Here is a 72089-nt window from a genome sequence, read left to right on the forward strand (position 1 = left end):
ATTTTGTCTAGTCTTGTTGCTTTTGCAACTGAGTCTAGGTGGGGGTTGTGGGGTTTGGTGTTTGTTACTTCTTAGCTTTTGTAAGTTGTAACTTTCCCTTTTTGGTAATAAAATTCTTCATATTTACCACAAAAAAAAAAAAAAAAAAAAAAGTTAAACACATTCAAACAAAGCTTTTTGAATCAAATGAAAGTTAAACACATTCAAACAAAGCTTTTTGAATCAAATGAAAGTTAAACACATTCAAACAAAGCTTTTTGAATCAAAGGAAAGTCAAACACATTCAAACAAATCTTTTAAGATCGTAATTTAGTCAAACACATTCAAACAAAGCTTTTTAAATCAAATGAAAGTCAAACACATTGAAACATAGCTTTTTGAATCAAATGAAAGTCAAACACATTCAAACAAAGCTTTTTGAATCAAATGAGAGTAAAACACATTCAAATATATCTTTTTGAATTGAAATAAAGTCAAACACATTCAAACAAAGCTTTTTGAATCAAATGAAAGTTAAACACATTCAAACAAAGCCTTTTGAATTATATGAAAGTCAAACACGTTCAAACAAAGCTTTATGAATCAAATAAAAGTCAAACACATTCACACAAATCTTTTTGGATCGAAATACATCCAAACACATTCAAACAAAACTTTTTGAATCAAAAGAAAGTCACACACATTCAAACAAAAGTGTTTAAATCAAATGAAAGTCAAACACATTCAAACAAAGCTTTTTGAATCAAATGAAAGTCAAATACATTCAAACAAAGATTTTTAATCTAATGAAAGTCAAACACATTGAAACAATTCTTTTTGAATCGAAATCAAGTAAAACAAATTTAAACAAAGTTTTTTGAATAAAAAAATAGTCAAACACATTCAAACAAGCTTTTTAAATCAAATGAAAATCAAACACAATCAAATAAATCTTTTTGAATCAAATGAAAGTCAAACATATTCAAACAAATCTTTTTAGATCGAAATTCAGTCAAACAAATTCAAACAAAGCTTTATGAATCAAAAGAAAGTCAAACACATTAAAAAAAAAGCTTTTTGAATCAAAAGAAAGTTAAACACATTCAAACAATTCTATTTGAATCGAAAAAAGTAAAAACACATTCAAACAAAGCTTTTAAAATCAAAAGAAAGTCAAACCCATTCAAACAAAGTTTTTTGAATCAAATGAAAGTCAAACACATTCAAACAAATCTTTTTGAATCAGATGAAAGTCAAACGCATTCAAATATAGCTTTTTGAATCAAATGAAAGTCAAACACATTTAAACAAAGATTTTCTAATCAAATGAAAGTCAAACACATTCGAATAAATCTTTTTGAATCAAAATAAAGTCAAACACATTCAAACAAAGCTTTTTGAATCAAATAAAAGTATAACACATTCTGACAAAGCTTTTTGAATCAAATGATAGTCAAACACATTCAAACAAATCTTTTTAGATCGAAATTCAGTCAAACACATTCAAACTAAGATTTATGAATCAAAAGAAAGTCACACACAATCTAACAATTCTTTTTGAATCGAAAAAAAGTAAAACACATTCAAGCAAAGGTTTTTGAATCAAAAGAAAGTCAAACACATTAAAACAAAGCTTTTTAAATTAAATGAAAGTCAAACACATTCAAACAAAGCTTTTTAAATGAAATAAATGTCAAACACATTCAAACAAAGCTTTTTGAATCAAATGAAAGTCAAACACATTCAAACAAAGCTTTTTGAATCAAAATAAAGTCAAATACATTCAAACGTAGCTTTTTGAATCAAATGAAAGTCAAACACATTCAAACAAAGATTTTTAGATCGAAATACAGTCAAACACATTCAAACAAAGCTTTATGAATCAAAAGAAAGTCAAACACATTATAACAATTCTTATTAAATCGAAAAAAAGTAAACCACATTCAAACAAAGTTTTTTGAATCAAAAGAAAGTCAAACACATTCAAACAAAGTTTTTGATTCAAATAAATGCGAAACACATTCAAACAAATCTTTTTAAATCAAATGAAAGTCAAACACATTCAAACATAGCTTTTTGAATCAAATGAAAGTCAAATACATTCAAAAAAAGCTTTTTGAATCAAATGAAAGGGAAATACATTCAAACAAAGCTTTTTGAATCTAATGAAAGTAAAACACATTCAAACAATTCTTTTTGAATCGAAATAAAGTAAAACAAATTCAAACAAAGCTTGTTAATCAAAAGAAAGTCAAACACATTCAAACAAGCTTTTTGAATCAAATGAAACTCAAACACATTCAAACTAATCTTTCAAAATCAAATAAAAGTCAAACACATTCAAACATAGATTTTTGAATCAAATGAAAATCAAACACATTCAAACAAAGATTTTTGAATCAAATAAAAGTCAAACACGTTCAAACAAAGCTTTTTGAATCAAATGAAAGTCAAACACATTCAAACAAATCTTTTTAAATCAATTGAAAGTCAAACACATTCAAACATAGCTTTTTGAATCAAATGAAAGTTAAACACATTCAAACAAAGCTTTTTGAATCAAATGAAATTTAAACACATTCCAACAAATCTTAATGGATCGAAATATAGTCAAACACATTCAAACAAAGCTTTATGAATCAAAAGAAATTCAAAAACATTCAAACAATTCTTTTTGAATCGAAAAAAGTAAAAACACAATCAAACAAACCGTTTTGAATTAAAAGAAAGTTAAACACATTCAAACAAAACTTTTTGAATTAAATGAAATTCAAACACATTCAAACAAATCTTTTTAAATCATATGAAAGTGACACATATTCAAACATAGCTTTTTGAATCAAATGAAAGTCAAACACACTCAAACAAAGCTTTTTGAATCAAATGAAAGTCAAACACATTCAAACAAATCTTTTTAGATCGAAATACAGTCAAACACATTCAAACAAAGCTTTATGAATCAAAAGATAGTCAAACACATTATAACAATTCTTTTTGTATCGAAAAAAAGTAAAACTCAATCAAACAAAGTTTTTTTAATGAAAAGAAAGTCAAACACATTTAAACAAAGCTTTTTGAATCAAATGAAAGTCAAACACATTCAAACAAATATATTTAAATCATATGAAAGTCAAACACATTCAAACAAAGCTTTGTGAATCAAATAAAAGTCAAACACATTCAAATAAATCTTTTTGAATCGAAATAAAGTCAAACACATTCAAACAAAGCTTTTTAAATATAATGAAAGTCAAACACATGCAAACAAATCTTTTTAGATCGAAATACAGTCAAACACATTCAAACAAAGATTTATGAATCAAAAGAATGTTAAACACATTCTAACAAATCTTTTTGAACTGAAAAAAAGTAAAACACATTCAAACAAAGTTTTTTGAATCAAAAGAAAATCAAACTCATTTAAAAAAAGCTTTATGAATTAAATGAAAGTCAAACACATTCAAACAAATATTTTTAAATCATATGAAAGTCAAACACATTTAAACATAGCTTTTTGAATCAAATGAAAGTCAAACACATTCAAACGAAGCTTTTTGAATCAAATGAAAGTCAAATACAATCAAAAAAATCTTTTTGAATCGAAATAAAGTCAAATACATTCAAACAAAGCTTTTTGAATTAAATGAAAGTCAAACACATTCAAATAAATCTTTTTCAATCAAATGAAAGTCAAACACATTCAAACAAATCTTTTTAAATCAAATGAAAGTCAAACACATTCAAATAAATCTTTTTCAATCGAAATAAAGTTAAACACATTCAAACAACGCTTTTTGAATCAAATGAAAGTCAACCACATTCAAACAATGCTTTATGAATCAAATGAAAGTGAAACACATTCAAACAAAGCTTTTTGAATTAAATGAATTTCAAACACATTCAAACATATCTTTTTAGATCGAAATTAAGAAAAACACATTCAAACAAAGCTTTTTAAATCAAATGAAAGTCAAACACATTCAAACAAAGCTTTTTGAATCAAAAGAAAGTTAAACACCTTCATACAAGGATTTTTGAATCAAATAAAAGTCAAACACATTCAAACAAATCTTTTTAAATCATATGAAAGTCAAACACATTCAAACATAGCTTTTTGAATCAAATGAAAGTTAAACACATTCAAACAAAGCTTTTTGAATCAAATAAGAGTTAAACACATTCAAATATATCTTTTTGAATCGAAATAAAGTCAAACACATTCGAACAAAGCTTTTTGAATCAAAAGAAAGTCAAACACATTCAAGCAAAGCTTTTTGAATTAAATGAAAGTCAAACACGTTTAAACAAATCTTTTTGGATCGAAATACAGTCAAACACATTCAAACAAATCTTTTTGAATCAAAAGAAAGTCAAACACATTCAAACAAAAGTGTTTGAATCAAATGAAAGTCAAACACATTCAAACAAAGCTTTTTGAATCAAATGAAAGTCAAATACATTCAAACAAAGCTTTTTGAATCTAATGAAAGTCAAATAATTGAAACAATGCTTTATGAATCAAATGAAAGTTAAACACATTCAAACAAAACTTTTTGAATCAAATGAAATTCAAACACATTCAAACATATCTTTTTAGATCGAAATTCAGTCAAACAAATTCAAACAAAGCTTTTTAAATCAAATGAAAGTTGTTTAGGGTAATTTTACCCTGCCACGTGGTCCAATCAGAGGATGACACGTGTCAGCCTCAGGATGGCCCAAAGTGGACCAATCCCTGCTTGACACGTGTCACTCTAGAAATAAAGGGAAAATGGCGGCCTTTAGGCCCAAATCCCGAGGACGCCGCAAAACGGCGCAGCCCACCAATGATTAGGGTTCCATAACCTAATCAGGGGCACAATTTCCAAAGACCCTATAAATAGGGAGATGTCCCTCATTTTGAGGGCACGTTTTACCATTTATTACACATTCACTATTTGATAGAGACATCCTGAGCTTGGAATCCGTGTAGATCCCTACCTAAATTTCCGCACCTTTTTCTCCCTTCAAGTTTCTAACTTGTGCGTCGGAGGCGGAGCACCACCCAACTGGTGTCTCCGTTTGTTTTGCAGGTACAGCTCACCCCGGATCAGTCTTCGTGTCGTAACTCTCCCGAGGGACAAAAACACCCAAAACATTTGGCGCCGTCTGTGGGGAGAGTACCTCGAAGATGGTTCAAGAGTCTGTACCCCCTAACCGTCTGGGTGAAGACCCAGAAGTTTTTACAGACTATGAGGAAGATGAAGACCCTCAGGTCGAAGCCTTTACAGCCGAAGATGGCTCTCTTAGAACCAAACGCATCCGGCCCAGAGATACTCTGGAGCGGGGTGCCTCCAAGGCGGGTCCAAGTCGACCCTCTGGGCAGCCGGAAGGGGAAACCCAAACGGCCGCTGGATCAGCCCCTGTCACTCGAGACGAACTCATGAGATTCATGACGAGTTTCAAGGGTGAAATTAAAGAGCTGATCACCAAAAGTCGGGCTGGCCCAAGTAAAGGTCAGTCGGCGAAGAAGACTCCTCCAGAGAAGGGGAAGTCAGTCAGAGACCGGCAGCCCACTCCCCATCCAAAGGAGAAGGCATCCGGGACCATTGATTGGTAAAAAATTCTCCTCCCTGGGAGGAACACCAATAACACTCGCCGGACTCAGCAGCCGGTGAGAAGTAAAAAATCAACCCTTGATGCCCGGGAAATCATAAACCGGAGGAGAAACCAATCGTTGTCTGAGTCGGCTTCAACGTCGAACTTTCCAGACAGCTTCAACAACATTTCTGCAGGGAGTGCACCCTCCTTGCATGAGAGCCAGACAGGCGGTAATACCGTCCATTATGGCCCTCACATGATTGGAGCTGTACCGTATGTGCCTACTCAGTCTTACGGACAGTATCCCCCTCATTTCATGCAGCCTGCCTTCTTTGGAGGTCAGGCGGCATACCCAAATGTCCAGCCACTGGACTGGCAGCTTCGTCTGCTGCGCCTGGGTGAACAGCCTTCTGCGTTCACTCAGGAGATAACCGAGGCGGCTCAGCCGGCGAAGGTTAAGAACGTATTGGTTGGTACCTATGATGGTACCACCAATCCGGAAGACCACCTCATGGCATACACCAACCTCATGTATCTGCAGGGGTTGGATGATGCCACTTGGTGTCGGTGCTTCCCGGCTACATTGAAGGGCATTGCCCAGCAATGGTTTGGCAATTTGCCAGCCGGGTCCATCGATAGCTTTAGGAAGCTCGCCTTCTTGTTTGCTTCCAACTTCTCAATGAACATCCCTGCTAAGAAAACAAGCCTTGATTTGAGCAGTGTTAAGCAGGGAGAGAGAGAAGGGTTGCGCTCATATGTCAGGCGGTTCAATCTGATAAGAATTCAGATTCAAGGACTGTCTGACGAGGTAGCTTTTACAGACTTTTTCAAAGGTCTGAGAGACGGGTCAACCTTTAAGTTTGACCTAGTCAGAAAAGGGCTTTCACCTTACAGGCGGCCCTGAGGGAGGCGGAAAGCTATATCCAAGCTACCGACCTCTGCTCGCTTGGTAACCAGTCGGACTCCAAGAAGTCCGACAAACAGAAAGACAACCGGTTTGCTCAGCCGGTCAAAAACAAAGAAGAGAGCAAGAAAAGAAAAGAAGTCTGGGCGGTTACTGACTCTGACCAGCCGTCCCAGAAGAAAAAGAAAGAGTTTAAACCGTACGTTCCCAAGTACGAGTTTAACAAAGACTGCAACTCCATCCTCACGGAGGTAAAGGACCGGCTGTCCATTGAGAAGCCGAATCCTATGAAGAGTTCTGTCCAGTCACGGAACAAAAATAAATTCTGTCAGTTCCATGAGGAGGTCGGCCATGACACTAACGACTGCTTCAGTCTTCAGCGGGCGTTGGACCGTCTGGCTGACAAAGGGCTGTTGAAGTCCTACATTTCTAAGTTCCCAGCCGGGGCAAAAAAGAAAAACAAGGGTTAGTTCTCCAAGACAACCCCCCAGCCTGCTAGTAGTTCGGATACTGACAAGGAGCCGGTCTACACTATAGCAGGCGGGTTCTCTTGTGGTGGCCCTACCATCCGGGGCACCAAGAGCCATCTTCGAAAGATGGACAAGGATGATGACGAGCAGGCGTCTGCAAGCACCTCCTTCCCAGACGTCTTGATTACTGAGAAGGATAGGGGCAGCGTCCGCCGCCCGCATGATGACCCGGTGGTCATTTAATGTAAGGTTGCCAACCAGCTGGTTGGACGGATCCTTATAGACACCGGCAGCTCATCAGACATCATCAGCCTCCGGTGCCTGCAAAATCTGAAATACAATGTCAGCAGCATGCATCCGGTCACCCACCCCTTGGTTTTGGGGGTGGGATGGTCTACCCAGCCGGTAGAATTGACTTACCCATCCGGCTGGGAGAGAAAGGCCAGGGACGACATATTGTCGTCAGATTCTTGGTCGTTGAGGAGTTGACCACCTACAACATTATCCTTGGCCGGCCGACCCTCAACGTAGCCAAGGCAGTAATCATCCCATCTCTCATGCTCATCAAGTATGAGAGGGATGACGGCACTGTGGGTTCCCTGAATGGGGATCAGAAGACGGCCCGGGAGTGTTATCTCTCAACCGTCAGAGACACTGTGGCCCCAGACGGCCAGGAACCAATAGACCTTGAAAATGTCAAGGATGCTGAGCCTGCGCCTTCCCCACCAGCAGCCGGGAAGAAAAGAAAGGCACCTCTGCTGGTGGAGGTGAAGAAAGAGAAAAAATAGCAATCACTGGCCGGGGAACGGTCAGACGAGCTCCGTCCCCAACCGGCTGGCGAAAGCATTGATCTCGTTCTGGATGACAGTCGTCCAGAACGTACTGTTAAGGTTGGGACGGTTGCTCATGCTACCTTGGGTGCAAGCTTGCACCTTCTGCTGAAGGAATTCAAAGACATTTTTGCCTTTGAAGTGGAAGAGATGCCAGGCGTCAGCCCGGATCTCGCTGTCCACAAACTCGTCGTGGACCCCAAAAAGAAGCCCATCCGGGAAAAGAAAAGAAACCACGGCGAGGAAAGAAGTCAGGCGGCAGCTGCCGAAGTCAAAAAGCTGCTAGACGCCAGGTTCATCCGGCCTTGTAATTTTTCTGACTAGGTGGCCAATGTGGTCCTTGTTAAGAAACCGAATGGGACCTGGCGCATGTTTGTTGATTACACAAACCTCAACAAGGCGTGTCCAAAGGACAGTTACCCGCTTCCAAAGATCGACAGTCTGGTCGACTCTACAGCCGGTCACGGCTTGATGAGCTTTATGGATGCCTACTTCGGCTTCCATCAGATACCCCTGTGGAAGAAAGATCAAGAGAAGACGGCCTTCGTCACTGATCAGGGGCTATTCTGTTATACTGTGATGTCGTTTGGCTTGAAAAATGCGCCTGCCACTTTCCAACGGATGATTAATATAGTCTTCATTAATCAGATTGGGAGGAATGTGGAGGCGTACATTGATGACATGATAGTCAAATCCAAGCTACTGACGGATCACCTTGCTGATCTCCGAGAAACATTCACCACCCTCAGGCGGCACAAGGTTATGTTAAATCCTAAGAAATGCGTCTTTGGTGTTGAGTTTGGGAAGTTTCTCGGATTCCTGATTGATCAAAGGGGGATAGAGGCTAACCCTGAAAAGATACAGGCGGTGATAGACATGAAGTCACCCCGTTCTGTCAAGGAAGTGCAGAGGCTCACCGGCTGTCTGGCTGCCTTGGGGAGATTCCTCAGCCGGTCAGGTGACAAGTGCCTCTACTTCTTCCAAGCAATTAGGAAGAAAACCAGATTTGAATGGGGGGATGAGGCTGAGACGGCATTCCAGAGGTTGAAAGAGCATTTACATTCTCTACCTAGGTTGGTCAGTCCTTTACCTAAGGAGACGTTGTACATCTACTTAGCCGTCTAAGATCATGCCCTCAGTGTCGTTCTCCTTGCTGAGCGAGACGGCGTGCAGCTCCCGGTTTACTTCATTAGCCATGTTCTTAAAAATGCTGAACTCCGGTATCCCATGGTTGAAAAATTTGGCCTTGCTCTGTATATGGCTTTCAAAAAATTAAAGCCCTACTTTTTGGCACACCCGGTGGTGATTTACACCGACCAGCCACTCAAGCGGCCAATGTCTACCTTGGACTCATCCGGGAGAATGTTGAAATGGGCTATTGAAATGCAAAGTCTTGAAATCACTTATGAACCAAGAAAGGCAGTGAAAGGTCAGGCGTTTGCCGACTTCATTGTAGAAATGACCCGTCCGGTGGCTCCGGATAATCTTGATCAGGTTTGGAAAGTGTGTGTAGACGGAAGCTCTACTAAGAACGGCTGTGGTGCAGGCGTAATTTACGAGTCTCCTGAAGGGGACAGATTTGAGTATGCACTACGCTTCAAATTTCAAGCCTCTAACAATGAGGCGGAATATGAAGCCCTGTTGGCCGGCATTCGCATGTGTAAGGCGGCAGGGGCCATGAAAATTGACTCCTACTCTGATTCTCAATTGGTTGTTAGCCAGTATGAGGGAAGCTACGAGGCTAGTCAAAGAAGAGACCAAGGCACTTGAGGAATTCCGGCTGAATCAAGTACCTAGGTCTGAAAACAACCAGGCGGATGCATTGTCAAAACTGGCATCTTCCGCCTGCCATGATACGCCTCGGTCAGTCTTCTGGGAAGTTCTTGAAAAGAAAAGCATCTATGAGGATCCCATTGGAATTCTGGACCGAAGCTCTACCTGGATGGATGGCATCCGGGCCTATCTCTCAGACGGCACACTTCCTGATTCACCACAGGAAGCAGCCGTCCTGAAAAAGCGAGCTGCAAGCTTCGAGTTGAAAAATGGAGAACTCTTCAAGGCGGGGTTTCTGAAGCCTTTGTTGAAGTGTGTCACCCCAGAAAAGGGGAAAGAAGTTCTCGAAGACTTGCACTCGGGATTTTGCGCCTGTCACATAGGCGGCAGGTCCCTAGCCGTCAGAGCCAGACGACATTATTTTTGGCCCACTCTTGAGGCAGACGCCAAGGAATTGGTGAAGAAATGTGACAAGTGCCAAAAATTTGGCAAACTCATTCACCGTCCGGCTACTGATCTGACGGCCATCCACAGCCCAATCCCATTTGCAAAATGGGGCATGGACATTCTAGGTCCTTACACGCCTGCTCCAGGCGGAAAGCGTTACATCTTGGTAGCTGTGGATTATTTCACCAAGTGGGTGGAAGCTGAGGCGGTTAAAAACATCTAGACCTCAGACGTAATTTCCTTCATTTGGAAGAACATTATCACCCGGTATGGGGTACCCATGTCTATGGTGTTTGATAATGGTCCTTAGTTTGAGACGCCTCAGCTAAAAACTTGGTTGGGAGATCAGGGGATCTCAAGCTATTTTGCATCTGTTGGCCGGCCCCAAGCAAACGGCCAAGTTGAAGCCTTCAACAAACTAATCTCAGACGGCATTAAGAAGAAAATAGAAAGAGCCGGTGGCTTGTGGGCAGAAGAGTTAATCCATGTCCTATGGGCCATCCAGACAACAGCAAAGGGGGCAACCGGTGAAACCCCATTTCTCATGGTTTACGGTGCTGAAGCCGTCTTGCCCATCGAACATTACGAGCCGACTCTCAGAGTCATGCTGTATGATGAAGAGGCAAACTGGGAAGCAATGCGCCTGGCATTGGATTCACTCCCAGAACGCAGGGGCAATGCCGCCTTGCGTCATGAGATTTACCGTCTGAGAATGACTAGAGCCTACAACAAAAAAGTACACAAGCGTCCTTTGAAAGTTGACGACTTAGTGTTACGGAAAATGGAGGCAACCGGTAGGGCCAATGAGCTGGGAAAGCTAACTCCAAATTGGGAAGGCCCCTACCGGATCTATGAAGAAGTAAGGGATGACACCTACCGCCTGGAAACCCCAGACGGCAGGCGTCTGCCTAGAACTTGGAATGTAGACAATCTAAAAAAGTACTACTTCTAAGATTGTAAACTTTTTGTAAACAGTGAGTCAATTAATGAAGATCCAGACTTTGTTTGCAAAACTGAGTTATTGTTTGATTATCCATCCGGGTAATACCCAGGCGGATTCTTCTTTACCTAACTAAGTTTGACACTTAGTAAAGGTTACATTTGTTGGACCGCCTGGGTAATACTCGGATCCCTTGTTAATTTAAGTTTGATACTTTGCTTATTCAACTGCCTGATTATCTGCCTGGGTAATACCCAGACTGACCCAAAAAAAAAAAAAAAAAAAAAAAAAAAAAAAAAACTAAGTTCGATACTTAGTGTAAATTCAATACTGACTAAAAAACTAAGCACAAAAATGTTTAGTGGCTATACAACCGGTCTCAAACAAGACCAGAGGCTAAAATGGCCGGATGGTTGCTCACTTTATAAAATCGCCTGTGCCAACATGGACAAAGGCGTCCGGCGACACCCCTCCGGGTGCAATCGTCGCAGAGAACAGACTATTTGTCGGTTCTACGTACCTATGTAGACGACAAAAATTGAACGACCAAATTGGTCAACTCATAGCTGTCTGACCAAAGTAACCTATGAAGAATGAATAAGTTTCCAGATACCGGATACCCATAGGCATCAGTCGGTCACCGGCTGAAGTTCCCACTTAGGTTATCCATTCCAAAATTGCACTTCCCACCCCAATTGGGGCAAAAGAGTTGTTCAATGGCTATGAAACCTCTACCAAGACGGACAAACGGCGTCTGTGTAGTGACTGAAACACCTGTTGGTGTACGGCTGTGCACTTGGTTTGGGGCAATCACTACTGTGATTGATTGACTTACAAACGTATCATGCTCTTTGCAGCATCAGACGTTTTCAAGTCAATCAACCAACTCCACTTGAAACCAATCACACAGCCGTCCAGGGGCAAGGACAGCCAGACTATTGACTAGTTAGGCAAAAAATCGCCGCATGCTTTTGATAAGTTAGACAAAATGAAAAATTAAAAATTTGCACAATATAAAAATTCAAATTCAAATGCAAAATGATCAAAACCGACTCAGTCGGTGCATTTCATAAAAGTCCACCCAATCAAACGGTTGTAGTGGATCAAATGTTAACCGGACCCCGTCCGGGAGAAAGAAATTGTTAATTAACCCGGCTCCTTAGCCGGTAAATACAAGGATACTTGGCACGCAGGCCGGAAAAAGTAAGTTTTGGCATACAACCGCTGAATAAAAGAAAAAATAAAAAGCAAAGATTGGCATACTGCCGCTGAGTGGTCACTTCTGGCCTGCATACGGAGCCTCCTGGTCCTCCTTCTCCTCATCATCTGAGAGTATCTCCTGTGCTTCACCAGGACCAGGAAGCTCAGGCGCGGACGGCTCGTTGTTGGAGTTGACCCAGGCTTCGAAAGAGGCAGGCTCTAGCTCGCCTTGTTCTCTCAAGTACACCACGTACTCGGCATAGCTGTGCGCAAGTGCCCAGATGCTATAATTCGCGTCTGGGTACAAGGCAGCCCAGGCAATCTTCATACGGGCGTCATTGTCAGCGTCACTCTCAGCAACAAGGCGGTCTTGCTCCGCCTCCAAGGTTGCTGCAAAGTTCTTCTGAGCCTGAGCAGCCTCCTTCTCCAGCTTTTGAACCTTGGCCTTCAGTTTGGTGTTCTCTTCGGAAACACCCTTAAGTGTGCCAAGGTCCGTCTGGGCTTTCTTGAGCGCCTCATCAGCCTTCTTGGCGCCCTCGTCCGCCTTCTTCTGGGCCTTCTCCGCCTCCGTCTTAGCCGTCTCAGCATCTGTTGCCCGCTGATTGGCCGCCTTCAGATCTAACTCCAGCCGCTGGACAATTATTGCTTTAGTTTCAAGTTCATTTACGATAGTCGAGTGTAAAGCAATATTATCAGCGTCTATGGCGGACTTCTTGGCCTTTTTTACCTATTCCCGTTTGCGGGAATAAGGACGTTTGAGCCCGTCCACCCGCAGCATGGCCTGCAAAAAAGTCAGGCGACATAAGTATTGCAGGCGGGATAGAACACTTGGAAAAAATAAAATTGAATTAACAAATTTCTTACCTCAGCCAGAAGGGATAGAATGCGTTCAAGATTGAACGTCTCTATCCCAGGGATATTGTCCTTATCCCTCTTTCGGACGGCTTCCAGCATGGCCTTGGCATGCTTCTGGATGTCTGGCCAGCGGGGAGATTGATCTGCACCACAATCAATACGTGATGAGTGCGAAACTAAGGCAGCACCTATTTGTTGTCGACCGTCTGAGGATGACGTCTGTTGAGAGTGGGATTTCACCCGTAAAGGCCACCCCAGCTCAAGCGGGGATTCAAAAGGGTTCTTACCTTCAGAGCCGGCCAAGCGGGAACCGCTTGCAGGCGTGGTGAACCCCGCGGCTGCTGATAAGGGGTTGACAAGATCAAGGCATAGGCTGCCGCCTACCTTCTCGAGTCGCCCCGATATCCGCATCGGCTTAGGCCCGGCTGAGGCACCAGGAGTTGATGCAGAGGTGGATTTTTTTATTTTGTTGAGAACGGCAGGGTTCTCCTCTCTAGCCCGTTTGAGTTGTTTCTCAAACGACTTTCCAACCTCTCCGCCCTGAAAAAATAACCAAAGTTAAGATTAGCATCCGGGAAAATAATTTTAAAGGGTCAACTTATGAAAGGGTCAGGCGTTTGTTACCTTGGCCTTGAGCTCAGCCGCAGCTTTCTCCGCAAGATCTTTGCGGATGGTTGCAGAAGACCGTTTAGGAGTTTTCTCCAACTGCAGCATGTTTAGAGCTTCTTCTGCAAAAAGAAAGAAATTGGTCAATATCCTAAATCAATTTTGATAGAAAAATACTACAGACGGTATAAACTCAGGCGCATACGTTTTGTAAACATGTGCCCTAGCCCGCAGGCGGCTAGGAAACACTCATCCCTGAACCAGGCGCTCTTAGGGATCCAATTCTTGGGGACTTTTATTGTTTCCCCAGTTGACAGAGTCGCGTCTGTGAGGCCGAAAAAGTCTGCCTCAATTATCTTGTCAAAATCCTCCTCTGGGATCCGGGAAAGAGCGCACTTCCTGCCCAACAATTCGGACTTCTTATTGTACAGACGGAATTCATAATTTTCCTGTCTGGTTGAGGCTGACATCAGGTAGAACCTGTGCTTCCAGCCATCGAACTTTGAGACCTTGTCCAAGGTCATCATATATTGCGGCTGCGTGGTTAGAGTGTACCACGCCCTCTAGCCGCCCGGGCTCCTGCTGAGATAGTGCATGCTTGCAAAAGCCTCCCAGCCGGGGTTAAGCCCCTGGAACTCGAAGGCGGCAACATACCCCAGAATGTTGGTCCAAGAGTTGGGGGTAAGTTGCCAAACCCCAAGGCCGTAGCTTCTTAAAATTGCCTTCACCGCCTGGTGAAGGGGGAAGCGAAAGCCAGCTTTGAACGCCGCCTCATAACAGCCGAAATAGCTGTTGGCGTTCTATTGATCGTCCCCCCAGGCGATGGTGCCAAGCTCAGGCGGCACCCGGATCCTATACCCGTCTCCTAGCGGGTGCATCTTCGTGAAATTTTTTAAGTTTTCCTCCATTTGGATCCGATCCTTGGAGGAGACGTGGATGCTGAAGGGATCATCCTTCTCGCTCCACTTTTTCCATTCTTCCTCCTCGCTATCCGGAAGCGGGGGTAAGTCATCACTGCTCTCAGAGGTAGAGGCGGAGCTGTCGCTCTCCGTCTCCTCCTCACTTTGACCCAAGGGGGCAGAGGCGGCCTCGCCGCCGCCTTGGTCACACTCTTCCAAGAAAGAGTCAGCGGGGGTTGAAGGGGCGCGCGGAGGGGATCTCTCCAGAGCCGTCTGGCCTCCCTGACCAGACGTTTCTCCCTCAGGCGTTTGGCCGCCTGAGCCTTCGCTTTTGTAATTTGGATCCGTTGCCGTCTGCATTGTCCGAGCCATGGTGTCCTGCACAGACACATAACTGGTCGGAATCCAAGGCAAAGGGTGGTCCCAACACCCCGAGACGGCACTCCCAGTCCTAGACTCAGACGTCCCTGGTGACCGGCTGGACTCTAACCTAGGTTGTGCCGTGTGTGTTGGTGATGCATCCATTTATTGCAAGAAATATGTACAAGCGGTGAAAAAAGAAAAGAGCTGAGAGAGACAGAGATGGTACCTTTGGATTTGATATCTGAAGGAAGGCGGGTCCGGCTGGGTCGTCGAAGAACAAACTTTCTCTCTCAAAGTTTTTCTCTCTAGGAAATTTTTGTAAACGTACAAAATTATGAGGGTAAAACGGCAATATATAGAGGGTAAATATGGGGGCATTTCCGTAATTTACTCGGAAGGTGAACGGTTACTTCTTTATGGTAAAATTACCGCCAACCGGAGCGTGACACGTGTCACATATGCCACGTGGCGTGCCACGTCACATCTATGAGGGGCAAATGTTTAGGGTAATTTTACCCCGCCACGTGGTCCAATCAGAGGATGACACATGTCAGCCCCAGGATGGCCCAAAGTGGACCAATCCCTGCTTGACACGTGTCACTCCAAAAATAAAGGGAAAATGGCGGCCTTCAGGCCCAAATCCCGAGGACGCCGCAAAACGGCGCAGCCCACCAATGATTAGGGTTCCGTAACCTAATCAGGGGCACAATTTCCAAAGACCCTATAAATAGGGAGATGTCCCTCATTTTGAGGGCACGTTTTACCATTTATTACACATTCACTCTTTGATAGAGACATCCTGAGCTTGGAATTCGAGCAGATCCCTACCTAAATTTCCGCACCTTTTTCTCCCTTCAAGTTTCTAACTTGTGCGTCGGAGGCGGAGCACCACCCAACTAGTGTCTCCGTCTGTTTTGCAGGTACAGCTCACCCCGGATCAGTCTTCGTGTCGTAACTCTCCCGAGGGACAAAAACACCCAAAACAAAAGTCAAACACATTCAAACAAAGCTTTTTAAATCAAAAGAAAGTCAAACACATTCAAACAAAGCTTTTTGAATCAAATAAAAGTCAAACACATTCAAACAAATATTTTTCAATCATATGAAAGTCAAACACATTCAAACAAAGCTTTTTGAATCAAATGAAAGTCAAATACATTCAAACAAAGCTTTTTTAATCTAATGAAAGTCAAACACAATCAAACAGTTCTCTTTCAATCGAAATAAAGTAAAACAAATTCAAACAAAGCTTTTTGGATCAAATGAAAGTCAAACACATTCAAACAAGCTTTTTAAATCAATTGAAAGTCAAACACATTCAAACAAATCTTTCAAAATCAAATAAAAGTCAAACACAATCAAACATTGCTTTTTGAATCAAATGAAAGTCAAACACATTCAAATAAAGCTTTTTGAATCAAATGAAAGTCAATCACGTTCAAACAAAGCTTTTAGAATCAAATGAAAGTCAAATACATTCAAACAATTCTTTTTAAATTGAAAAAAAGTAAAACACATTTAAACAAAGCTTTTTGAATCAAAAGAAATTTAAACACATTAAAACAAAGCTTTTTAAATCAAATGAAAGTCAAACACATTCAAACTAATCTTTTTAAATCAAATAAAAATCAAACACATTCAACCATAGCTTTTTGAATCAAATGAAAGTTAAACACATTCAAACAAAGATTTTTTAATCAAATAAGAGTCAAACACATTCAAATATATCTTTTTGAATCGAAATAAAGTCAAACACATTCAAACAAAGCTTTTTGAATCAAATGAAAGTCAAACACATTCAAACAAATCTTTTTGAAGTAAATGAAAGTCAAACACGTTCAAACAAATCTTTTTGGATCGAAATACAGTCAAACACATTCAAACAAAACTTTTTGAATCAAAAGAAAGTTAAACACATTCAAACAAAACTTTTTGAATAAAAAGAAAGTTAAACACATTCAAACAAAAGTGTTTGAATCAAATGAAAGTCAAACACATCCAAACAAAGTTTTTTGAATCAAATGAAAGTCAAATACATTCAAACAGTTCTTTTTGAATCGAAATAAAGTAAAACAAATTCAAATAAAGCTTTTTGAATCAAATGAAAGTCAAACACGTTCAAACAAAGCTTTTAGAATCAAATGAAAGTCAAATACATTCAAACAATTCTTTTTAAATCGAAAAAAAGTAAAACACATTCAATCAAAGCTTTTTGAATCAAAAGTAATTTAAACACATTAAAACAAAGCTTTTTGAATCAAATTAAAGTGAAACACATTCAAACTAATCTTTTTAAATCAAATGAAAGTCAAACACATTCAACCATAGCTTTTTGAATCAAATGATAGTTAAACACATTCAAACAAAGATTTTTTAATCAAAGAAGAGTTAAACACTTTCAAATCTATCTCTTTGAATCGAAATAAAGTCAAACACATTTAAACAAGCTTTTTGATTTAAATGAAAGTCAAACACATTTAAACAAATCTTTCAAAATGAAATGAAAGTCAAACACATTCAAACAAAGCTTTTTGAATCAAATGAAAGTCAAACACTTTCAAAAAAATCTTTTTGAAGTAAACGAAAGTCAAACACGTTCAAACTAATCTTTTTAGATCGAAATATAGTCAAACACATTCAAACAAGCTTTTTGAATCAAATGAAAGTCAAACACATTCAAACAAATCTTTCAAAAACAAATGAAAGTCACACACATTCAAACATAGTTTTTTGAATCAAATGAAAGTCAAACACATTCAAACAATGGTTTTTGAATGAAATGAAAGTCAAACACAAAACAAATCTTTTTAAATCAAATTAAAGTCAAACTCATTCAAACATAGCTTTTTGAATCAAATGAAAGTCAAACACATTCAAACAAAGTTTTTTGAATCAAATGAAAGTCAAATACATTCAAACAAAGCTTTTTTAATCTAATGAAAGTCAAATACATTTAAACAATTCTTTTTAAATCGAAAAAAAATAAAACACATTCAAAGAAAGCTTTTAGAATCAAAAGAAAGTTAATCACATTAAAACAAAGCTTTTTGAATCAAATGGAAGTCAAACAAATTCAAACTAATCTTTTTAAATCAAATAAAAGTCAAACACATTTAACAATAGCTTTTTGAATCAAATGAAAGTTAAACACATTCAAACAATGCTTTTTGAATAAAATGAAATTTTAACACATTCAAACAAATCTTTTTAGATCGAAATACAGTCAAACACATTCAAACAAAGCTTTATGAATCAAAAGAAAGTCAAACACATTGAGACAATTCTTTTTGAATCTAAAAAAAGTAAAATCACATTAAAAAAAAAGCGTTTTGAATCAAAAGAAAGTCAAACACATTCAAAAAAACTTTTTTGAATCAAATGAAAGTTAAACACATTCAAACAAATCTTTTTAAATCATATGTCAGTCAAACACATTCAAACATAGCTTTTTGTATCAAATGAAAGTCAAACACACTCAAACAATGCTTTTTGAATCAAATGAAAGGCATGCATATTGAAACAAATTTTTTTAGATCGAAATACTGTCAAACTCATTTAAACAAACCTTTAAGAATCAAAAGAAAGTCAAACACATTCTAATAATTCTTTTTTAATCGAAAAAAAAGTTAAAGACATTCAAACAAAGTTTTTTTAATCAAACGAAAGTCCAACATATTTAAACAAAGATTTTTGAATCAAATGAAAGTCAAACACATTCAAACAAATATTTTTAAATCATATGAAAATCAAACACATTCAAACATAGCTTTTTTAATCAAATTAAAGTCAAACACATTCAAACAAAGCTTTGTGAATCAAATGAAAGTCAAACACATTCAAATAAATCTTTTTGAATCGAAATAAAGTGAAACACATTCAAACAAAACAATTCGAATCTAATGAAAGTCAATCACATTCAAACAAATCTTTTTAAATCATATGAAAGTAAAACACATTCAACATCGCTTTTTGAATCAAATGAAAGTAAAACACACAAAAAACAAAGCTTTTTGAATTAAATGAAAGTCAAACACATTCAAATAAGTCTTTTTAGATCGAAATACAGTCAAACACATTGAAACAAAGCTTTATGAATCAAAAGAAAGTCAAACACATTCTTACAATTCTTTTTGAATCGAAAAAAATTAAAACACATTCAAATAAAGTTTTTTTAATCAAAAGAAAGTCAAACACATTCAAACAAAGCTTTTTGAATCAAATGAAAGTCAAACACATTCAAACAAATCTTTTTAGATCGAAATACAGTCAAACACATTCAAACAAACCTTTAAGAATCAAAAGAAAGTCAAACACATTCTAAAAATTCTTTTTTAATCGAAAAAAGTAAAACACATTCAAACAAAGTTTTTTTAATTAAAACAAAGTCAAACACATTCAAACAAAGCTTTTTGAATCAAATGAAAGTCAAACACATTCAAACAAATCTTTATAAATCAAATGAAAGTCAAACATATTCAAACATAGATTTTTTAATCAAATGAAAGACAAACACACTAAAACAAAGCTTTTTAAATCAAATGAAAGTCAAACACATTCAAACAAATCTTTTTAGATCGAAATACAGTCAAACACATTCAAACAAAGCTTTATGAATCAAAAGAAAGTCAAACACATTCATACAATTCTTTTTGAATCGAAAAAAGTAAAACACATTCAAACAAAGTTTTTTTAATCAAAATAAAGTTAAACACGTTCAAACAAAGCTTTTTGAATCAAATGAATGTCAAACACATTCAAACAAATATTTTTAAATCATATAAAAGTCAAACACATTCAAACATAGCTTTTTGAATCAAATGAAAGTCAAACACATTCAAACAAAGCTTTTCGTATTAAATGAAAGTCAAACACATTCAAACAAATCTTTTTCAATCAAATAAGAGTCAAACACATTCAAACAAAGCTTTTTGAATCAAATAAAAGTAAAAAAACGTTCAAAAAAAGTTTTTAAATCAAATGAAAATTAAATACATTCAAACAATTCGTTTTCAATCCAAAAAAAGTAAAACACATTCAAACAAAGCTTTTTGAATCAAAAGAAATCAAACAAATTCAAACAAGCTTTTCGTATGAAATGAAAGTCAAACACATTCAAACAAATCATCCAAAAAAAAATGAAAGTCAAACACATTCAAACAATTCTTTTTAAATCGAAGAAAAGTAAAACACATTCAAACAAAGCTTTTTGAATCCAAAGAAATTTAAACACATTAAAACAAAGCTTTTTGAATCAAATGAAAGTCAAACACATTCAAACTAATCTTTTTAAATCAAATGAAAGTCAAACACATTCAACCATAGGTTTTTGAATCAAATGAAAGTTAAACACATTCAAACAAAGATTTTTGAATCAAAGAAGAGTCAAACACATTCAAATATATCTCTTTGAATCGAAATAAAGTTAAACACATTCTAACAATTCTTTTTTAATCGAAAAAAAGTAAAATCAAATTCAAAAAAAGCGTTTTGAATCAAAAGAAAGTGAAACACATTCAAACAAAGTTTTTGAATTAAATGAAAGTTAAACACATTCAAACAAATCTTTTTAAATCATATGTCAGTCAAACACATTCAAACATAGCTTTTTCAATCAAATGAAAGTCAAACACACTCAAACAAAGCTTTTTGAATCAAATGAAAGTCATACATATTGAAACAAATCTTTTTAGATCGAAATACAGTCAAACACATTCAAACGAACCTTTAAGAATCAAAAGAAAGTCAAACACATTCTAACAATTCTTTTTTAATCGAAAAAAAAGTTAAAGACATTCAAACAAAATTTTTTTAATCAAACAAAAGTCTAACATATTTAAACAAAGATTTTTGAACCAAATGAAAGTCAAACACATTCAAACAAATATTTTTAAATCATATGAAAGTTAAACACATTCAAGCATAGCTTTTTGAATTAAATTAAAGTCAAACACATTCAAACAAAGCTTTGTGAATCAAATGAAAGTCAAACACATTCAAATAAATCTTTTTGAATCGAAATAAAAACAAACACATTCAAACAAAACAATTCGAATCTAATGAAAGTCAATCACATTCAATCAAATCTTTTTTAATCATAAGAAAGTCAAACACATTCAAACATCGTTTTTTGAATAAAATGAAAGTCAAACACACTCAAACAAAGCTTTTTGAATCAAATGAAAATCAACCACATTTAAATAAATCTTTTTAGATCGAAATGCAGTCAAACACATTGAAATAAAGCTTTATGAATCACAAGAAAGTCAAACACATTCTAACAATTCTTTTTGAATCGAAAAAAAAGTTAAACACATTCAAATAAAGTTTTTTTAATCAAAAGAAAGTCCAACACATTCAAACAAAGCTTTTTGAATCAAATGAAAGTCAAACACATTTAAACAAATCTTTTTAGATCGAAATACAGTCAAACACATTCAAACAAACCTTTAAGAATCAAAAGAAAGTCAAACACATTCTAAAAATTCTTTTTGAATCGAAAAAAAAGTTAAAGACATTCAAACAAAGTTTTTTTAATCAAACGAAAGTCTAACATATTTAAACAAAGATTTTTGAATCAAATGAAAGTCAAACACATCCAATCAAATATTTTTAAATCATATGAAAGTCAAACACATTCAAACATAGCTTTTTAAATTAAAATAAAGTCAAACACATTCAAACAAAACTTTGTGAATCAAATGAAAGTCAAACACATTCAAACAAATCTTTTTGGATCGAAATACAATCAAACACATTCAAACATAGCTTTTTGAATCAAATGAAAGTCAAACACATTTAAACAAAGCTTTTTAAATCAAATGAAAGTCAAACATGTTCAAACAAAGCTTTTTATATCAATTGAAAGACAAACACATTCAAACAAAGTTTTTAAATCAAATGAAAGTCAAACACATTTAAACAAATCTTTTAAATCATATGAAAGCCAAACACATTCAAACATAGCTTTTTGAATCAAATGAAAGTTAAACACATTCAAACAAAGCTTTTTGAATTAAATGAATGTCAAACACATTCAAAAAAATCTTTTTGAATCAAAATAAATTTAAACACAATCAAACAAAGCTTTTTGAACCAAATGAAAGTCAAACACATTCAAAGAAATGTTTTTAAATAATATGAAAGCCAAACACATTCAAACATAACTTTTTTAATCAAATAAAAGTCTAACACATTTAAACAAAGCTTTTTGAATCAAATGAAAGTCAAACACATTCAAATAAATCTTTTTTAATCGAAATAAAGTCAAACACATTCAAACAAAGTCTTTTGAATAAAAAAAAGTCAAACACGTTCAAACAAAGCTTTTTGGATCGAAATACAATCAAACACATTCAAACATAGGTTTTTGAATCAAATGAAAGTTAAACACATTCAAACAAAGCTTTTTAAATCAAATGAAAGTCAAACATGTTCAAACAAAGCTTTTTATATCAATTGAAAGTCAAACACATTCAAACAAAGTTTTTAAATCAAATGAAAGTCAAACACATTTAAACAAATCTTTTAAATCATATGAAAGCCAAACACATTCAAACATAGTTTTTTGAATCAAATGAAAGTTAAACACATTCAAACAAAGCTTTTCGTATTAAATGAAAGTCAAACACATTCAAACAAATCTTTTTCAATCAAATAAGAGTCAAACACATTCAAACAAAGCTTTTTGAATCAAATAAAAGTAAAAAACGTTCAAAAAAAGTTTTTAAATCAAATGAAAATCAAATACATTCAAACAATTCGTTTTCAATCCAAAAAAAGTCAAACACATTCAAACATAGCTTTTTGAATCAAATGAAAGTCAAAACACATTCAAACAAAGCTTTTCGTATTAAATGAAAGTCAAACACATTCAAACAAATCTTTTTCAATCAAATAAGAGTCAAACACATTCAAACAAAGCTTTTTGAATCAAATAAAAGTAAAAAACGTTGAAAAAAAGTTTTTAAATCAAATGAAAATCAAATACATTCAAACAATTCGTTTTCAATCCAAAAAAAGTAAAACACATTCAAACAAAGCTTTTTGAATCAAAAGAAATCAAACAAATTCAAACAAGCTTTTCGTATGAAATGAAAGTCAAACACATTCAAACAAATCATCCAAAAAAAAATGAACGTCAAACACATTCAAACAATTCTTTTTAAATCGAAGAAAAGTAAAACACATTAAAACAAAGCTTTTTGAATCAAATGAAAGTCAAACACATTCAAACTAATCTTTTTAAATCAAATGAAAGTCAAACACATTCAACCATAGGTTTTTGAATCAAATGAAAGTTAAACACATTCAAACAAAGATTTTTGAATCAAAGAAGAGTCAAACACATTCAAATATATCTCTTTGAATCGAAATAAAGTTAAACACATTCAAAGAAAGCTTTTTTAATCAAATGAAAGTCAAACGCATTCAAAAAAATCTTTTTGAAGTAAATGAAAGTCAAACACGTTAAAACAAATCTTTTTGGATCAAAATACAGTCAAACACATTCAAACAAAACGTTTTGAATCAAAAGAAAGTCAAACACATTCAAACAAAAGTGTTTGAATCAAATGAAAGTCAAACTCATTCAAACAAAGCTTTTAGAATCAAATGAAAGTCAAATACATTCAAACAAAGCTCTTTGAATCTAATGAAAGTCAAACACATTCAAACAATTCTTTTTGAATCGAAATAAAGTAAAACAAATTCAAACAATGCATTTTGAGTCAAAATAAAGTCAAACACATTCAAACAAGCTTTTTGAATCAAATGAAAGTCAAACACATTCAAACAAATCTTTCAAAATCAAATGAAAGTCAATAACATTCAAACATAGCTTTTTGAATCAAATGAAATTCAAACACATTCAAACAAAGGTTTTGAATCAAATCAAAGTCAAATACATTCAAACAATTCTTTTCGAATCGAAAAAAAAGTAAAACATATTTAAACAAAGCTTTTTGAATCAAATTAAAGTCAAACACATTCAAACATAGCTTTTTTAATCTAATGAAAGTCAAACACAATCAAACAATTCTTTTTGAATCGAAATAAAGTAAAATAGATTAAAACAAAGTTTTTTGGATTAAAAGAAAGTCAAACACATTCAAAAAGGCTTTTTAAATCAAATTAAAGTCAAACACATTCAAACAAATCTTTCAAAATCAAATAAAAGTCAAACACATTTAAACATAGCTTTTTGAATCAAATGAAAGTCAAACATTTTCAAATAAAGCTTTTAGAATCAAATGAAAGTCAAACACGTTCAAACAAAGCTTTTTGAATCAAATGAAAGTCAAACACGTTCAAACAATGCTTTTAGAATCAAATGAAAGTCAAATACATTCAAACAATTCTTTTTAAATCGAAAAAAAATAAAACACATTCAAACAAAGCTTTTTGAATCAAATGAAAGTCAAACACATTCAAACTAATCTTTTTAAATCAAATGAAAGTCAAACACATTTAACGATAGCTTTTTGAATCAAATGAAAGTTAAACACATTCAAACAAAGCTTTTGGAATCAAATGAAAATCAAACACATTTAAATGAATCTTTTTGAATCGAAATAAAGTCAAACACATTCACACAAAGTTTTTTGAATCAAATGAAAACCAATTACATTCAAACAAAGCTTTTTGAATCAAATGAAATTTTAACACATTCAAACAAATTTTTTTAGATCGAAATACAGTCAAACACATTCAAACAAAACTTTATGAATCAAAAGAAAGTCAAACACATTGAAACAATTCTTTTTGAATCGAAAAAAAGTAAAATCACATTAAAAAAAAGCGTTTTCAATCAAAAGAAAGTGAAACACATTCAAACAAAGTTTTTGAATCAAATGAAAGTTAAACACATTCAAACAAATCTTTTTAAATCATATGTCAGTCAAACACATTCAAACATAGCTTTTTGAATCAAATGAAAGTTAAACACACTCAAACAAAGCTTTTTGAATCAAATGAAAGTCATACATATTGAAACAAATCTTTTTAGATCGAAATAAAGTCAAACACGTTCAAACGAACCTTTAAGAATCAAAAGAAAGTCAAACACATTCTAACAATTCTTTTTGAATCGAAAAAAAAGTTAAAGACATTCAAACAAAGTTTTTTTAATCAAACGAAAGTCTAACATATTTAAACAAAGATTTTTGAACCAAATGAAAGTCAAACACATTCAAACAAATATTTTTAAATCATATGAAAGTCAAACACATTCAAACATAACTTTTTGAATTAAATTAAAGTCAAACACATTCAAACAAAGCTTTGTGAATCAAATGAAAGTCAAACACATTCAAATAAATCTTTTTGAATCGAAATAAAGTCAAACACATTCAAACAAAACAATTCGAATCTAATGAAAGTCAAACGCATTCAATCAAATCTTTTTAAATCATATGAAAGTCAAACACACTCAAACAAAGCTTTTTGAATCAAATGAAAATCAAACACATTCAAATAAATCTTTTTAGATCGAAATGCAGTCAAACACATTGAAATAAAGCTTTATGAATCAAAAGAAAGTCAAACACATTCTAACAATTCTTTTTGAATCGAAAAAATGTAAATCACATTCAAATAAAGTTTTTTTAATCAAAAGAAAGTCCAACACATTCAAACAAAGCTTTTTGAATCAAATGAAAGTCAAACACATTTAAACTAATCTTTTTAGATCGAAATACAGTCAAACACATTCAAATAAACATTTAGGAATCAAAAGAATGTGAAACACATTCTAACAATTCTTTTTGAATCGAAAAAAAGTTAAAGACATTCAAACAAAGTTTTTTTTAATCAAACGTAAGTCTAACATATTTAAACAAAGATTTTTGAATCAAATGAAAGTCAAACACATCCAAACAAATATTTTTAAATCATAAGAAAGTCAAACACATTCAAACATAGCTTTTTGAATCAAAATAAAGTCAAACACATTCAAACAAAACTTTGTGAATCAAATGAAAGTCAAACACTTTCAAATAAATCTTTTTGAATCGAAATAAAGTCAAACACATTCAAACAAAGCTTTTTGAATCAAATGAAAGTAAAACACTTTCAAACAAAGCTTTTCGAATCAAATAAAAGTTAAACACATTCTAGCATAGTTTTTTGAATAAAATGAAAGTCAAACACATTTTAAAAAAGCTTTTTGAATCAAATGAAATTCAAACATATTCAAACAAGCTTTTTGAATCAAATGAAAGTTAAACACATTCAATCACATCTTTCAAATTCAAATGAAAGTCAAACACAAACAAACATAGCTTTTTGAACCAAATGAAAGTCAAACACATTCAAACAAAGCTTTATGAATCAAATGAAAGTCAAACATATTCAAATAAATCTTTTTGAATCGAAATCAAGTCAAACACATTCAAACAAAGCTTTTTTAGTCAAATGAAAGTCAAACACATTCAAACAAAGCTTTAGAATCAAATAAAAGATAAACACATTCAAACATAGCTTTTTGAATAACATGAAAATCAAACACATTCAAACAAGCTTTTTGAATCAAATGAAAATAAAAAACATTCAAACAAATCTTTCAAAATCAAATGAAAGTCAAACACAAACAAACATAGCTTATTAAATCAAATGAATGTCAAACACATTCAAACAAAGCTTTTTGAATCATTTGAAAGTCAAACACATTCAAACAAATCTTTTTGGATCGAAATAAAGTCAAACACATTTAAACAAATACTTTTGGATCGAAATATAGTAAAATACATTCAAACATAGCTTTTTGAATCAAATGAAATTCAAATACATTCAAATAAAGCTTTTTGAATGAAATGAAAATCAAACACATTCTAACAATACTTTTTTAATCGAAAAAAGTAAAACACATTCAAACAAAGTTTTTTGAATCAACTGAAAGTCAAACACATTCAAACAAATATTTTTAAATCATATGAAAGTCAAACACATTCAAACAAAGCTTTTTGAATTAAATGAAAGTCAAACACATTCAAACAAATCTTTTTAGATCGAAATAAAGTCAACCACATTCAAACATAGCTTTTTCAATCAAATGAAAGCCAAACACATTCAAACAAACCTTTTTGAATCAAAAGAAAGTGAAATACATTCAAACAAAGCTTTATGAATCAAAAGAAAGTCAAACACATTCTAACAATTCTTTTTGAATCGAAAAAAGTAAAACACATTCAAACAAAGTTTTTTTTTTTAATCAAAACAAAGTCAAACACAATCAAACAAAGATTTTTGAATCAAATGAAAATCAAACACATTAAAACAAATATATTTAATTCATATGAAAGTCAAACACATTCAAATATAGCTTTTTTAATCAAATGAAAGTCAAACACATTCAAACATAGCTTTTTCGTATCAAATGAATGTCAAACACATTCAAACAAATCTTTTTATATCGAAATAAAGTCAAACACATTCAAACATAGCTTTTTCGATCAAATTAAAGTCAAACACATTAAAACAAATCTTTTTGAATCAAATAAAAGTAAAAAACGTTCAAAAAAGTTTTTAAATTAAATGAAAATTAAATACATTCAAACAATTCGTTTTCAGTCCAAAAAAAGTAAAACACATTCAAACAAAGCTTTTTGAATCAAAAGAAATTAAACACATTCAAACAAGCTTTTCGAATCAAATGAAAGTCAAACACATTCAAACAAATCTTCCAAAATAAAATGAAAGTCAAACACATTCAAACATAGCTTTTTGAATCAAATGAAAGTCAAACACATTCAAAAAAAGCTTTTCGAATGAAATGAAAGTCAAACACGTTCAAAAAAAGCTTTTTGAATAAAATACATTCAAACCATTCTTTTTGAATCGATAAAAAGTAAAACAAATTCAAACAAAGCTTTTTGAATCAAAAGAAAGTCAAACACATTGAAACAAAGCTTTTTGAATCAATTGAAAGTCGAACACATTGAAACACAGCTTTTTGAATCAAATAGAAGTCAAATGAGTTCAAACAATTTTTTTAAATCAAATGAAAGCCAAACACATTCAAACAAATCTTTTTAAATCATATGAAAGCCAAACACATTCAAACATCACTTTTTGAATCAAATAAAAGTCAAACACATTCAAATAATTCTTTTTGAATCGAAAAAAAGTAAAACACATTCAAACAAAGTTTTTTGAATCAAAAGAAAGTCAAACACATTCAAACAAAGCTTTTTGAATCAAAAGAAAGTCAAACACATTCAAACAATTCTTTTAGAATCGGAAAAAGTAAAACACATTCAAACAAAGTTTTTTTTAATCAAAACAAAGTCAAAAACATTCAAACAAAGCTTTTTAAATCAAATATAAGTCAAAAACATTGAAACAAATATTTTTAAATCATATTAAAGTCAAACACATGCAAACATAGCTTTTTGAATCTAATGAAAGTCAAACACATTCAAACATAGGTTTTTCAATCAAATTAAAGTCAAACACATTCAAACAAAACTTTTTTAATCAAATGAAAGTAAAAAACGTTCAAAAAAAGCTTTTAAAATCAAATGAAAATCAAATACATTCAAATAATTCTTTTCAAATCGAAAAAAATTTAAACACATTCAAACAAAGCTTTTTGAATAAAATGAAAGTCAAACACATTCAAATAAATCTTTTTGAATTGAAATAAAGTCAAACACATTCAAACAAAGCCTTATGAATCAAACAAAAGTCAAACACGTTCAAACAAAGCTTTTTGAATCAAATGAAAGTCAAACACATTCAAACAAAGCTTTTTGAATAATATGAAAGTCAAACACATTCAAACAAAGCTTTTTGTATCAAATGAATGTCAAACACATTCTAACAATTCTTTTTGAATCGAAAAAAAGTAAAACACATTCAAACAAAGTTTTTTTAATCAAAAGAAAGTCAAACTCATTTAAACAAAGCTTTATGAATCAAATGAAAGTCAAACACATTCAAACAAATATTTTTAAATCATAAGAAAGTCAAAAACATTTAAACATAGCTTTTTGATTCAAATGAAAGTCAAACACATTCAAACAAAGATTTTTGAATTAAATGAAAGTCAAACACAATCAAATAAATCTTTTTGAATAGAAATAAAGTCAAACACATTCAAACAAAGTTTTTTGAATTAAATGAAAGTCAAACACATTCAAAAAAATCTTTTTAAATCATATAAAAGTCAAACACATTCAAACATATCTTTTTGAATCAAATGAAAGTCAAACACATTCAAACAAAGCTTTTTGAATCAAATGAAAGTCAAACACATTCAAAGAAATATTTTTGAGTCGAAATAAAGTCAATGACATTCAAACAAAGCTTTTTGAATCAAATGAAAGTGAAATACATTCAAACAAAGGTTTTTGAATTAAATGAAATTTAATCACATTCAAAGAAATCTTTTTGGATCGAAATACATTCAAACACATTCAAACAAAGCTTTATGAATCAAAAGAAAGTCAAACACATTCAAACACTTTATTTTTAATCGAAAAAAGTAAAAACACATTCAAACAAAGCTTTTTGAATCAAAAGAAAGTCAAACATATTCAATTAAAGTTTTTTTAATCAAATGAAAGTAAAACACATTCAAACAAATCTTTTTAAATCATATGAAAGTCAAACACATTCAAATATAGCTTTTTGAATCAAATGAAAGTTAAACACATTCAAATAAATATTTTTGAATCGAAATAAAGTCAAACACATTCAAACAAAGCTTTTTAAATCAAATAAAAGTCAAACACATTCAAACAAAGTATTTTGAATCAAATGAAAGTCAAACACATTAAAAAAAATCTGTTTGAATTGACATAAAGTCAAACACATTCAAACAAAGCTTTTAGAATCAAATAAAAGTCAAACACATTCAACAAAGCTTTATGAATCAAAAAAAAGTTAAACACATTCTGACAATTATTTTTGAATCGAAAAAAAGTAAAACATATGTAAACAAAATTTTTTTAATCAAAAGAAAGTCAAACAAATTCAAACAAAGTTTTTAGAATAAAAAAAAAGTCAAACAGATTCAAACATAGCTTTTTGAATAAATTAAAAGTCAAACACATTCAAACAAAGCTTTTTGAATCAAATAAAGTCCACATTCAAACAAATCTTTTTAGATCGAAATACAGTCAAACACATTGAAACAAAGATTTAGGAATCAAAAGAAAGCCAAACACATTCAAACAAAGCTTTTTGAATCAAATGAAAGTCAAACACATTCAAACGAATATTTTTAAATCATATGAAAATCAAACACATTCAAACAAAGCTTTATGAATCAAGAGAAAGTCAAACACATTCAAACAATTCTTTTTTAATCGAAAAAAAGTAAAATCAAATTCAAAAAAAAGCGTTTTGAATCAAAAGAAAGTGAAACACATTCAAACAAAGTTTTTGAATCAAATGAAAGTTAAACACATTCAAACAAATCTTTTTAAATCATATGTCAGTCAAACACATTCAAACATAGCTTTTTCAATCAAATGAAAGTCAAACACACTCAAACAAAGCTTTTTGAATCAAATGAAAGTCATACATATTGAAACAAATCTTTTTAGATCGAAATACAGTCAAACACATTCAAACGAACCTTTAAGAATCAAAAGAAAGTCAAACACATTCTAACAATTCTTTTTGAATTGAAAAAAAAGTTAAAGACATTCAAACAAAATTTTTTTAATCAAACAAAAGTCTAACATATTTAAACAAAGATTTTTGAACCAAATGAAAGTCAAACACATTCAAACAAATATTTTTAAATCATATGAAAGTTAAACACATTCAAGCATAGCTTTTTGAATTAAATTAAAGTCAAACACATTCAAACAAAGCTTTGTGAATCAAATGAAAGTCAAACACATTCAAATAAATCTTTTTGAATCGAAATAAAAACAAACACATTCAAACAAAACAATTCGAATCTAATGAAAGTCAATCACATTCAATCAAATCTTTTTCAATCATAAGAAAGTCAAACACATTCAAACATTGCTTTTTGAATAAAATGAAAGTCAAACACACTCAAACAAAGCTTTTTGAATCAAATGAAAATCAACCACATTTAAATAAATCTTTTTAGATCGAAATGCAGTCAAACACATTGAAATAATGCTTTATGAATCAAAAGAAATTCAAACACATTCTAACAATTCTTTTTGAATCGAAAAAAAGTTAAACACATTCAAATAAAGTTTTTTTAATCAAAAGAAAGTCCAACACATTCAAACAAAGCTTTTTGAATCAAATGAAAGTCAAACACATTTAAACAAATCGTTTTAGATCGAAATACAGTCAAACACATTCAAACAAACCTTTAAGAATCAAAAGAAAGTCAAACACATTCTAAAAATTCTTTTTGAATCGAAAAAAAAGTTAAAGACATTCAAACAAAGTTTTTTTAATCAAACGAAAGTCTAACATATTTAAACAAAGATTTTTGAATGAAATGAAAGTCAAACACATCCAATCAAATATTTTTAAATCATATGAAAGTCAAACACATTCAAACATAGCCTTTTGAATTAAAATAAAGTCAAACACATTCAAACAAAACTTTGTGAATCAAATGAAAGTCAAACACATTCAAACAAATCTTTTTGGATCGAAATACAATCAAACACATTCAAACATAACTTTTTGAATCAAATGAAAGTCAAACACATTTAAACAAAGCTTTTTAAATCAAATGAAAGTCAAACATGTTCAAACAAAGCTTTTTATATCAATTGAAAGACAAACACATTCAAACAAAGTTTTTAAATCAAATGAAAGTCAAACACATTTAAACAAATCTTTTAAATCATATGAAAGCCAAACACATTCAAACATAGCTTTTTGAATCAAATGAAAGTTAAACACATTCAAACAAAGCTTTTTGAATTAAATGAATGTCAAACACATTCAAAAAAATCTTTTTGAATCAAAATAAATTTAAACACAATCAAACAAAGCTTTTTGAACCAAATGAAAGTCAAACACATTCAAAGAAATGTTTTTAAATCATATGAAAGCCAAACACATTCAAACATAACTTTTTTAATCAAATGAAAGTCTAACACATTTAAACAAAGATTTTTGAGTCAAATGAAAGTCAAACACATTCAAATAAATCTTTTTTAATCGAAATAAAGTCAAACACAATCAAACAAAGTCTTTTGAATCAAAAAAAAGTCAAACACGTTCAAACAAAGCTTTTTGGATCGAAATACAATCAAACACATTCAAACATAGCTTTTTGAATCAAATGAAAGTCAAACACATTCAAACAAAGCTTTTTAAATCAAATGAAAGTCAAACATGTTCAAACAAAGCTTTTTATATCAATTGAAAGTCAAACACATTCAAACAAAGTTTTTAAATCAAATGAAAGTTAAACACATTTAAACAAATCTTTTAAATCATATGAAAGCCAAACACATTCAAACATAGCTTTTTGAATCAAATGAAAGTTAAACACATTCAAACAAAGCTTTTTGAATCAAATGAATGTCAAACACATTCAAAAAAATCTTTTTGAATCAAAATAAATTCAAACACAGTCAAACAAAGTTTTTAAATCAAATGAAAGTCAAACACATTCAAAGAAATCTTTTTAAATCATATGAAAGCCAAACACATTCAAACATAACTTTTTTAATCAAATGAAAGTCTAACACATTTAAACAAAGCTTTTTGAATCAAATGAAAGTCAAACACATTCAAATAAATCTTTTTTAATCGAAATAAAGTCAAACACATTCAAACAAAGTCTTTCGAATTAAAAGAAAGTCAAACACGTTGAAACAAAGCTTGTTGAATCAAATAATAGTCAAACACATTCAAACAAAGCTTTTTGAATCAAATGAAAGTCAAACACATTCAAACAAATATTTTTGGATCGAAATACAATCAAACACATTCAAACTAAGCTTTTTGAATCAAATGAAAGTCAAACACATTCAAACAAATCTTTTTAGATCGAAATAAAGTCAAACACATTCAAACGAACCTTTAAGAATCAAAAGAAAGTCAAACACATTCTAACAATTCTTTTTGAATCGAAAAAAAAGTTAAAGACATTCAAACAAAGTTTTTTTAATCAAACGAAAGTCTAACATATTTAAACAAAGATTTTTGAATCAAATGAAAGTCAAACACATTCTAACAAAGCTTTTTCAATCAAATGAAATCCAAACATATTCAAACAAAGATTTTTGAATCAAATGAAAGTCAAACACATTCAAACAAATCTTTTTAGATCGAAATAATGTCAAACACATTCAAACAAAGCTTTTTGTATCAAATGATTGTCAAACACATTCAAACAAAGCTTTTTGAATCAATTGAAAACAATTCTTTTTGATTAGAAATAAAGTAAAACAAATTCAAACAAAGCTTTTTGAATCAAATGAAAGTCAAACACATTCAAACAAATACTTTTATATCAAATGAAAGTCAAACACATTCAAACATAGCTTTTTGAATCAAATGGAAGTCAAAAACTTTCAAACAAAGCTTTTTAAATCAAATGAAAGTCAAACACGTTCAAACAAAGCTTTTTAAATCAATTGAAAGTCAAACACATTCAAACAAAGTTTATTAAATCAAATGATAGTCAAACACATTCAAACTAATCTTTCAAAATCAAATGAAAGTCAAAAACATTCAAACATAGCTTTTTGAATCAAATGAAAGTCAAACACATTCAAACAAAGCTTTTTGAATCAAATTACAGTCAAACACATTCAAATAAAGTTTTTGAATCAAATGAAAGTCAAACACATTCAAACAAATCTTTTTAAACCATATAAAACACATTCAAACAAAGCTTTTTGAATCAAATGAAATGCAAACACATATATATAAATGTTTTTAAATCGAATTAAAGTCAAACATATTCAAACAAAGCTTTTTAAATCAAATGAAAGTCAAACACATTCAAACAAAGCTTTGTGAATCAAATGAAAGTCAAACACAATTAAACAAAACTTTTTGAATCAAAAGAAATTTAAACACATTCAAACAAATCTTTTTAGATCAAAATACAGTCAAACACATTCAAATATATATCTTTATGAATCAAAAGAAAGTCAAACACATAGAAACAATTCTTTTTGAATCGAAAAAAAATAAATCACATTCAAAAAAAGCTTTTAGAATCAAAAGAAAGTCAAACACATTCAAACAAAGTTTTTTGAATCAAATGAAAGTCAAACACATTTAAACATATCTTTTTAAAGCATATGAAAGTTAAACACATTCAAACACAGCTTTTTAAATCAAATGAAAGTAAAAAACACTCAAATAAAGCTTTTGAATTAAATGAAAGTCAAACATATTCAAACAAATCTTTTTAGATCGAAATAAAGTCAAACACATTCAAACAAAGTTTTAAGAATCAATAGAAAGTCAAACACATTCTAACAATTCTTTTTGAATCGAAAAAAAAGTAAAATACATGCAAACAAAGTTTTGTTAATCAAAAGAAAGTTAAACACATTTAAACAAAGTTTTTTGAATCAAATGAAAGTCAAACACATTGAATCAAATATTTTTAAATCAAAAGAAATTCAAACACATTCAAGCATAGCTTTTTGAATCAAATAAAAGTCAAACATATTCAAAAAAAGCTTTGTGAATCAAATGAAAGTCAAACTCATTCAAATAAATCTTTTTAAAAAGAAATAAAGTCAAACACAATCAAATAAAGTTTTTTGAATCAATTGAAAGTCAAACACATTCAAACAAAGCTTTGTGAATCAAATGAAAGTCAAATACATTCAAATAAATCTTTTTGAATCGAAATAAAGTCAAACGCATTCAAACAAAGCTTTTTGAATCAAATGAAAGTCAAACACATTCAAGCAAGCTTTTTGAATCAAATGAAAGTCAAACACATTCAAACAAATCTTTTAAAATCAAATTAAAGTCAAACACAAAAAAAACATAGCTTTTTTAATCAAATAAAAGTCAAACACATTCAAATAAAGCTTTTTGAATCAATTGAAAGTCAAACACATTCAAACAAATCTTTTTGGATCGAAATACAGTCAAACATATTCAAACATAGCTTTTTTAATCAAATGAAATTCAAACAAAGCTTTTTGAATCAAAAGAAAGTCAAACAAATTTAAACAAAGCTTTATGAATCAAAAGAAAGCTAAACACTTTCTAAAAATTCTTTTTGAATCCAAAAAAAGTAAAACACATTCAAAAAATGTTTTTTGAATCAAAAGAAAGTCAAATACATTCAAATAAATCTTTTTGAATCAAAAGAAAGTTAAACACATTAAAACAAAGCTTTTTGAATCAAAATAAAGTCAAACACATTCAAACATAGCTTTTTGAATCAAATGAAAGTCAAACACATTCAAACAAAGCTTTTTGAATCAAATGAAAGTCAAACACGTTCAAATAAATCTGTTTGAATCTAAAGAAAGTCAAACACATTCAAACAAAGCTTTTATAATCAAATGAAAGTCAAACATATTCAAACAAATATTTTTAAATGATATGAAAGTCAAACATATTTAAACATAGCTTTTTCCATCAAATGAAAGTCAAACAGATTCAAACATAGCTTTTTGAATAAAATGAAACTGAAACACATTTAAACAAAGCTTTTTGAATCAAATGAAAGTCAAAACACATTCAAACAAATATTTTTAGATCAAAATACAATCAAACACATTGAAACAAAGCATTATAAATCAAAACAAAGTCAAACAAATTCTAACCATTCTTTTTGAATAAAAAAAAAAGTAAAACACATTCAAACAAATTTTTTTTAATCAAAAGAAAGTCAAACACATTCTAACAATTCTTTTTGAATCATATGAAAGTCAAACACATTCAAACAAAGCTTTTAGAATCAAATGAAAGTCAAACACATTAAAACAAATATTTTTAAATCATATGAAAGTCAAACACATTCAAACATTGCTTTTTGAATCAAATGAAAGTGAAACAAATTCAAACAAAGCTTTTTGAATCAAATGAAAGTCAAAACATTTAAATAAACTTTTTGAATCGAAATAAAGTCAAACACATTCAAACAAAGCTTTTTGAATCAAATGAAAGTCAAACACATTCAAACAAAGCTTTTTGAATCAAATGAATTTAAACACATTCAAACAAATCTTTTTGTATCGAAATAAAGTCAAACACATTCAAACAAAGCTTTATGAATCAAAAGAAATTCAAAAGAAATTCAAACACATTCAAACAAAGCTTTTTGAATTAAAAGAAAATTAAACACATTCAAACAAAATTTTTTGAATCAAATGAAAGTCAAGCACATTCAAACAAATCTTTTTAAATCATATGAAAGTGAAACATATTCAAACATATATTATTGAATCAAATGAAAGTCAAACACTCAAACAAAGCTTTTTGAATCAAATGAAAGTCAAACACATTCAAACAAATCTTTTTAGATCGAAGTACAGTCAAACACATTCAAACAAAGCTTTATGAATTAAAAGAAAGTCAAACACATTATAACAATTCTTTTTTAATCGAAAAAAAGTAAAACACATTCAAACAATGCTTTTTTAATCAAAAGAAAGTAAAACACATTCAAACAAAGCTTTTTGAATCAAATGAAAGTCAAACACATTTAAACGATTTTTTAAAATCATATTAAAGTCAAACACATTCAAACAAAGCTTTTTGAAATATATGAAAGTCAAACACGTTCAAACAAAGCTTTATGAATCAAATTAAAGTCAAACACATTCAAACAAATCTTTTTGGATCGAAATACAGTCAAACACATTCAAACAAAACTTTTTAAAACAAAAGAAAGTCAAACACATTCAAACAAAAGTGTTTGAATCGAAAGAAAGTCAAACACATTCAAACAAAGATTTTTGAATCAAATGAAAGTCAAATACATTCAAACAAAGCTTTTTGAATCTAATGAAAGTCAAACACATTCAAACAATTCTTTTTGAATCGAAATAAAATAAAGCAATTTCAAACAAAGATTTTTGAATAGAAAAAAAAAGTCAAACACATTCAAACAAGCTTTTTGAATCAAATGAAAGTCAAATACATTGAAACAAAACTTTTTTAACAAAAAGAAAATCAAACTCATTCAAATAAATCTTTTTGAATCAAATGAAGTCAAACACATTCAAACAAAGCTTTTTGAATCAAATGAGTTTAAACACATTCAAACAAATCTTTTTGGATCGAAATATAGTCAAACACATTCAAACAAAACTTTTGCTTTTTTGAATCAACTGAAAGCAGCAAATATGTTTGACTTTCATTTGATTCAAAAAGCTTTGTTTAAATGTGTTTGACTTTCTTTTGATTAAAAAAACTTTGTTGATTCAAAAAAGCAAAAGTTTTGTTTGATTCAAAATACATTCAAGCTACTTTCAAGGCCAGAATCAAGGGGAAATTACTCTTCTTTTGCTGTTTGAATTAGGCGTGAATTATGGGGCTGTTTTGCTTCTAATTTGCTGCTTTGTTGGGCGTAAATCAAGGGGAGTTTAAAGCCTTCACTTGCTGCTTTGTTGGGCGTAAATCAAGGGGAGTTTAAGCCTTCATTTGCTGCTTTGTTGGACGTGCATTAAGGGGGAGTTAAGCTCTCTTATTTTCTGATTTTTGGAGCATCTTTTGGAGGTTACAAACCGCCACTTTCTAAGCTTATGTACCTAGTTAAGTTTAGCTTCTTTAATTGATGTATCTAGACATTAAAAATCAGATTTTGATGCTTAGTTTAAGCATGTAACAAGTGAGCTAAAAAGTCACTTAAGTTAGCTTGTACTTATGATGCTTGTTTACTATAAATAACAAGCAAATGTGAATGAAAAATATAGAGAATATTTTGAACAAAAAATTGTGTTTTTACACTCGTTTCTTGGATTAGAAACAAACTTGAAATTCTTGGATTTGGAATTTCGTTTCCTTTGCTTAGTTAACTAGCTTAGACTATTAGTTGGCTTGTGATCTTAGGAACCCAAACTCGTTTCTTAGTGGTGTGTCTGTATCTAAGAAGCCTTTTTGGTTTTAGTCTTACTTATCCTTGGTTTATCCCTTGTGTATTTCGGGTTGATACTCCAAATATACAACATTTGGCGCTAGAAGGAGGGGGACTAGCAAAAAAAAAAAAAAAAAAAAATACTCGTCCCAAAACACATATCCCAAACACCTACCCCAAACACAAACCCAAACACAACCATGACAAACGTTCCACCACCTAATTGGCAAGAATATGTCAATAAGGTTGAGCAAGAGAAAGAAGATATGGAGCAACGAATGAAGTATATGCAAGATCAATTGAAAGATCTTACTATTAAGTTGCGCCATAATAGAGAAGGTTCACCCACCCATAGTGAAGATGACATGAGTGAGTCTACTTTCAATAACAATGAGAGACCTTTTAGTGAAAGAGAAAGGTCACGTTCTAACAATGACATAAAAGCAGACATTCCTGAATATGATGGCAAACTCGATGCTGATGAGTTTGTAGAATGGTTGAGAACGGTGGAGAGAGTGTTTGACTATAAGCAAACACCAGAGGAGAAAAAGGTGAAAATTGTGGCCTTGAAGCTACGAAAATATGCCTCAACTTGGTGGGCTAGTGTGTGCGCCAAGAGGGAAAGGCAAGACAAAGAAAAAGTGAGATCATGGGTTAAGATGAAGAAATTGTTGAAGCAAAAGTTTCTTCCCACATACTATGTGCAAGAAAACTTTTCAAAATTCCATAACCTCAAGCAAGGTACAAAATCGGTAGAAGAATATGCTAGGGAATTTGAAGGATTTGTCATGAAATGTGGAGTAGAGGAAGATGAACCTCAAACATTGGTGCGTTTTTTGGGAGGACTTGACCCAAAAATAGCCAATGTGGCCGAGCTACACCCTTACACCACCCTTGAAGAGCTCATTATCTTAGCACATAAGATTGAGCAACAACAAAAGGCAAGAGGCAAAAGTGATTCTTCACGTTTTGCTTCTCAATCCTCATCTCCCCAAAAAAGGCAAACAAATTTCCAACCTTTCAAATCCGCAACCACCCAACCTACTTCTAAACCACCCTCTCAAACCACCCAAAACTCCAATCCAAAACCAGGCCCAAGAAGATGCTTTAGGTGTCAAGGCCTTGGACATATGGCTAGTGATTGTCCAAATAAGAAAATTGTTACTTTGGTGGAGCATGAAGAGGAGAACGAATTAGAAGATGAAGAGGACAACAACCTTGAGGAGAATGATGAGTATGCGTGTCTAGGTCCGGATGAAGGGGAATGTTTGGTGGTTCGACGTACACTAAGCAATATGTTGGACCAAGAAGGGAGCTTGCAACGTGAGGCAATCTTTCGCACTCGTTGCACCATTGGAGGAAAGGTATGCACTTTGATTATTGATGGAGGTAGTTGTACCAATGTAGCTTCGCAAGTTATGATAGACAAGTTGAAAATGAAAACTATCCCTCATCCTACACCATATAAAATTCAATGGTTAAGTCATAGTAAAGGGATTTATGTCACACAACAAGTCTTGTTATCATTTAGCATTGGTAAAACTTATGAGGAAGAATTATGGTGTGATGTTGTACCTATGGATGCATGTCATGTTTTACTTGGTAGGCCTTGGTTATTTGATAGACGTGTGATGCATGATGGTTACAAAAACACCTACTCCTTTTCTAAGGATGGAAAGAAAATTGTCCTTACCTCTTTAATCCCCAAAAATGATCACTCCACATCCACGCTTCCCACTTCCCTCACCACTCTTTGCCTCTCAGAAAAAAATCACCCACTCCTTGCCTCTCTTCTCAAAACCTATGCTCATGTTTTCCCCAACGATATCCTTCATGGATTACCCCCAAAGCATATCAAGTATCGGTTTCCTATTCCAATATTGGTTGATAATGCTTACAAAGTTGCATTGCACGGAGAGTATGGTGTTTCTAGCATCTTTAATGTGGCTGATTTATCACTTTACTATGATGAGCTTGAAGAATTGCCGAGTTTGAGGGCAAACTCTTTTCAAGAAGGGGGGAATGTTGTAGCCAAGCCTAACAACTTGGTTATGGACGTTTCTTTGGTCCAAGATGTAGCATCATGCATTGATGCTATGCGTTCTATCTATGTGCAACAAGATATTCAATCCTTTGAGTTTCTTGTTGTTCTTATTAACTAGTTCATTCTAGTTCTTTTTATGCTTTGAATAAATTGTAAACTTTAGTTCTTTTAAGTTTGCAAATTAGTTATATTTTTCTTACTTCTTTTTAGCTAATTTTAGTTCGAAAAATATTGTTACATTCACATAAAGTACAAGTACAAGATACACAAAAGAAGACAGCCATTTAAGCTTGGAAAACAACATAGAATCCGAAATTCTTTTGGAGGAATCTCAAGGCTTCAAAATGGGAGTTACAATCAGTTTTCAAAGAGGAATTACAAGCCATTACAAGCCTTAATTTCAGCCTTTAAGTGGCCGTTAATTTCAGTCAAACTTGGAGCATCTTAAGCCTTAATTTCGGCCTTCATTTGGCTGTTCAATTCGGTCAGCTTTTGGAGCAGCTAAAGGGCGTCCAAATACACTTTAGTCCACATACATTCAAGCTACTTTCAAGGCCAGAATCAAGGGGAAATTACTCTTCTTTTGCTGTTTGAATTAGGCGTGAATTATGGGGCTGTTTTGCTTCTAATTTGCTGCTTTGTTGGGCGTAAATCAAGGGGAGTTTAAAGCCTTCACTTGCTGCTTTGTTGGGCGTAAATCAAGGGGAGTTTAAGCCTTCATTTGCTGCTTTGTTGGACGTGCATTAAGGGGGAGTTAAGCTCTCTTATTTTCTGATTTTTGGAGCATCTTTTGGAGGTTACAAACCGCCACTTTCTAAGCTTATGTACCTAGTTAAGTTTAGCTTCTTTAATTGATGTATCTAGACATTAAAAATCAGATTTTGATGCTTAGTTTAAGCATGTAACAAGTGAGCTAAAAAGTCACTTAAGTTAGCTTGTACTTATGATGCTTGTTTACTATAAATAACAAGCAAATGTGAATGAAAAATATAGAGAATATTTTGAACAAAAAATTGTGTTTTTACACTCGTTTCTTGGATTAGAAACAAACTTGAAATTCTTGGATTTGGAATTTCGTTTCCTTTGCTTAGTTAACTAGCTTAGACTACTAGTTGGCTTGTGATCTTAGGAACCCAAACTCGTTTCTTAGTGGTGTGTCTGTATCTAAGAAGCCTTTTTGGTTTTAGTCTTACTTATCCTTGGTTTATCCCTTGTGTATTTCGGGTTGATACTCCAAATATACAACAAAACACATTCAAACAAATTTATTTAAATCATATGAAAGTCAAACACATTGAACTTATCTTTTTGAATCAAATGAAAGTCAAAGACATTCAAACAAAGCTTTGTGAATCAAATGAAAGTCAAACAAATTCAAATAAATCTTTTGGAATCGATATAAAGTCAAACACATCCTAACAAAGCTTTTTGAATATAATGAAATTCAATCACATTTAAACAAATCTTTTTAAATCATATGAAAGTCAAACACATTCAAACATAGCTTTTTAAATAAAATGAAAGTCAAACACACTGAAACAAATCTTTTTGAATAAAATGAAAGTCAAACACATATAAACAAATCTTTTTAGATCGAAATACAATTAAACACATTCAAACAAAGATTTATGAATCAAAAGAAAGTCAAACACATTCTAACAATTCTTTTTGAATCGAATAAAAGTAAAACACATTCAAACAAATTTTTTTGAATCATAAGAAAGTCAAACACATTCAAACAAAGCTTTTTGAATCAAATAAAAGTCAAACACATTCAAACAAATATTTTTAAATCATATGAAAGTCAAACACATTCAAACTTAGCTTTTTGAATCAAATAAAAGTCAAACACATTCAAACAAAGCTTTTTGAATCAAATGAGAGTCAAACACAGTCAAATAAATCTTTTTGAATCGAAATAAAGTCAAACACATTCAAACAAAGCTTTTTGAATCAAATGAATGTCAAACACAATCTAACAAATCTTTTTAAATCATATGAAAGTCAAACACATTCAAACATAGCTTTTTGATTCAAATGAAAGTCAAACACATTCAAACAAAGCTTTTTGAATCAAATGAAAGTCAAACATATTCAAATATATCTTTTTGAATCGAAGTAAAGTAAAAAAACATTCAAACAAAGCATTTTGAATCAAATGAAAGTCAAACACACTCAAACAAAGCTTTTGGAATTAAATGAAATTTAAACACATTCTAAGAAATCTTAAGGGATCGAAATACATTCAAACACATTCAAACAAAGCTTTATGAATCAAAAGAAAGTCAAACACATTCAAACAATTTAATTTGAACCGAAAAAAGTAAAAACACATTCAAACAAAGCTTTTTGAATCAAAAGAAAGTCAAACACATTCAAACAAAGTTTTTTGAATCAAATGAAAGTTAAACACAATCAAACAAATCTTTTTAAATAATATGAAAGTAAAACACATTCAAACATAGCTTTTTGAATCAAATGAAATTAAAACACATTCAAATAAATCTTTTTGAATCGTAAAAAAAGTCAAACACATTAAAACAAAGCTTTTTGAATCAAATGAAAGTCAAACACGTTCAAACAAAGCTTTTTTAATCAAATAAAAAATAAACACATTCAAACAAAGCTTTTTAAATCAAATGAAAGTCAAACACATTCAAACAAATCTTTTTAGATCGAAATTCTGTCAAACACATTCAAACAAAGCTTTATGAATCAAAAGAAAGTTAAACACATTCTAACAATTCTTTTTGAATCGAAAAAAAGTAAAACACATGTAAATAAAGTTTTTTGAATCAAAAGAAAGTCAAACACATACAAACAAAGTTTTTTGAATCAAAAGAAAGTCAAACACATTCAAACAAAGTTTTTTGAATCAAAATAAAGTCAAACAGATTCAAACATAGCATTTTGAATCAAATGAAAGTCAAACACATTCAAACAAAGTTTTTTGAATCAAATGAAAGTCAAACACATTCAAACATAGCTTTTTGAATCAAATGAAAGTCAAACACATTCAAACAAATCTTTTTAAATCATATGAAAGTCTAACACATTCAAACATAGCTTTTTGAATCAAATGAAAGTCCAGTACATTTAAACAAATCTTTTTGAATCAAATGAAAGTCAAACACATTCAATTAAATCTCTTTGAATCGAAATAAATTCAAACAGATTCAAACAACGCTTTTTGAATCAAATGAAAGTCAAACACATTCAAAGAAAGCTTTTTGAATCAAATGAAAGCTAAACACATTCAAACAAAGCTTTTTGAATCAAATGAAATTCAAACACCTTTAAACAAATCTTTTTAGATCGAAATTCAGTCAAACACATTCAAACAAAGCTTTTTAAATCAAATGAAAGTCAAACACATTCAAACAAAGCTTTTTGAATCAAAAGAAAGTCAAACACATTCAAACAAAGCTTTTTGAATCAAATAAAAGTCAAACACAATCAATCAAATCTTTTTAAATCATATGAAAGTCAAACACATTCAAACATAGCTTTTTGAATCAAATGAAAGTTAAACACATTCAAACAAAGCTTTTGAATCAAATGAAAGTCAAACACATTCCAACAAAGCTTTCTGAAATAAATCAAAGTCAAACTCGTTCAAACAAATCTTTTTGATCAAACAAATCTTTTTGGATCAAAATACAGTCAAACACATTCAAACAAATCTTTTTGGATCGAAATACACTCAAACACATTCAAACAAAACTTTTTAAATTAAAAGAAAGTCAAACACATTCAAACAAAAGTGTTTGAATCAAAAGAAAGTCAAACACATTTAAACAAAGATTTTTAAATCAAATGAAAGTCAAATACATTCAAACAAAGATTTTTGAATCTAATGAAAGTCAAACACATTCAAACAATTCTTTTTGAATCGAAATAAAGTAAAACAAATTCAAACAAATATTTTTGAATTAAAAAAAAAGTCAAACACATTCTAACAAGCTTTTTGAATCAAATAAAATTCAAATACATTCAAACAAAGCTTTTTGAATCAAAAGAAAATCAAACACATTCAAATAAATCTTTTTTATTCAAATGAAAGTCAAAGACATTTAAACAAATCTTTTTTGATCAAAATTCAGTCAAACAAATTCAAACAAAGCTTTATGAATCAATAGAAAGTCAAACGTATTCAAAAAAAGCTTTTTTAATCAAAAGAATGTCAAACACATTCAAACTATTCTATTTGAATTGAATAAAGTAAAACACATTCTAACAAAGCTTTCTGAATCAAAAGAAAGTCAAACACATTCAAACAAAAGTGTTTGAATCAAATGAAAGTCAAACTCATTCAAACAAAGCTTTTTGAATCAAATGAATGTCAAATACTTTCAAACAAAGCTTTTTGAATCAAATGAAAGTCAAACACATTCAAACAAATCTTTTTAGATCGAAATTCAGTCAAACACATTCAAACTAAGATTTATGAATCAAAAGAAAGTCAATCACAATCTAACAATTCTTTTTGAATCGAAAAAAATAAACACATTCAAACAAAGGTTTTGGAATCAAAAGAAAGTCAAACAATTCAAACAAAGCTTTTTGAATCCAAAGAAAGTCAAACACATTAAAACAAAGCTTTTTGAATAAAAATAAAGTCACACACATTCAAACAAAGCTTTTTAGATCGAAATACAGTCAAACACATTCAAACACATTCTAACAATTCTTTTTAAATCGAAAAAAAGTAAACCACATTCAAACAAATTTTTTTGAATCAAAAGAAAGTCAAACACATTTAAACAAAGTTTTTTGATTCAAATGAAAGTCAAACATATTCAAACAAATCTTTTTAAATCAAATGAAACTCAAACACATTCAAACACAGCTTTTTGAATCAAATGAAAGTTAAACACATTAAAACAAAGCTTTTTGAATCAAATGAAAGTCAAATACATTCAAACAAAGCTTTTTGAATCTAATGAAAGTCAAACACATTCAAACAATTCTTTTTGAATCGAAATAAAGAAAAACAAATTCAAACAAAGCTTTTTGAATTAAAAGAAAGTCAAACACATTCAAACAAGCATTTTAAATCAAATGAAAGTCAATCACATTCAAACAAATCTTTCAAAATCAAATGAAAGTCCAACACATTCAAACATAACTTTTTGGATCAAATGAAAATAAAAACATTCAAACAAAGTTTTTTGTATCAAAACGTTCAAACAAAGCTTTTTGAATCAAATGAAAGTCAAATACATTTAAACAATTCTTTTTGAATCGAAAAAAGTTAAACACATTCAAACAAAGTTTTTTAAATTAAAAGAAAGTCAAACACATTCAAACAAAGCTTTTTGAATCAAATGAAAGACAAACACATTCAAACAAATCTTTTTAAATCAAATGAAAGTCAAACACATTCAAATAGCTTTATTAATCAAATGAAAAATAAACACATTCAAAGAAAGCTTTTTGAATCAAATGAAAGTCAAACACATTCAAATAAAGCTTTTTGAACCAAATGAAAGTCAAACATATTCAAACAAAGCTTTTTGAATAAAATGAAATTTAAACACATTCAAACAAATCTTTTTGAATTAAATGAAATTTAAACACTTTCAAAGAAATCTTTATGAATCAAATGAAAGTCAAACACAATCAAATAAATCTTTTTGAATCGAAATAAAGTCAAACACATTCAAACAAAGTTTTTTTAATAAATTGAAAGTCAAACACAGTCAAACAAATGTTTTTAAATCATATAAAAGTCAACCACATTCAAACATAGCTTTTTGAATCAAATGAAAGTCAAACACATTCAAATAAAGCTTTTTGAACCAAATGAAAGTCAAACATATTCAAACAAAGCTTTTTGAATAAAATGAAATTTAAACACATTCAAACAAATCTTTTTGAATTAAATGAAATTTAAACACTTTCAAAGAAATCTTTATGAATCAAATGAAAGTCAAACACAATCAAATAAATCTTTTTGAATCGAAATAAAGTCAAACACATTCAAACAAAGTTTTTTTAATAAATTGAAAGTCAAACACAGTCAAACAAATGTTTTTAAATCATATAAAAGTCAACCACATTCAAACATAGCTTTTTGAATGAAATGAAAGTCAAACACATTCAAACAAAGCTTTTTGAATCAAATGAAAGTCAAACACATTCAAATAAATCTTTTTAAATCGAAATAAAATTAAACACATTCAAACAAAGGTTTTTGAATCAAATGAAAGTCAAACACATTCAAACAAAGCTTTTTGAATTAAATGAAATTTAAACACATTCAAAGAAATCTTTTCGGATCGAAATACATTCAAACATATTGAAACAAAGCTTTATGAATCAAAAGAAAGTCAAACACATTCAAACAATTCAATTTGAATCGAAAAAAAGTAAAAACACATTCAAACAAAGCTTTTTGAATCAAAAGAAAGTCAAACACATTAAAACAAAGTTTTTTAAATCAAATGAAAGTCAAACACATTCAAACAAAGTTTTTTGAATCAAATGAAAGTCAAACACATTCAAACAAATCTTTTTTAAATCATATAAAAGTTAAACATATTCAAACATAGCTTTTTTAATCAAATGAAAGTCAAACAATTCAAATAAATCTTTTTGAATCGAAATAAAGTCAAACACATTCAAACAAAGTTTTTTGAATCAAATGAAAGTCAAACACATTCAAACAAATCTTTTTAAATCATATGAAAGTAAAACACATTCAAACAAAGCTTTTTGAATCAAATGAAAGTCAAACACATTCAAATAAATCTTTTTGAATCGAAATAAAGTCAAACACATTCAAACAAAGCTTTTTGAATCAAATGAAAGTCAAACACATTCAAACAAAGCTTTTTGAATTAAATGAAATTTAAACACATTCAAAGAAATCTTTTCGGATCGAAATACATTCAAACACATTTAAACAAAGCTTTATGAATCAAAAGAAAGTCAAACACATTCTAACAATTCTTTTTGAATCGAAAAAAAGTAAAACACATTCAAACAAAGTTTTTTTAATCAAAAGAAAGTCAAACACATTCAAACAAAGCTTTTTGAATCAAATGAAAGTCAAACACATTCAAACAAATATTTTTAAATCATATGAAAGTCAAACACATTGAAACATAGCTTTTTGAATCAAATGAAAGTCTAACACATTAAAACAAAGATTTTTGAAACAAATGAAAGTCAAACACATTCAAATAAATATTTTTAAATTGAAATAAAGTCAAACACATTCAAACAAAGCTTTTTGAATCAAATGAAATTTAAACAGATTCAAACAAAGCTTTTAAAATCAAATGAAAGTTAAACACATTCAATCATAGCTTTTTGAATCAAATGAAAGTCAAACATATTTAAACAAACCTTTTTGAATCAAATGAAAGTCAAACACATTCAAACAAGCTTTTTGAGTCAAATGAAAGTCAAACACATTCAAACAAATCTTTCAAAATCAAATGAAAGTAAAAAATAAACAAACATAGCTTTTTGAATCAAATGAAAGTCAAACACATTCAAATAAAGCTTTTTGAATCAATTGAAAGTGAAACACAATCAAACAAATATATTTGGATCGAAATACAGTCAAACACATTGAAACTAATCTTTTTGGATCGAAATACAGTTAAACACATTCAAACATAGCTTTTTGAATCAAATGAAAGTCAAATACATTCAAACAAAGCTTTTTAAATCAAATGAAAATCAAACACATTCTAACAATTCTTTTTGAATCGAAAAAAGTAAAACACAATCAAACAAAGTTTTTTTAATTAAAACAAAGTCAAAAACATTCAAACAAAGCTTTTTAAATTATATGAAAGTAAAACACATTCAAACAAAGCTTTTTGAATCAAGTGAAAGTCAAACACATTCAAACATATATTTTTAAATCATATGATAGTCAAACACATTCAAACTTAGCTTTTTGAGTGAAATGAAAATCAAACACATTCAAACAAATCTTTTTAGACTGAAATAAAGTCAAACACATTAAAACATAGCTTTTTCAATGTGTTTGACTTTATTTCAGTCTAAAAAGCTTTGTTTGAATGTGTTTGACTTTCATTTGATTCAAAATGCTTTGTTTGAATGTGTTTGACTTTCATTTGATTCAAAAAGATTTATTTGAATGTGTTTGACTTTCATTTGATTCAAAAAGCTATGTTTGAATGTGTTTAACTTTCATTTGATTCAAAAAGCTTTGTTTGAATGTGTTTGACTTTCATTTGATTCAAAAAGATTTGTTTGAATGTGTTTGACTTTATTTGGATTCTAAAAGATTTATTTGAATGTGTTTGACTTTCATTTGATTCAAAAAGCTTTGTTTGAATGTGTTTGACTTTCATTTGATTCAAAAAGCTATGTTTGAATGTGTTTGACTTTCATATGATTTAACAGTATTTGTTTGAATGTGTATGACTTTCATTTGATTCTAAAAGCTTTGTTTGAATGTGTTTGACTTTCTTTTGATTCAAAAACCTTTGTTTGAATGTGTTTTACTTTTTTTTTTGATTCAAAAAGAATTGTTATAATGAGTTTGACATTCTATTGATTCATAAAGCTTTGTTTGCATGTGTTTGACTGTATTTCGATCTTAAAAGATTTGTTTGAATGTGTTTGACTTTCATTTGATTCAAAAAGCTTTGTTTGAATGTGTTTGAATTTCATTTGATTCAAAAAGCTTTGTTTGAATGTGATTGACTTTCATTTGATTCAAAAACCTATGATTAAATGTGTCTAACTTTATTTTGATTCAAAAAGATTTGTTTGAATGTGTTTGACTTTCTTTTGATTAAAAAAACAGTGTTTGAATGTGTTTTATTTTTTTTCGATTCAAAAAGAATTGTTAGAATGAGTTAGAATTTCTTTTGTTTCATAAAGCTTTTTTTGAATGTGTTTGACTTTATTTCAATCTAAAAAGATTTGTTTGAATGTGTTTGACTTTCATTTGATTCAAAAAGCTTTGTTTGAATGTGTTTGACTTTCATTTGATTAAAAAAAGCTTTATTTGATTGTGTTTGACATTCTTTTGATTCAAAAACATTTGTTTGAATGTGTTTGACTTTCTTTTGATTCGTTAAGCATTTTTTTAATTTGTTTGGCTGTGTTTCTATCTACAAAAATTAGTTTGAATGTGTTTGACTTTCATTTGATTCAAAAAGCTATGTTTGAATGTGTTTAACTTTCATTTGATTCAAAAAGCTTTGTTTGAATGTGTTTGACTTTCATTTTAATTCAAAAAGATTTTTTTGAATGTGTTTGAGTTTATTGGGATTCTAAAAGATTTTTTTGAATGTGTTTGACTTTATTTGGATTCTAAAAGCTTTGATTGAACGTGTTTGACTTTCATTTGATTCAAAAAGCTATGTTTGAATGTGTTTGATATTCATATGATTTAAAAATATTTGTTTAAATGTGTTAGACTTTCATTTGATTAAAAAACCTTTGTTTAAATGTGTTTGACTTTCTTGTTATTAAAAAAAAAATTATTGAATGTTTTTTTACTTTCTTTTGATTCATTAAGATTTTTTTTAATGTGTTTGACTGTATTTCGATCTAAAAAGGTTAGTTTGAATGTGTTTGACTTTCATTTGATTCAAAAAGGTTCGTTTGAATGTGTTTAACTTTCATTTGATTCAAAAAGCTTTGTTTGAATTTGTTTGACTTTTATTTGATTCAAAAAGCTTTGTTTGAATGTGTTTGACTTCATTTCGATTCAAAAAGATTTATTTGAATGTGTTTGACTTTCATTTGATTCAAAAAGCTGTATTTGAATGTGTTTAACTTTCATTTGATTCAAAAAGCTATGTTTGAAGTTGGTTGACTTTCATATGATTCAAAAATATTTGTTTGAATGTGTTTGACTTTTATTTGATTCCAAAAGCTTTGTTTGAATGTGTTTGACTTTCTTTTGATTAAAAAAACTTTGTTTGAATGTGTTTGACATTCTTTTGATTCAAAAACATTTTTTGAATGTGTTTGACTTTCATTTGATTCAAAAAGGTTTGTTTGAATGTGTTTGACTTCATTTCAATTCAAAAAGATTTATTTGAATGTGTTTGACTTTCATTTGATTCAAAAAGCTATGTTCGAATGTTTTTAACTTTAATTTGATTCAAAAAGCTTTGTTTGAATGTGTTTAACTTTCATTTGATTCAAAAAGATTTGTTTGAATGTGTTTGACTTTATTTGGAATCTAAAATATTTATTTGAATGTGTTTGACTTTCATTTGATTCTAAAAACTTTGTTTGAATGTGTTTAACTTTCATTTGATTCAAAAAGCTTTATTTGAATGTGTTTGACTTTATTTCAATTCAAAAAGATTTATTTGAATGTGTTTGATTTCATTTGATTTTAAAAGCTTCGTTTAAATGTGTTTGACTTTCATTTGATTCAAAAAGCTATGTTTGAATGTGTTTTACTTTCATATGACTTAAAAATATTTGTTTGAATGTGTTTGACTTTCATTTGATTCAAAAAGCTTTTTAAAATGTGTTTGACTTTCACTTGATTCAAAAAGCTTTGTTTTAATGTGTTTAACTTTCATTTGATTCAAAAAGCTTTGTTTGAATGTGTTTGACTTTCATTTGATTCAAAAAGCTTTGTTTAAATGTGTTTGACTTTATTTCGATTCAAAAAGATTTATTTGAACGTGTTTGACTTTCATTTGATTCAAAAAGCTTTGTTTGAATGTGTTTGACTTTCATTTGATTCAAAAAACTATGTTTGAATGCGTTTGACTTTCAAAAGATTTAAAAAGAATTGTTTGAATGTGTTTGACTTTCATTTGATTCAAAAAGCTTTGTTTGAATGTGTTTGTCTTTCTTTTGATTAAAAAAACTTTGTTTGAATGTGTTTCACTTTTTATCGATTTAAAAAGAATTGTTAGAATGTGTTTGACTTTCTTTTGATTTATAAAGCTTTGTTTGAATGTGTTTGACAGTCTTTTGATCCAAAAAGATTTGTTTGAATGTGTTTGACTTTCATTTGATTCAAAAATCTTTGTTTGAATGTGTTGGACTTTCATTTGATTCAATAAGCTTTGTTTGAATGTTTTTGACATTCATTTGATTCAAAAAGCTTTGTTTGAATGTGTTTGACTTTCATTTCAAAAAGATTTATTTGAATGTGTTTGATTTCATTTGATTTTAAAAGCATTGTTTAAATGTGTTTGACTTTCATTTGATTCAAAAAGCTATGTTTGAATGTGTTTGACTTTCATATGATTTAAAAATATTTGTTTGAATGTGTTTGACTTTCATTTGATTCATAAAGCTTGTTTGAATGTGTTTGACTTTCTTTTGACTAAAAAAGCTTTGTTTGAATATATTTGACTTTCTTTGTATTCAAAAAGATTTGTATGAATGTGTTTGATTTTCATTTAATAAAAAAAGCTTTGTTTGAATGTGTTTGACTTTATTTCGATCTACAAAGATTTGTTTGAATGTGTTTTACTTTCATTTGATTCAAAAAGCTTTTTTTGAATGGGTTTGATTTTCATTTGATTCAAAAAGCTATGTATGAATTTATTTGACTTTATTTTGATTCAAAAAGCTTTGTTTGAATATGTTTGACTTTCTTTTGATTCAAAAAGATTTGTTTAAATGTGTTTGACTTTCATTGGATTCAAAAAGCTATGTTTGAATGTGTTTAACTTTCATTTGATTCAAAAAGCTTTGTTTGAATGTGTTTGACTTTCATTTGATTCAAAAAGATTTGTTTGAATGTGTTTGACTTTATTTGGATTCTAAAAGATTTATTTGAATGTGTTTGACTTTCATTTGATTCTAAAAGCTTTGTTTGAATGTGTTTGACTTTCATTTGATTCAAAAAGCTATGTTTGAATGTGTTTGACTTTCATATGATTTAACAGTATTTGTTAGAATGTGTATGACTTTCATTTGATTCTAAAAGCTTTGTTTGAATGAGTTTGACTTTCTTTTGATTCAAAAACCTTTGTTTGAATGTGTTTTACTTTTTTTTTTTGATTCAAAAAGAATTGTTATAATGAGTTTGACATTCTATTGATTCATAAAGCTTTGTTTGCATGTGTTTGCTGTATTTCGAGCTTAAAAGATTTGTTTGAATGTGTTTGACTTTCATTTGATTCAAAAAGCTTTGTTTGAATGTGTTTAAATTTCATTTGATTCAAAAAGCTGTGTTTGAATGTGTTTGACTTTCATTTGATTCAAAAACCTATGATTGAATGTGTCTAACTTTATTTTGATTCAAAAAGCTTTGTTTGAATGTGTTTGACTTTCTTTTGATTAAAAAAACAGTGTTTGAATGTGTTTTATTTTTTTTCGATTCAAAAAGAATTGTTAGAATGAGTTAGAATTTCTTTTGTTTCATAAAGCTTTTTTTGAATGTGTTTGACTTTATTTCAATCTAAAAAGATTTGTTTGAATGTGTTTGACTTTCATTTGATTCAAAAAGCTTTGTTTGAATGTGTTTGAATTTCATTTGATTCAAAAAGCTGTGTTTGAATGTGTTTGACTTTCATTTGATTCAAAAACCTATGATTGAATGTGTCTAACTTTATTTTGATTCAAAAAGCTTTGTTTGAATGTGTTTGACTTTCTTTTGATTAAAAAAACAGTGTTTGAATGTGTTTTATTTTTTTTCGATTCAAAAAGAATTGTTAGAATGAGTTAGAATTTCTTTTGTTTCATAAAGCTTTTTTTGAATGTGTTTGACTTTATTTCAATCTAAAAAGATTTGTTTGAATGTGTTTGACTTTCATTTGATTCAAAAACCTTTGTTTGAATGTGTTTGACTTTCATTTGATTAAAAAAAGCTTTATTTGATTGTGTTTGACATTCTTTTGATTCAAAAACGTTTGTTTGAATGTGTTTGACTTTCTTTTGATTCGTTAAGCATTTTTTTAATTTGTTTGACTGTGTTTCTATCTACAAAAATTAGTTTGAATGTGTTTGACTTTCATTTGATTCAAAAAGCTATGTTTGAATGTGTTTAACTTTCATTTGATTTAAAAAGCTTTGTTTGAATGTGTTTGACTTTCATTTGATTCAAAAAGATTTTTTTGAATGTGTTTGATACTCATATGATTTAAAAATATTTGTTTAAATGTGTTAGACTTTCATTTGATTAAAAAACCTTTGTTTAAATGTGTTTGACTTTCTTGTTATTAAAAAAAAAATTATTGAATGTTTTTTTTACTTTCTTTTGATTCATTAAGCTTTTTTTGAATGTGTTTGACTGTATTTCGATCTAAAAAGGTTAGTTTGAATGTGTTTGACTTTCATTTGATTCAAAAAGGTTCGTTTGAATGTGTTTAACTTTCATTTGATTCAAAAAAATTTGTTTGAATTTGTTTGACTTTTATTTGATTCAAAAAGCTTTGTTTGAATGTGTTTGACTTCATTTCGATACAAAAAGATTTATTTGAATGTCTTTGACTTTCATTTGATTCAAAAAGCTTTATTTGAATGTGTTTAACTTTCATTTGATTCAAAAACCTATGTTTGAATGTGGTTGACTTTCATATGATTCAAAAATATTTGTTTGAATGTGTTTGACTTTTATTTGATTCAAAAAGCTTTGTTTGAATGTGTTTGACTTTCTTTTGATTAAAAAAACTTTGTTTGAATGTGTTTGACATTCTTTTGAGTCAAAAACATTTTTTGAATGTGTTTGACTTTCATTTGATTAAAAAAGGTTTGTTTGAATGTGTTTGACTTCATTTGATTCAAAAATCTATGTTCGAATGTGTTTAACTTTAATTTGATTCAAAAAGCTTTGTTTGAATGTGTTTAACTATCATTTGATTCAAAAAGATTTGTTTGAATGTGTTTGACTTTATTTGGAATCTAAAATATTTATTTGAATGTGTTTGACTTTCATTTGATTCTAAAAACTTTGTTTGAATGTGTTTGACTTTCATTTGATTCAAAAAGCTATGTTTGAATGTGTTTGGCTTTCATATGATTTAACAGTATTTTTTTGAATGTGTATGACTTTCATTTGATTCTAAAAGCTTTGTTTCAATGTGTTTGACTTTCTTTTGATTCAAAAACCTTTGTTTGAATGTGTTTAACTTTCATTTGATTCAAAAAGATTTATTTGAATGTGTTTGATTTCATTTGATTTTAAAAGCTTCGTTTAAATGTGTTTGACTTTCATTTGATTCAAAAAGCTATGTTTGAATGTGTTTTACTTTCATATGATTTAAAAATATTTGTTTAAATGTGTTAGACTTTCATTTGATTAAAAAACCTTTGTTTAAATGTGTTTGACTTTCTTGTTATTAAAAAAAAAATTATTGAATGTTTTTTACTTTCTTTTGATTCATTAAGCTTTTTTTGAATGTGTTTGATTGTATTTCGATCTAAAAAGGTTAGTTTGAATGTGTTTGACTTTCATTTAATTCAAAAAGGTTCGTTTGAATGTGTTTAACTTTCTTTTGATTCAAAAGGCTTTGTTTGAATTTGTTTGCCTTTTATTTGATTCAAAAAGCTTTGTTTGAATGTGTTTGACTTCATTTCGATTCAAAAAGATTTATTTGAATGTCTTTGACTTTCATTTGATTCAAAAAGCTTTATTTGAATGTGTTTAACTTTCATTTGATTCAAAAACCTATGTTTGAATGTGGTTGACTTTCATATGATTCAAAAATATTTGTTTGAATGTGTTTGACTTTTATTTGATTCAAAAAGCTTTGTTTGAATGTGGTTGACTTTCATATGATTCAAAAATATTTGTTTGAATGTGTTTGACTTTTATTTGATTCAAAAAGCTTTGTTTGAATGTGTTTGACTTTCTTTTGATTAAAAAAACTTTGTTTGAATGTGTTTGACATTCTTTTGATTCAAAAACATTTTTTGAATGTGTTTGACTTTCATTTGATTCAAAAAGGTTTGTTTGAATGTGTTTGACTTCATTTCAATTCAAAAAGATTTATTTGAATGTGTTTGACTTTCATTTGATTCAAAAAGCTATGTTCGAATGTGTTTAACTTTAATTTGATTCAAAAAGCTTTGTTTGAATGTGTTTAACTATCATTTGATTCAAAAAGATTTGTTTGAATGTGTTTGACTTTATTTGGAATCTAAAATATTTATTTGAATATGTTTGACTTTCATTTGATTCTAAAAACTTTGTTTGAATGTGTTTGACTTTCATTTGATTCAAAAAGCTATGTTTGAATGTGTTTGACTTTCATATGATTTAACAGTATTTTTTTGAATGTGTATGACTTTCATTTGATTCTAAAAGCTTTGTTTCAATGTGTTTGACTTTCTTTTGATTCAAAAACCTTTGTTTGAATGTGTTTAACTTTCATTTGATTCAAAAAGATTTATTTGAATGTGTTTGATTTCATTTGATTTTAAAAGCTTCGTTTAAATGTGTTTGACTTTCATTTGATTCAAAAAGCTATGTTTGAATGTGTTTTACTTTCATATGATTTAAAAATATTTGTTTAAATGTGTTAGACTTTCATTTGATTAAAAAACCTTTGTTTAAATGTGTTTGACTTTCTTGTTATTAAAAAAAAAATTATTGAATGTTTTTTACTTTCTTTTGATTCATTAAGCTTTTTTTGAATGTGTTTGATTGTATTTCGATCTAAAAAGGTTAGTTTGAATGTGTTTGACTTTCATTTGATTCAAAAAGGTTCGTTTGAATGTGTTTAACTTTCATTTGATTCAAAAGGCTTTGTTTGAATTTGTTTGACTTTTATTTGATTCAAAAAGCTTTGTTTGAATGTGTTTGACTTCATTTCGATTCAAAAAGATTTATTTGAATGTCTTTGACTTTCATTTGATTCAAAAAGCTTTATTTGAATGTGTTTAACTTTCATTTGATTCAAAAACCTATGTTTGAATGTGGTTGACTTTCATATGATTCAAAAATATTTGTTTGAATGTGTTTGACTTTTGTTTGATTCAAAAAGCTTTGTTTGAATGTGGTTGACTTTCATATGATTCAAAAATATTTGTTTGAATGTGTTTGACTTTTATTTGATTCAAAAAGCTTTGTTTGAATGTGGTTGACTTTCATATGATTCAAAAATATTTGTTTGAATGTGTTTGACTTTTATTTGATTCAAAAAGCTTTGTTTGAATGTGTTTGACTTTCTTTTGATTAAAAAAACTTTGTTTGAATGTGTTTGACATTCTTTTGATTCAAAAACATTTTTTGAATGTGTTTGACTTTCATTTGATTCAAAAAGGTTTGTTTGAATGTGTTTGACTTCATTTCAATTTAAAAAGATTTATTTGAATGTGTTTGACTTTCATTTGATTCAAAAATCTATGTTCGAATGTGTTTAACTTTAATTTGATTCAAAAAGCTTTGTTTGAATGTGTTTAACTATCATTTGATTCAAAAAGATTTGTTTGAATGTGTTTGACTTTATTAGGAATCTAAAATATTTATTTGAATGTGTTTGACTTTCATTTGATTCCAAAAACTTTGTTTGAATGTGTTTGACTTTCATTTGATTCAAAAAGCTATGTTTGAATGTGTTTGACTTTCATATGATTTAACAGTATTTTTTTGAATGTGTATGACTTTCATTTGATTCTAAAAGCTTTGTTTCAATGTGTTTGACTTTCTTTTGATTCAAAAACCTTTGTTTGAATGTGTTTAACTTTCATTTCAATTCAAAAAGATTTATTTGAATGTGTTTGATTTCATTTGATTTTAAAAGCTTCGTTTAAATGTGTTTGACTTTCATTTGATTCAAAAAGCTATGTTTGAATCTGTTTTACTTTCATATGATTTAAAAATATTTGTTTGAATGTGTTTGACTTTCATTTGATTCAAAAAGCTTTTTAAAATGTGTTTGACTTTCAGTTGATTCAAAAAGCTTTGTTTTAATGTGTTTAACTTTCATTTGATTCAAAAAGCTTTGTTTGAATGTGTTTGACTTTCATTTGATTCAAAAAGCTTTGTTTAAATGTGTTTGACTTTATTTCGATTCAAAAAGATTTATTTGAACGTGTTTGACTTTCATTTGATTCAAAAAGCTTTGTTTGAATGTGTTTGACTTTGATTTGATTCAAAAAGCTATGTTTGAATGCGTTTGACTTTCAAAAGATTTAAAAAGAATTGTTTGAATGTGTTTGACTTTCATTTGATTCAAAAAGCTTTGTTTGAATGTGTTTGTCTTTCTTTTGATTCAAAAAACTTTGTTTGAATGTGTTTCACTTTTTATCAATTTAAAAAGAATTGTTAGAATGTGTTTGACTTTCTTTTGATTTATAAAGCTTTGTTTGAATGTGTTTGACAGTCTTTTGATCCAAAAAGATTTGTTTGAATGTGTTTGACTTTCATTTGATTCAAAAATCTTTGTTTGAATGTGTTGGACTTTCATTTGATTCAATAAGCTTTGTTTGAATGTGTTTGACATTCATTTGATTCAAAAAGCTTTGTTTGAATGTGTTTGACTTTCATTTCAAAAAGATTTATTTGAATGTGTTTGATTTCATTTGATTTTAAAAGCATTGTTTAAATGTGTTTGACTTTCATTTGATTCAAAAAGCTATGTTTGAATGTGTTTGACTTTCATATGATTTAAAAATATTTGTTTGAATGTGTTTGACTTTCATTTGATTCAAAAAGCTTGTTTGAATGTGTTTGACTTTCTTTTGACTAAAAAAGCTTTGTTTGAATATATTTGACTTTCTTTGTATTCAAAAAGATTTGTATGAATGTGTTTGATTTTCATTTAATAAAAAAAGCTTTGTTTGAATGTGTTTGACTTTATTTCGATCTACAAAGATTTGTTTGAATGTGTTTTACTTTCATTTGATTCAAAAAGCTTTTTTTGAATGGGTTTGATTTTCATTTGATTCAAAAAGCTATGTATGAATTTGTTTGACTTTATTTTGATTCAAAAAGCTTTGTTTGAATATGTTTGACTTTCTTTTGATTCAAAAAGATTTGTTTAAATGTGTTTGACTTTCATTTGATTCAAAAAGCTATGTTTGAATGTGTTTAACTTTCATTTGATTCAAAAAGCTTTGTTTGAATGTGTTTGACTTTCATTTGATTCAAAAAGATTTGTTTGAATGAGTTTGACTTTATTTGGATTCTAAAAGTTTTATTTGAATGTGTTTGACTTTCATTTGATTCTAAAAGCTTTGTTTGAATGTGTTTGACTTTCATTTGATTCAAAAAGCTATGTTTGAATGTGTTTGACTTTCATATGATTTAACAGTATTTGTTTGAATGTGTATGACTTTCATTTGATTCTAAAAGCTTTGTTTGAATGTGTTTGACTTTCTTTTGATTCAAAAACCTTTGTTTGAATGTGTTTTACTTTTTTTTTTGATTCAAAAAGAATTGTTATAATGAGTTTGACATTCTATTGATTCATAAAGCTTTGTTTGCATGTGTTTGACTGTATTTCGAGCTTAAAAGATTTGTTTGAATGTGTTTGACTTTCATTTGATTCAAAAAGCTTTGTTTGAATGTGTTTGAATTTCATTTGATTCAAAAAGCTTTGTTTGAATGTGTTTGACTTTCATTTGATTCAAAAACCTATGATTGAATGTGTCTAACTTTATTTTGATTCAAAAAGCTTTGTTTGAATGTGTTTGACTTTCTTTTGATTAAAAAAACAGTGTTTGAATGTGTTTTATTTTTTTTCGATTCAAAAAGAATTGTTAGAATGAGTTAGAATTTCTTTTGTTTCATAAAGCTTTTTTTGAATGTGTTTGACTTTATTTCAATCTAAAAAGATTTGTTTGAATGTGTTTGACTTTCATTTGATTCAAAAAGCTTTGTTTGAATGTGTTTGACTTTCATTTGATTAAAAAAAGCTTTATTTGATTGTGTTTGACATTCTTTTGATTCAAAAACATTTGTTTGAATGTGTTTGACTTTCTTTTGATTCGTTAAGCATTTTTTTAATTTGTTTGACTGTGTTTCTATCTACAAAAATTAGTTTAAATGTGTTTGACTTTCATTTGATTCAAAAAGCTATGTTAGAATGTGTTTAACTTTCATTTGATTCAAAAAGCTTTGTTTGAATGTGTTTGACTTTCATTTGATTCAAAAAGATTTTTTTGAATGTGTTTGAGTTTATTGGGATTCTAAAAGATTTTTTTGAATGTGTTTGACTTTATTTGGATTCTAAAAGCTTTGATTGAACGTGTTTGACTTTCATTTGATTCAAAAAGCTATGTTTGAATGTGTTTGATACTCATATGATTTAAAAATATTTGTTTAAATGTGTTAGACTTTCATTTGATTAAAAAACCTTTGTTTAAATGTGTTTGACTTTCTTGTTATTAAAAAAAAAATTATTGAATGTTTTTTACTTTCTTTTGATTCATTAAGCTTTTTTTGAATGTGTTTGACTGTATTTCGATCTAAAAAGGTTAGTTTGAATGTGTTTGACTTTCATTTGATTCAAAAAGGTTCGTTTGAATGTGTTTAACTTTCATTTGATTCAAAAAGCTTTGTTTGAATTTGTTTGACTTTTATTTGATTCAAAAAGCTTTGTTTGAATGTGTTTGACTTCATTTCGATTCAAAAAGATTTATTTGAATGTGTTTGACTTTCATTTGATTCAAAAAGCTGTATTTGAATGTGTTTAACTTTCATTTGATTCAAAAAGCTATGTTTGAATGTGGTTGACTTTCATATGATTCAAAAATATTTGTTTGAATGTATTTGACTTTTATTTGATTCAAAAAGCTTTGTTTTAATGTGTTTGACTTTCATTTGATTCAAAAAGCTATGTTTGAATGTGTTTTACTTTCATATGATTTAAAAATATTTGTTTGAATGTGTTTGACTTTCATTTGATTCAAAAAGCTTTTTAAAATGTGTTTGACTTTCAGTTGATTCAAAAAGCTTTGTTTTAATGTGTTTAACTTTCATTTGATTCAAAAAGCTTTGTTTGAATGTGTTTGACTTTCATTTGATTCAAAAAGCTTTGTTTAAATGTGTTTGACATTATTTCGATTCAAAAAGATTTATTTGAACGTGTTTGACTTTCATTTGATTCAAAAAGCTTTGTTTGAATGTGTTTGACTTTCATTTGATTCAAAAAGCTATGTTTGAATGCGTTTGACTTTCAAAAGATTTAAAAAGAATTGTTTGAATGTGTTTGACTTTCATTTGATTCAAAAAGCTTTGTTTGAATGTGTTTGTCTTTCTTTTGATTCAAAAAACTTTGTTTGAATGTGTTTCACTTTTTATCGATTTAAAAAGAATTGTTAGAATGTGTTTGACTTTCTTTTGATTTATAAAGCTTTGTTTGAATGTGTTTGACAGTCTTTTGATCCAAAAAGATTTGTTTGAATGTGTTTGACTTTCATTTGATTCAAAAATCTTTGTTTGAATGTGTTGGACTTTCATTTGATTCAATAAGCTTTGTTTGAATGTGTTTGACATTCATTTGATTCAAAAAGCTTTGTTTGAATGTGTTTGACTTTCATTTCAAAAAGATTTATTTGAATGTGTTTGATTTCATTTGATTTTAAAAGCATTGTTTAAATTTGTTTGACTTTAATTTGATTCAAAAAGCTATGTTTGAATGTGTTTGACTTTCATATGATTTAAAAATATTTGTTTGAATGTGTTTGACTTTCATTTGATTCAAAAAGCTTGTTTGAATGTGTTTGACTTTCTTTTGACTAAAAAAGCTTTGTTTGAATATGTTTGACTTTCTTTGTATTCAAAAAGATTTGTATGAATGTGTTTGATTTTCATTTAATAAAAAAAGCTTTGTTTGAATGTGTTTGACTTTATTTCGATCTACAAAGATTTGTTTGAATGTGTTTTACTTTCATTTGATTCAAAAAGCTTTTTTTGAATGGGTTTGATTTTCATTTGATTCAAAAAGCTATGTATGAATTTGTTTGACTTTATTTGGATTCTAAAAGATTTATTTGAATGTGTTTGACTTTCATTTGATTCTAAAAGCTTTGTTTGAATGTGTTTGAATTTCATTAGATTCAAAAAGCTATGTTTGAATGTGTTTGACTTTCATATGATTTAATAGTATTTGTTTGAATGTGTATGACTTTCATTTGATTCTAAAAGCTTTGTTTGAATGTGTTTGACTTTCTTTTGATTCAAAAACCTTTGTTTGAATGTGTTTTACTTTTTTTTTTGATTAAAAAAGAATTGTTATAATGAGTTTGACATTCTATTGATTCATAAAGCTTTGTTTGCATGTGTTTGACTGTATTTCGATCTTAAAAGATTTGTTTGAATGTGTTTGACTTTCATTTGATTCAAAAAGCTTTGTTTGAATGTGTTTGAATTTCATTTGATTCAAAAAGCTTTGTTTGAATGTGTTTGACTTTCATTTGATTCAAAAACCTATGATTGAATGTGTCTAACTTTATTTTGATTCAAAAAGCTTTGTTTGAATGTGTTTGACTTTCTTTTGTTTAAAAAAACAGTGTTTGAATGTGTTTTATTTTTTTTCGATTCAAAAAGAATTGTTAGAATGAGTTAGAATTTCTTTTGTTTCATAAAGCTTTTTTTGAATGTGTTTGACTTTATTTCAATCTAAAAAGATTTGTTTGAATGTGTTTGACTTTCCTTTGATTCAAAAAGCTTTGTTTGAATGTGTTTGACTTTCATTTGATTAAAAAAAGCTTTATTTGATTGTGTTTGACATTCTTTTGATTCAAAAACATTTGTTTGAATGTGTTTGACTTTCTTTTGATTCGTTAAGCATTTTTTTAATTTGTTTGAATGTGTTTAACTATCATTTGATTCAAAAAGATTTGTTTGAATGTGTTTGACTTTATTTGGAATCTAAAATATTAATTTGAATGTGTTTGACTTTCATTTGATTCTAAAAACTTTGTTTGAATGTGTTTGACTTTCATTTGATTCAAAAAGCTATGTTTGAATGTGTTTGACTTTCATATGATTTAACAGTATTTTTTTGAATGTGGTTGACTTTCATTTGATTCAAAAAGCTTGTTTGAATGTGTTTGACTTTCTTTTGATTAAAAAAGCTTTGTTTGAATATGTTTGACTTTCTTTGTATTCAAAAAGATTTGTATGAATGTGTTTGATTTTCATTTAATAAAAAAAGCTTTGTTTGAATGTGTTTGACTTTATTTCGATCTACAAACATTTGTTTGAATGTGTTTTACTTTCATTTGATTTAAAAAGCTTTTTTTGAATGGGTTTGATTTTCATTTGATTCAAAAAGCTATGTATGAATTTGTTTGACTTTATTTTGATTTAAAAAGCTTTGTTTGAATATGTTTGACTTTCTTTTGATTCAAAAAGATTTGTTTAAATGTGTTTGACTTTCATTTGATTCAAAAGCTTTGTTTGAATGTGTTTGACTTTCATTTGATTCAAAAATCTATGTGTGAATTTGTTTGACTTTTTTTTTTATTCAAAAAGCTTTCTTTGAATATGTTTGACTTTATTTTTTATTCAAAAAGCTTTATTTGAATATGTTTGACATTCATTTGATTCAAAAAGCTTTGTTTGAATGTGTTTGACTTTCTTTTGATTAAAAAAACTTTGTTTAAATGTCTTTTAGTTTTTTTCGATTCAAAAACACGTGTTAGAATGTGTTTAACTTTCTTTTGATTCATAAAGCTTTGTTTGAATGTGTTTGACTGTTTTTCGATCCAAAAAGATTTGTTTAAATGTGTTTGACTTTCATTTAATTCAAAAGGCTTTGTTTGAAAGTGTTGGACTTTCTTTTGATTAAAAAAGCTTTGTTTGAATGTGTTTGACATTCATTTCATTCAAAAAGCTTTGTTTGAATGTGTTTGACTTTATTTCAATTCAAAAAGATTTATTTGAATTTGTTTGGTTTCATTTGATTTTAAAAGCTTTGTTTAAATGTGTTTGACTTTCATTTGATTCAAAAAGCTATGTTTTAATGTGTTTGACTTTCATATGATTTAAAAATATTTGTTTGAATGTGTTTGACTTTCATTTGATTCAAAAAGCTTTTTCAAATGGGTTTGACTTTCAGTTGATTCAAAAAGCTTTGTTTGAATGTGTTTTACTTTCATTTGATTCAAAAAGCTTTGTTTGAATGTATTTGTCTTTCATTTGATTCAAAAAACTTTGTTTAAATGTGATTAACTTTATTTCGATTCAAAAAGATTTATTTGATTGTGTTTGACTTTCATTTTATTCAAAAAGCTTTGTTTGAATGTGTTTGACTTTCATTTGATTTAAAAAGCTATGTTTGAATAAGTTTGACTTTCAAATGATTTAAAAAGAATTGTTTAAATGTGTTTGACTTTCATTTGATTCAGAAAGCCTTGTTTGAATGTGTTTGACTTTCTTTTGATTCAAAAAGCTTTGTTTGAATGTGTTTGACTTTCATTTGATTCAAAAAGATTTGTTTGAATGTGTTTGACTTTCATTTGATTCAAAAAGCTTTGTTTGAATGTGTTTGACTTTGTTTCGATCTACAAAGATTTGTTTGAATGTGTTTAACTTTCATTTGTTTCAAAAAGCAATGTATGAATTTGTTTGACTTTATTTTGATTCAAAAAGCTTTGTTTGAATATGTTTGACTTTCTTTTGATTCAAAAAGATTTGTTTGAATGTGTTTAACTTTAATTTGATCCAAACAGCTTTGTTTGAATGTGTTTGACTTTCATTTGATTTAAAAATCTATGTGTGAATTTGTTTGACTTTATTTTGATTCAAAAAGCTTTATTTGATTGTGTTTGACTTTCATTTGATTCAAAAGGCTTTGTTTCAATGTGTTTGACTCTCTTTTGATTAAAAAAACTTTGTTTGAATGTATTTTTCTTTTTTCGATTTAAAAAGACGTGTTAGAATGTGTTTGAATTTCATTTGATTCAAAAACCTTTGTTTGAATGTGTTTGACTTTTTTTTCGATCTACAAAGATTTGTTTGAATGTGTTTGACTTTCATTAGATTCAAAAAACTTTGTTTGAATGTGTTTGACTTTATTTCGATTCAAAAAGATTTATTTGAATGTGTTTTACTTTCATTTGATTCAAAAAGCTTAGTTTGAATGTTTTTTACTTTCATTTGATTAAAAAATCTATGTTTGAATGTGTTTGACTTTCGTTTGATTCAAAATGCTTTGTTTGAATGTGTTTGACTTTCATTTGATTCAAAAAGATTTGTTTGAATGTGTTTGACTTTCTTTTGATTCAAAAAGCTTTGTTTGAATGTGTTTGACTTTATTTCGATTCAAAAAGATTTATTTGAATGAGTTTTACTTTCATTTGATCCAAAAAGCTTTGTTAGAATGTGTTTGGCTTTCATTTGATTCAATAATCTTTGTGTGAATTTGTTTGACTTTATTTTTATTGAAAATACTTTGTTTGAATGTGTTTGACTTTATTTTCATTCAAAAAGCTTTATTTGAATGTGTTTGACTTTCATTTGATTCAAAAAGCTTTGTTTGAATGTGTTTGACTTTATTTTGATTAAAAAAACTTTGTTTGAATGTGTTTAACTTTTTTCGATTCAAAAAGACGTGTTAGAATGTTTTTGACTTTCTTTTGATTCATAAAGCTTTGTTTAAATGTGTTTGACTGTTTTTCGATCCAAAAAGATTTGTTTGAATCTGTTTGACTTTCATTTGATTCAAAAGGCTTTGTTTGAATGTGTTTGAATTTCATTTGATTCAAAAAGCTTTGTTTGAATGTGTTTGACTTTATTTCAATTCAAAAAGATTTATTTGAATGTGTTTGATTTCATTTGATTTTTAAAGCTTTGTTTGAATGTGTTTGACTTCCATTTGATTCAAAAAGCTACGTTTGAATGTGTTTGACTTTCATATGATTTAAAAATATTTATTTGAATGTGTTTGACTTTCATTTGATTCAAAAAGCTTTGTTGAATGTGTTTGACTTTCTTTTGATTAAAAAAGCTTTGTATGAATGTGTTTTACTTTTTTTCGATTCAAAAAGAATTGTTTGAATGTGTTTCATTTTCATTTGATTCAAAAAGCTTTGTTTGAATGTGTTGGACTTTAATTTGATTCTAAAGCTTTGTTTGAATGTGTTTGACATTCATTTGAATCAAAAAGCTTTGTTTGAATGTGTTTGACTTTATTTCAATTCAAAAAGATTTATTGAAATGTATTTGATTTCATTTGATTTTTAAAGCTTTGTTTAAATCTGTTTGACTTTCATTTGATTTAAAAAGCTATGTTTGAATGTGTTTGACTTTCTTATGATTTAAAAATATTTGTTTGAATGTGTTTGACTTTCATTTGATTCAAAAAGCTAGTTTGAATGTGATTGACTTTCTTTTGATTAAAAAAGCTTTGTTTGAACGTGTTTGACTTTATTTTGATCTACAAAGATTTTTTTGAATGTTTTTTACTTTCATTTGATTCAAAAAGCTTTGTTTGAAAGTGTTTGATTTTCATTTGATTCAAAAAGCTATGTATGAATTTGTTTAACTTTATTTTGATTCAAAAAGCTTTGTTTTAATGTGTTTGACTTTCATTTGATTCAAAAAGCTTTGTTTAAATGTGTTGGACTTTCATTTGATTCAAAAAGCTTTGTTTGAATGTGTTTGGCATTCATTTGATTCAAAAAGCTTTGTTTGAATGTGTTTGACTTTATTTCAATTCAAAAAGATTTATTTGAATGTGTTTGATTTCATTTGATTTTAAAAGCTTTGTTTATATGTATTTGACTTTCATTTGATTCAAAAAGCTATGTTTAAGTGTGTTTGACTTTCATATGATTTTAAAGTTTTTGTTAGAATGTATTTGACTTTCATTTGATTCTATACACTTTTTTAAATGTGTTTGACTTTCAGTTGATTCAAAAAGCTTTGTTTGAATGTGTTTAACTTTCATTTTATTCAAAAAGCTTTGTTTGAATGTGTTTGTCTTTCATTTGATTCAAAAAGCTTTGTTTAAATGTGATTAACTTTATTTCGATTCAAAAAGATTTATTTGAATGTGTTTGACTTTCATTTCATTCAAAAAGCTTTGTTTAAATGTGTTTAACTTTCATTTGATTCAAAAAGCTATGTTTGAATAAGTTTGACTTTAAAATGATTTAAAAAGAATTGTGTGAATGTGTTAGACTTTCATTTGATTCAAAAAGCTTTGTTTGAATGTGTTTGAATTTCTTTTAATTCAAAAAGCTTTGTTTGAATGTGTTTTATTTTATTTCGATTCAAAAAGAATTATTTGAATGTGTTTTAATTTCATTTGATTAAAAAATCTTTGTTTGAATGTGTTTCACTTTCATTTGATTCAAAAGGCCATGTTTGAATGTGTTTGACTTTCATATGATTTAGAAATATTTGGTTGAATGTGTTTGACTTTCTTTTAATTCAAAAATCTTTGTTTGAATGTGTTTGACTTTCTTTTGATTCAAAAAGATTTGTTTGAATGTGTTTGACTTTCATTTGATTCAAAAAGCTTTATTTGAATGTGTTTGACTTTGTTTCGATCTACAAAGATTAGTTTGAATGTGTTTGACTTTCATTTGATTCAAAAAGTTTAGTTTGAATGTGTTTGACTTTCTTTTGATTAAAAAAGCTTTGTTTGAATGTGTTTTACTTTTTTTAGATTCAAAAAGAATTGTTAGAATGTGTTTGACTTTCATTTGATTCAAAAAGCTTTGTTTGAATGTGTTGGACTTTCATTTAGTTTAAAAGCTTTGTTTGAATGTGTTTGACATTCATTTGATCAAAAAGCTTTGTTTGAATGTGTTTGACTTTATTTCAATTTAAAAGATTTATTTGAATGTGTTTGATTTCATTTGATTTTAAAAACTTTGTTTAAATGTTTTTGACTTTCATTTGATTCAAAAAGCTATGTTTGAATGTGTTTTACTTTCATATGATTTAAAAATATTTGTTTGAATGTGTTTGACTTTCATTAGATTCAAAAAGCTTTTTTAAATGTGTTTGACTTTGAGTTGATTTAAAAAGCTTTGTTTGAATGTGTTTAACTTTCATTTGATTTAAAAAGCTTTGTTTGAATGTGTTTGACTTTCATTTGATTCAAAAAACTTTGTTTAAATGTGTTTGACTTTATTTCAATTCAAAAAGATTTATTTGAATGTGTTTGACTTTCATTTGATTCAAAAAGCTTTGTTTGAATGTGTTTGACTTTCATTTGATTCAAAAAGCTATGTTTGAATGCGATTGACTTTCAAATGATTTAAAAAGAATTGTTTGAATGTGTTTGACTTTCAACTGATTCAAAAACCTTTGTTTAAATGTGTTTGTCTTTCTTTTGATTCAAAAAGATTTGTTTGAATGTGTTTCACCTTTTTTCGATTTAAAAAGAATTGTTAGAATGTGTTTGACTTTCTTTTGATTTATAAAGCTTTGTTTGAATGTGTTTGTCAGTTTTTCGATCCAAAAAGATTTGTTTAAATGTGTTTGACTTTCATTTGATTCAAAAAGCTTTGTTCTAATGTGTTTGAATTTGTTTGACTTTCATATGACTTAAAATTATTTGTTTGAATGTGTTTAACTTTCATTTGATTCAAAAAGCTTGTTTGAATGTGTTTGACTTTCTATTGATTAAAAAAGCTTTGTTTGAATGTGTTTGACTTTCTTTTGATTCAAAAAGATTTGTATGAATGTGTTTGACTTTCATTTGATTCAAAAATCTTTATTAGAATGTGTTTGACTTTATTTCGATCTACAAATATTTGTTTCAATGTGTTTGACTTTCATTTGATTCAAAAAGCTTTTTTTGAATGTGTTTGATTTTAATTTAATTCAAAAAGCTATGTATGAATTTGTTTGACTTTCAGTTGATTCAAAAAGCTTTGTTTGAATGTATTTGTCTTTCATTTGATTCAAAAAACTTTGTTTAAATGTGATTAACTTTATTTCGATTCAAAAAGATTTATTTGAATGTGTTTGACTTTCATTTTATTCAAAAAGCTTTGTTTGAATGTGTTTGACTTTCATTTGATTTAAAAAGCTATGTTTGAATAAGTTTCACTTTCAAATGATTTAAAAAGAATTGTTTACATGTGTTTGACTTTCATTTGATTCAGAAGCCTTGTTTGAATATGTTTGACTTTCATTTGATTCAAAAAGCTTTGTTTGAATGTGTTTGACTTTGTTTTGATCTACAAAGATTTGTTTCAATGTGTTTGACTTTCATTTGTTTCAAAAAGCAATGTATGAATTTGTTTTACTTTATTTTGATTCAAAAAGCTTTGTTTGAATATGTTTGACTTTCTTTTGATTCAAAAAGATTTGTTTGAATGTGTTTAACTTTAATTTGATCCAAAAAGCTTTGTTTGAATGTGTTTGACTTTCATTTGATTTAAAAATCTATGTGTGAATTTGTTTGACTTTATTTTGATTCAAAAAGCTTTATTTGATTGTGTTTGACTTTCATTTGATTCAAAAAGCTTTGTTTCAATGTGTTTGACTTTCTTTTGATTAAAAAAACTTTGTTTGAATGTATTTTACTTTTTTCGATTTAAAAAGACGTGTTAGAATGTGTTTGAATTTCATTTAATTCAAAAAGCTTTGTTTGAATGTGTTTGACTTTTTTTTCGATCTACAAAGATTTGTTTGAATGTGTTTGACTTTCATTAGATTCAAAAAACTTTGTTTGAATGTGTATTACTTTATTTCGATTCAAAAAGATTTATTTGAATGTGTTTTACTTTCATTTGATTCAAAAAGCTTAGTTTGAATGTTTTTTACTTTCATTTGATTCAAAAAGCTATGTTTGAATGTGTTTGACTTTCGTTTGATTCAAAATGCTTTGTTTGAATGTGTTTGGCTTTCATTTGATTCAAAAAGATTTGTTTGAATGTGTTTGACTTTCTTTTGATTCAAAAAGCTTTGTTTGAATGTGTTTGACTTTATTTCGATTCAAAAAGATTTATTTGAATGAGTTTTACTTTCATTTGATCCAAAATGCTTTGTTAGAATGTGTTTGGCTTTCATTTGATTCAAAAATCTTTGTGTGAATTTGTTTGACTTTATTTTTATTGAAAATACTTTGTTTGAATGTGTTTGACTTTATTTTTATTCAAAAAGCTTTATTTGAATGTGTTTAACTTTCATTTGATTCAAAAAGCTTTGTTTGAATGTGTTTAACTTTCTTTTGATTAAAAAAACTTTGTTTGAATGTGTTTAACTTTTTTCGATTCAAAAAGACGTGTTAGAATGTGTTTGACTTTCTTTTGATTCATAAAGCTTTGTTTAAATGTGTTTGACTGTTTTTCGATCCAAAAAGCTTTGTATGAATATGTTTGACTTTCATTTGATTCAAAAGGCTTTGTTTGAATGTGTTTGAATTTCATTTGATTCAAAAAGCTTTGTTTGAATGTGTTTGACTTTATTTCAATTCAAAAAGATTTATTTGAATGTGTTTGATTTCATTTGATTTTAAAAGCTTTGTTTGAATGTGTTTGACTTCCATTTGATTCAAAAAGCTACGTTTGAATGTGTTTGACTTTCATATGATTTAAAAATATTTATTTGAATGTGTTTGTCTTTCATTTGATTCAAAAAGCTTTGTTGAATGTGTTTGACTTTCTTTTGATTAAAAAAGCTTTGTTTGAATGTGTTTGACTTTATTTTGATCTACAAAGATTTTTTTGAATGTTTTTTACTTTCATTTGATTCAAAATGCTTTTTTTGAAAGTGTTTGATTTTCATTTGATTCAAAAAGCTATGTATAAATTTGTTTAACTTTATTTTTATTCAAAAAGCTTTGTTTGAATATGTTTGACTTTCATTTGATTCAAAAAGCTTTGTTTGAATGTGTTGGACTTTCATTTGATTCAAAAAGCTTTGTTTGAATGTGTTTGGCATTCATTTGATTCAAAAAGCTTTGTTTGAATGTGTTTGACTTTATTTCAATTCAAAAAGATTTATTTGAATGTGTTTGATTTCATTTGATTTTAAAAGCTTTGTTTATATGTATTTGACTTTCATTTGATTCAAAAAGCTATGTTTAAGTGTGTTTGACTTTCATATGATTTAAAAATTTTTGTTAGAATGTATTAGACTTTCATTTGATTCTATACACTTTTTTAAATGTGTTTGACTTTCAGTTGATTCAAACAGCTTTGTTTAAATGTGTTTAACTTTCATTTTATTCAAAAAGCTTTGTTTGAATGTGTTTGTCTTTCATTTGATTCAAAAAACTTTGTTTGAATGTGTTTGACTTTGTTTCGATCTACAAAGATTTGTTTGAATGTGTTTGACTTTCATTTGTTTTAAAAAGCAATGTATGAATTTGTTTGACTTTATTTTGATTCAAAAAGCTTTGTTTGAATATGTTTGACTTTCTTTTGATTCAAAAAGATTTGTTTGAATGTGTTTAACTTTAATTTGATCCAAAAAGCTTTGTTTGAATGTGTTTGACTTTATTTCAATTCAAAAAGATTTATTTGAATGTGTTTGATTTCATTTGATTTTAAAAGCTTTGTTTGAATGTGTTTGACTTCCATTTGATTCAAAAAGCTACGTTTGAATGTGTTTGACTTTCATATGATTTAAAAATATTTATTTGAATGTGTTTGACTTTCATTTGATTCAAAAAGCTTTGTTGAATGTGTTTGACTTTCTTTTGATTAAAAAAGCTTTGTTTGAATGTGTTTGACTTTATTTTGATCTACAAAGATTTTTTTGAATGTTTTTTACTTTCATTTGATTCAAAAAGCTTTTTTTGAAAGTGTTTGATTTTCATTTGATTCAAAAAGCTATGTATGAATTTGTTTAATTTTATTTTTATTCAAAAAGCTTTGTTTGAATGTGTTTGACTTTCATTTGATTCAAAAAGCTTTGTTTGAATGTGTTGGACTTTCATTTGATTGTTTGAATGTGTTTGGCATTCATTTGATTCAAAAAGCTTTGCTTGAATGTGTTTGACTTTATTTCAATTCAAAAAGATTTATTTAAATGTGTTTGATTTCATTTGATTTTAAAAGCTTTGTTTATATGTATTTGACTTTCATTTGATTCAAAAAGCTATGTTTATGTGTGTTTGACTTTCATATGATTTAAAAATTTTTGTTAGAATGTATTTGACTTTCATTTGATTCTATACACTTTTTTAAATGTGTTTGACTTTCAGTTGATTCAAACAGCTTTGTTTGAATGTGTTTAACTTTCATTTTATTCAAAAAGCTTTGTTTGAATGTGTTTGTCTTTCATTTGATTCAAAAAACTTTGTTTGAATGTGTTTGACTTTGTTTCGATCTACAAAGATTTGTTTGAATGTGTTTGACTTTCATTTGTTTTAAAAAGCAATGTATGAATTTGTTTGACTTTATTTTGATTCAAAAAGCTTTGTTTGAATATGTTTGACTTTCTTTTGATTCAAAAATATTTGTTTGAATGTGTTTAACTTTAATTTGATCCAAAAAGCTTTGTTTGAATGTGTTTGACTTTCATTTGATTTAAAAATCTATGTGTGAATTTGTTTGACTTTATTTTGATTCAAAAAGCTTTATTTGATTGTGTTTGACTTTCATTTGATTCAAAAAGCTTTGTTTCAACGTGTTTGACTTTCTTTTGATTAAAAAAACTTTGTTTGAATGTATTTTACTTTTTTCGATTTAAAAAGACGTGTTAGAATGTGTTTGAATTTCATTTGATTCAAAAAGCTTTGTTTGAATGTGTTTGACTTTTTTTCGATCTACAAAGATTTGTTTGAATGTGTTTGACTTTCATTAGATTCAAAAAATTTTGTTTGAATGTGTTTGACTTTATTTCGATTCAAAAAGATTTATTTGAATGTGTTTTACTTTCATTTGATTCAAAAAGCTTAGTTTGAATGTTTTTTACTTTCATTTGATTCAAAAAGCTATGTTTGAATGTGTTTGACTTTCGTTTGATTCAAAATGCTTTGTTTGAATGTGTTTGGCTTTCATTTGATTCAAAAAGATTTGTTTGAATGTGTTTTACTTTCTTTTGATTCAAAAAGCTTTGTTTGAATGTGTTTGACTTTATTTCGATTTAAAAAGATTTATTTGAATGAGTTTTACTTTCATTTGATCCAAAATGCTTTGTTAGAATGTGTTTGGCTTTCATTTGATTCAAAAATCTTTGTGTGAATTTGTTTGACTTTATTTTTATTGAAAATACTTTGTTTGAATGTGTTTGACTTTATTTTTATTCAAAAAGCTTTATTTGAATGTGTTTGACTTTCATTTGATTCAAAAAGCTTTGTTTGAATGTGTTTGACTTTCTTTTGATTAAAAAAACTTTGTTTGAATGTGTTTAACTTTTTTCGATTCAAAAAGACGTGTTAAAATGTGTTTGACTTTCTTTTGATTCATAAAGCTTTGTTTAAATGTGTTTGACTGTTTTTCGATCCAAAAAGATTTG

Source organism: Chenopodium album, chromosome 5 (assembly GCF_948465745.1).
Source record: "Chenopodium album chromosome 5, dcCheAlbu1.1, whole genome shotgun sequence".
Lineage (NCBI taxonomy): Eukaryota > Viridiplantae > Streptophyta > Magnoliopsida > Caryophyllales > Amaranthaceae > Chenopodium > Chenopodium album.